Source organism: Rosa rugosa, chromosome 1 (assembly GCF_958449725.1).
Source record: "Rosa rugosa chromosome 1, drRosRugo1.1, whole genome shotgun sequence".
In the NCBI taxonomy this organism is placed as follows: Eukaryota; Viridiplantae; Streptophyta; class Magnoliopsida; order Rosales; family Rosaceae; genus Rosa; species Rosa rugosa.
This window is the reverse complement of record NC_084820.1, coordinates 4624588-4675599: the sequence shown is the minus strand read 5'-3', so window position 1 is coordinate 4675599 and position 51012 is coordinate 4624588. Positions and strand designations below refer to the sequence as shown.

At 37.4% G+C, this 51012-nt stretch overlaps 4 protein-coding genes and 2 long non-coding RNA genes across 9 annotated transcripts; 3 read left to right on the top strand and 3 right to left on the bottom strand.

Annotated features, from left to right (window-relative positions):
- The first annotated feature begins 11773 nt into the window (after positions 1-11773).
- Positions 11774-16971, top strand: LOC133711729 (polyprotein of EF-Ts, chloroplastic). 3 transcript variants are annotated; one of them, XM_062137834.1, is made up of 5 exons: positions 11786-11932; positions 12304-12399; positions 12657-14482; positions 15314-16025; positions 16128-16971. In XM_062137834.1, the coding sequence occupies exons 3-5, from the start codon at positions 12718-12720 to the stop codon at positions 16762-16764; spliced, it is 3114 nt and encodes a 1037-aa protein (XP_061993818.1). In that variant the 5' UTR covers positions 11786-11932; positions 12304-12399; positions 12657-12717; the 3' UTR covers positions 16765-16971. The 3 variants fall into 3 exon arrangements, with proteins under 3 accessions (XP_061993812.1, XP_061993818.1, XP_061993822.1); XM_062137838.1 differs by having other exon boundaries at positions 11796-11932; positions 12315-12399; XM_062137828.1 differs by lacking the exon at positions 12304-12399 and having other exon boundaries at positions 11774-11932.
- A 5888-nt stretch (positions 16972-22859) lies between these two features.
- Positions 22860-26201, top strand: LOC133727024 (uncharacterized). 2 transcript variants are annotated; one of them, XR_009854972.1, is made up of 5 exons: positions 22867-24257; positions 24580-24628; positions 24736-24816; positions 25457-25612; positions 25913-26201. It is a non-coding gene; the product is annotated as an uncharacterized LOC133727024 (long non-coding RNA). The 2 variants fall into 2 exon arrangements; XR_009854971.1 differs by having other exon boundaries at positions 22860-24257; positions 24736-25612.
- Positions 26202-26382: 181 nt separating this feature from the next.
- LOC133711716 (uncharacterized) lies at positions 26383-28778 on the bottom strand. The gene is made up of 9 exons (XM_062137821.1): positions 28654-28778; positions 28529-28585; positions 28218-28315; positions 27926-27995; positions 27600-27648; positions 27419-27507; positions 27210-27257; positions 27060-27119; positions 26383-26868 (listed from the first exon to the last, which is right to left on the bottom strand). The coding sequence occupies exons 1-9, from the start codon at positions 28711-28713 to the stop codon at positions 26746-26748; spliced, it is 654 nt and encodes a 217-aa protein (XP_061993805.1). The 5' UTR covers positions 28714-28778; the 3' UTR covers positions 26383-26745.
- Positions 28779-29500: 722 nt separating this feature from the next.
- LOC133730435 (pre-mRNA-splicing factor ATP-dependent RNA helicase DEAH1-like) lies at positions 29501-30042 on the top strand. The gene is made up of 2 exons (XM_062158049.1): positions 29501-29578; positions 29644-30042. Exons 1-2 carry the CDS (start codon positions 29501-29503, stop codon positions 30040-30042), a joined length of 477 nt encoding a protein of 158 aa, XP_062014033.1.
- A 447-nt stretch (positions 30043-30489) lies between these two features.
- LOC133711708 (auxin-responsive protein IAA27) lies at positions 30490-33945 on the bottom strand. The gene is made up of 5 exons (XM_062137813.1): positions 33270-33945; positions 32363-32592; positions 31511-31652; positions 31162-31223; positions 30490-30907 (listed from the first exon to the last, which is right to left on the bottom strand). Exons 1-5 carry the CDS (start codon positions 33731-33733, stop codon positions 30870-30872), a joined length of 936 nt encoding a protein of 311 aa, XP_061993797.1. The 5' UTR covers positions 33734-33945; the 3' UTR covers positions 30490-30869.
- A 7267-nt stretch (positions 33946-41212) lies between these two features.
- On the bottom strand, positions 41213-49562 carry LOC133725272 (uncharacterized). The gene is made up of 6 exons (XR_009854340.1): positions 48984-49562; positions 48675-48769; positions 47770-47932; positions 42314-42356; positions 41591-41863; positions 41213-41437 (listed from the first exon to the last, which is right to left on the bottom strand). It is a non-coding gene; the product is annotated as an uncharacterized LOC133725272 (long non-coding RNA).
- Between the last annotated feature and the right edge of the window lie 1450 nt (positions 49563-51012).

Here is a 51012-nt window from a genome sequence, read left to right as displayed (position 1 = left end):
CCCAATAGATGGGCTACTGTACGCAACCATCACCATAAAGCCTCCACCAACCTGATGGAACGGCAAAGCCGTACCAACCCGCCAAAAATGGCAATCAAAACCACCAGTAGCAACTACCACCGAACCGGAGACCAAAGCCATAACAAGTCCGCAGACAAGCATGACCAGGAAAAGAAGTTGAAACCAGAGTCTGACAGATTCAGAAGCATGTTGACGAAGAGGAACTCCACCTCCATCCTTCCCAGGCTGACCGAAGAGAAGGGAGAAGCAATCTCCCCAGGCCAGAAACTTTGCGCCGCCACAAGAAAACCCTAGCGGAGCCATTGAAAAAAAATAGGTCTACACACTTGTTATTTTTAGTTATTGTACTTCAATGATGACTCAAATTTTTAACTTAATCTGCTATAAATTAACTTGATGAAAAAATGTTCAAGTTAATCTTTCATCTCAAATAATTAATGAAGTCAAAATGATGACATCTTGTTAGCATTGAAGCCACCCTTAAGTATAAGGACCAAGTTATAGTGTACTGAGGTTTTAGAGTAAAGGATATCGTACCCAAGGGATTGGTAAATCTCACTCTAGCTAGGGAAGTCTCACTCTAGATAGGGAAGACCTAGAGGAAAACTATAAAGAATATGCAAATATACAATCACAAACAAAGGCTCACAAATGAACCCAAGTTCATGGGTTTAGTGTTGGTGTGCAAGATGGTGTATAGTGATTTAATTTGATGCTAGGAATATATAGTTTCGATTCAAATTGAAACAACTAGAGCAAGTAAAGTAAATTAAGCTAAGCTAAATAAGTTGTTATCAAATGGATGGGAGTTAGAGCTTAGGTTGTCCACCATAGCCTCCCTTGCATGAATTGATGCTCAAATTACAAGTGATGCAATCCCAAATACTCAATTACCCTAGCCTCTTAGCATCTGGGTAAGCGTACTAAGGCCTAAACTCCTTTGAATTTATCCAACCGGGTAAGTCTAAAATTAATACCTAAGAACAAAACCTGTTACCGGGTAAGTTTCAATTCATTGTTCCTAGATGCATAAAGATTAAAGTTTATATAACCAAACAAGCAAACCAATCCTTGGTCTAGATGATTTTAACTCACTACCCTCACATGCACACATGGTGTGCTTTCATGCTCTTCATGTCCAGAGGTGATTAATTCCTAATCATGAGATGACAAATGCATTCTACTTAAAGTAGTCAAATTCAAATATAAGCATTCACTTTTTGATTTAGCATGTGAAGTTGGTAATGGAAAATTGTATCAAACATAGTATTCACATCAATATCATACAAGATTGACTGAGGCTTTCAACCCTAGCCCCAACAAATTCACTACTCACTCATAATTAGATAGACAAACTTCAACATTCTAATATATATATATATATATATATATATATATATCAAGAATAAAGAGTTAGGAAGTAAAGAGTGACTAATGGTGATGCCAAAAGTGGTGGTGGAGATGGGTCTCCAAGCTTATGAGGTGGTGGATCTCTCATTCTTCTTGCTCCAAGCTCTTGATGATGTGGGAATACTAAAAGTAAAAGTAGCTAGTAATGATTTGTGGTGATGGAGGGTTATGGAACTGGTGGGAAGATGAGTGTGGAGGTGGAAACGGTGGTTATAAAGGTGGAAAATGTGGTGTGGATTTGTAAAGAGAAAGAGGGATGTCTTGGTGAGATGAAGATGATGGAATGGAGTCAAGAATGATGAAGATAAGGCCTTTGGCCTCTCTTTTATAAGTTATGTCCCTCTTGGTCCTAAGATGTGCAAGAGATGCTCTTACATCCTTGTTCCCAAAATGGTCCCAAATTTGCAAGGTGACAAAATGACAAGGTGTATGGAGATGTTTGAATTTTAAATGGTATGAGATTCTCACAACCATGGTCCTCATTTGCTGGACAAAGGGTCCTCCATGAGTGGCGACTTACTGGGAAACATCGCCGGATTCCGCCGGAAAATCCTATTTGCATTTTCCGCCCAAATTCGATGTCTTCTCCTCCTAATTTTATTTCTTCACAATTCAAGCCTCATTTGATCATTGGGTGGTTCTAGTTGGACCTCCAAATTTGATATTTGAACCTCTAACTTTTTTCAATTATTAATAGACTTTGTCAAGTCATATGAAAAGACAAATAAGGACAAAGTGAGAAAAATGAAAATAAAAATAAAAATTACTCTTCTTACCTCCCCATATATAACATTCAATTAAATTGTTTTTTTCTTTTTCAGGAATTTCCTTATATTGCCATATAGTTTTATAATTTACCTAAAATAATTAAATAAAAATAATAATTTCTATACATGACCCATCATTTAATACAAAAGTAAATTCAAAACAATCTGATTTGGAATTTTCTTAAACTAAATTAATTGAATATAGTTATTACTCAATCTTCCAACCCACAACCCTTGAAATCATTCTTTTAGCAAATTCAAAGTGATTCTAGCAACATATCAAGATCAAGAACCAACCCTCTGAGTAATTTTGGTGGAGGAGAGACATACTCATAAGAATATTATGTGATTTTGATTCATTCTTCTTCTCGTGGTTGAAGATAGAGATAAAAAGTAGAGTAACAGATTATTGTATCTCATGTTCAAGGGTATTTTGGTAAAAATAAGGAGGTCTACTTAGCTTTTCAAGTATTATAAAAAGTAAATTAGAGGTATACTAAGTATAAGAGGTTCAAATAACAAATTTGGAGATCCAACTAGAACCACCCTTGATCATTTTCTTCTCAATGCATGGTTTCCTAGAAATAAAATGAAATAAATTAAAGAGGGTAAAATGAATGGAAGATAAATCAATTTATATAGTTTTGGGGCACAGATGCATAAGTAGTTTGTGACTCAATGCATCTATAATAGAAATACGTGCACAATGACCACAACATCTCGCACCTATACATCCATGGTACACACAATCAACACTAACTTCGAGTCTCCTACGACTTGGCCTTCAAATAGTTAGCTTGGAAACTTGCTTAAGATATCCAAACTTTACAACTTGCCTCCGTGCAATCAATGCCTATGTTTGATAAACACTTTTATCTCAAAATACTAATATCAACGCTAAAATTGCTTTTTATGATGCTTTTTGTAAAATGCTAAAATTGCTTTTAGCATGTTGCAAAAAGCATTCTAAATTGGGTGATCCTGTCATTTTAGCCATGAGGGTCTCATTCTTTGAAGGATTACACAACCAAAAACGTTTTGGCATGGGTAACTTTTTTACGAGTAAAAACTAAAAAGAAAGGGGTTTGAATAGTAATAAAGTACGTAATAGTGGAAAAAAGCGGGGGAATAAGATAATAGGGTTTGATTCGATGAGTGACGGATGACAGTTAGTAGATAGAGTAATAGAATAATTAGTTAAGAGTTAAGACAAAGGAAAGTGGAGAGAGATGCAGGGAATATATGATATCTACCGTAGATTTAGGGCACATGCAAGCTTACAGAGTGGATTACTTCACACGATTTGCAAAGCAAAATCAAAAAGCTAGAAGAAAAAGAATTAAGAAACCCTAAAACCCTCTTGGAAAACGCTGTGTTTGTTTCTGAAGGGCCAAGGAAACTTGAAAAGAAGCTTAGCTAGCTAGGCCATATCCTCCATCCACCATTTCCATATCATCCAAATCAGCCTCATGATCAAATCCCATATTATATGAGATTCCCAGATTAAATATGATTCATATACAGCACACGGGGTCTCGCACCAAACTTTGTATGTATGGTTTAAGAGGCATTAAGGTAATGAATTATAGGAGAGAGGGGTAACGGGTTGGTATGCGTACGTGTGTATGTGTGGGATTGATCGATTACTGACCTTTCCCGATGGAGTTAAAGAAATGAAAAGAATCGTCCAGGATTTCTTGAATAAAGTTCGATCCAATATCACACTACCTTGCTACCATGGTGCCATAATCTTTTTATAATTTATCCGTTGACCATCAAAAATTTAACTTTACAGCAAGAACTTATATGTTTCCTAGCTAGCTGTTGTGTTGATTTATGAAGAGTAATATTCTATTGTCATCATGGTTTTTCTCATTTTATCTTGTCAAAGATTTCAATCTCTATACATGTACTTGCAAAATAGATATAAATCAAAAGATTTTATAAAACATTATGAAATATATATCAACCGCCTATGAAATGATACAACTATACAGTCAACAATATACAACCATATATGATCAAAGTATTGATTGCATGTTCGGAAATGAAAGGATGTTCGAACGTGATATATATAACTATCATTGCAAGAAAATGATGTAATCATAGATATAATTTAAGAGTGATATAATTTGATAGATTTTGAGATGATAACCACGCCTATATGTATTTGAAAATGATGCAAGGAGATAAAGTTATCCATACTCAAGAACAGTACAACCATACATACGTGAACGATGTTCGATATGCATGACTATACATGCTCATAAATAACACAACTATGGTCGTAAATTTCAGGATATGCATCCTTGGAAATGAGAGAACCATACATGATACATCTATCTGTGTTCAAAGGTGAAATGAGCATCGATCCTTGCTCATAACGAAATAATACAACAATTTTGGTTTGAAAATGATGCAATCACCCTTGCCTGGAATGATACAATTCCGTGCATCATTTACAATCATCCGGTTGTGGATATCCTTGGCATTTATTTTTCTCTTCCATCAGAGATGGTACAAGTGTATCGAAATCTTAAAAGGGAGATATTTTTCCTTATCATTGTGTAACCCATCAACAATATTGCATATGTGGATCGCAAAGCACTGATATTCAGGCAATTGAAAAGGCTTGCGGTCTCTGCTGGATTATGCATGAATTGTGCTTTATATATACTAATGCTCTAGCTGGTGATATATATATAGCTATCTTAAATTAACCTGCATGATTGAGTTAAAGAAACCAACCTTGTTGATACCTAGATCTCTTAGATATATGCTAGCAATACAGCTAATGCTAATCTAAATCATATATAATGCCCATGAATCAATGTTAAGCCTGGATGGGAGATTCTCTCGTAGTTTTATTCAATACAAAATGTGCGACAAGGCTACTCTAAAAGATTTGTATAACTGGGGATTATAAATGTAGGCACATGTGGAGATGCAACAAAATTCAACACTTGGCCTCTTTCGGATATGCAAGTCTTGTAGGAAAATAATTCTGCCTTAATTAAAAATAGAATTAAGGACCTACTCATGACTTGGAAATGAAGCACATTAATGCATATGTTTCCCTTCATTAATTGTCTCCCTAATCTTTAGTAAACACAAATCACAAAACCAACATCCTTAGTGCTCTTATGATCTAACTTGGATATCATTTCTGATCAGATCTTGTTTGATTTAGAACTCCCATTTTGATTGCACTAATCTTCACTTTTAATTCTCATAATGCACACTTTTAATTCTCATAAGGCCTTTCTCCCAAATTCAAAATTAAGATGTTAATTTTCTAGACTGCACAACTTTCAATTAATTAAGCATCATCATTAATCTGACATTTAAGTTTGTTCTTCTTAATTCTTATATAATCAAGTATATTCTCTCTCTCTCTCTCTCTCTCACACACACACACTACATATTAGGATTGGGTTTATAAACTAATTAAGCTCCATATAGGAAGAGAATGGCTTTAGTACGTATTCCATATACAATTATTTCATTTATTTATTTTTATTGTTTTCAGATTTTGAAAAATTATAGAAAAACAATTATATCATGAGTTTTGAGTTCCGTAAGTTCAAAAAGTGTTTTAAAATCTAATATTTGAGAATAGATAAATTTTGGTGAGAAAATCAAAATATGTGATTTTGGTCAAAAATAGTGTGTTATATATGCTCAGTAGCATTTGGTCTAGTGGCATTAATTAGTCTCACTTTTTTTTTTTGAAAAATTAGTCTCACTTTTATAAGTGGGAGGTTGTGAGTATGTTGATGTAATAAAAAAAAAAGTATGCTATAATCAACATTTTTGGATAGAAACTATGGTCCTGGTGAATTTACTATTATTATTATTATTTTTGGTCCTCGTTCATTTACTATTATTATTATTATTATTTTTTTTTTTTTTTTTTGAGAAAGTTATGGCGTCTAATTTTCACATAATTGGGACGTACATGAAGTATAGTTTACCAACCTTTTATTTTCTTTATATTAAGAATATAGAAATAATTTTTTATTTAATATTATTACTAATTAGATTCTAAGTAACAGGTTAAAAAAATTATAGCCTTTATGGTAGCTTTATGGTTTGCTCTGCATGCATGCATGCATTTGATGCTTCATGTTACATAATATTATCTTACATAATATTGAGATGACAAATTTATCATTACACATGACTTGCACATGACAAAGTTTTTGTTAAAATTAGCTTTTGGACCAACTTTGATCAATTTCGCAAATCACAAGAGTAAAATTAAACATTTTGAAATCAAAAAGAAAAAAACATTGTGTTCAAAATATGAGTGGGTGCGTGAGCCCCCACTTGCCCCCCCCTGGGTCCGCCAGTGTATATATATATATATATATATATATATATACTTTCCACGTGTAAAAACTTTTACAGATTGGTATATATATGATTCACAACCCCATTGAGAAATATCTTGCTCTTATATAATAAGCAGTAGTGATGTCATCTTCCTGGTTGAAGTATTAATTAGTATATAGCTCCACCCATGCTCACATAGTTGTTTATGCATTGCACTAGTGTTTGATGAATCTATGGAATTTGCTTATATATGCTACCCAACAATATATATATATATACCTACTTGTCTTTGTTTTTGTTTCTGTAAAGTATAAAACTAGCTTTATGGTTTGCTCTGCATGCATGCATGTGGTCATATGGCTTATATTATATAAGCTTAAGCTAGCTTTCGTAATTGTGGTACTCTTCCCCCATTGTAAAGATGATACCAGTAAGTCTTAAAAGTATGGATGAGCATCTTATATGGTTAAGGGAAGTGTTCAACTCGAAACTTTGGCTATTAGATGAAGGCACAAATTATGCATGAACTACTAACACACATGAAACATAAAATCAGAAAATTTTTTGACAGAAAAAATGTGGGATTTGATAATTCTTCAAGAGTTAAACAAGGAACAACTCTTATTCAAAAAAAAAAAAACAAGGAACAACTCATGAAGAATTCTCACATGAATTTTTATCTAAAGATAAAGGCAGAAAGCTCGATCTCAAGAAGGCAACAACCAAATATTATGATGTATTCCACGCAGTTAAACAACCCTAGATAAGACAACCACACACACACACACATACACAAGACCCTTCCACTAAGGGATTCATTTTTTTGGCCATTTCAAAGGATACCTTGTGGGATCCCTTTTTAGATCGCATTTCGTCATCTCGACTGTTTAGATTTTAGGTCCTAATTTATAGATCACTTATGCAAATTTTCATCCAAATTGATGATCGTTAAGGTATCGAACTAGATTAAATCAATTGAAAAACCAAATATGTCCAACCTGAACCATTCATATTTATAATTGTAAATCACAGTTATGAATGCCTTAATGATTATCAATTTGGATGAAAATTTGCAGAGTTGATTTACTCATATAGACCTAAAAACTGAATGGTTGAAATGTGAATATGTGATCGAAAAGTGGGTCCAATGAGCGATCCCTTAAAATGGTCAAAAAAGGGCTCCCTCACTAGAAGGGCTATATATATATATATATATATATATATATATATATATAGGGTGCGACTATTGCCACCCTACCATTTCATTAGTTCACCCTACAAACATTTGAATTATTGAAAAACTATATTATCCAAGTGCAAAATGACTAATAAGTACACTAATTTTGTAAAATATAAATTTGTAAAGAAAACTAAATACATAACCAATTAATTAAATACAAAGACTACTTAATTTCTCATTGGATAACATTAATCTTATTCTTCTCCACCCAAATTTGAATTTATTACTTTTTTTTTTCTCTCCTCATGGTTAATTCGTTATTCAATTTACAAAATCATTAGTGTTAACTCATCAAAATCTTTGCAATATTATTTATGAACACTGAAAATAAAAAATTAAAACACGAAAAAAAAATTAATTTTTTCTTTATCGCTCATAGTTGTTAACTTTTTTTTTTTTTTTTTTTTTTTTTTTATCGCTCATAGTTGTTAACTTACTAATCTTAGTTGTTAGCTTACTAATTTTTTGATATGGATTGAAATAGACGAACATTGATACTGAAAGAAAAAAAAAATGGAAGTAAATCAGATTATGATTTTATTAGAATATATTTTAGTTTTGTTATTGGTATAAATTAAATGAGAGATTTTCGTTACAAAAAAATATATTTTTAATTGGATATGTCATATAAGGATATTTCTGGAAAGCGAAATAGGTTAGATAAGTAAATTTAATAATTGAAATTAAAATGTAGGGTGTAATGAGTAAGTAGGGTGAACAAAGTAAATGATAGGGTGGCAATAGCCGCACCCTATTTATATATATATATATATATATATATATATATATATTTTGCAGAGATGATCTATATATATATATAGATCATCTCTGCAAAATTTCAGCCAAATTGATGATCGTTAAGGCATTCAAAACTGCAATTTACAATAATGAACACGAATGGTTCTGGTTCGACAGATTCGGTTCGTTTATTGGTTTAATCGAGTTCGATACCTTAACGATCATCAAATTGGCTGAAAATTTGCAGAAGTGATCTATACATTAGGACCTAAAAACTGAAAGGTTAAGATATGAATATATGATCGCAAAGTGGTCAAAAACTGAAAATCCGTTCCTAAGGTTAAGGTAAGGATATCCTTACCTGAGAAGTTTTTTGTGTGTGTGTGTGTGTCTATATATATATATGCGAGTACAAGCTCGGGTTTTGATGTATATGGTCTTCATGACGTCTTTTAAAAAGCATGGATTAAAATAAAATCGTCATTTAGAAAAGCCCATAAACTAGTTTAAGAAAGCTTGAATTCTTATGATTAAAATCTTATGAATTATATTAGGATTGAAAACATGTTCGCATCCTACAATAGGATTTAAAAACAAGTTCAGTTCTAAACACTTGACAAGCATGCACATGTATGTAAGACATACCTGATCGATGAGAGTTGTGCAGCGCATGAAGTCTGAAGCATTCCATTCTTCTAAGGATCTGAGAGTAGAAAACTATTACATGGAAACATGACTCTTGGTTGTTGCGCTATGGAAATGCCAATCATATAAATATTGCACTGTCAGAAGCAATGTATATGATTATACCAATCACATTCTAGTTCTTAATCTAAGTAACTAAGAAATTTGAATCGAGAATTTGTGCCAAACGAAGTCGTATATATGAAAAAAACTCAAAAACTCTCTCTCTCTCTAGAAAACTAAGGTCAAGGCGGCGTGAAAACTCCAACTCTCGTCCGGTGGCACTCCGACCGGCAACAGTGTCAACCTTGTTCGCGCTGCTATCATGAGGTTGCTGTCGGACAAGGGGTGGGTCTTAAGGCTGGGCTCTTGGGTTGGCTCTTCTCGGAGATTGGACGTGGTGCTCCGGCTTGGTTATGTTTTCGATGCTCTGAGGCGGGTGATGATGGGCACACTGGTTTTCGGTTCAGAGTCAGGAGAGCGCGGATGAGGCTTTTTTCAAGCGGCGGGAGAGGTGCGAGTTGTCTGATCTGTTGCTGGCGTTAAGGTGGAGCTCCTCATTTTGATGGCAGTGACGGTGGTCGAAGGTGGTGCTTTTGATGGATCTGCACGAAGGGTGAAGCAGAGCTGGATTGGGCTTCATCGGGCCTCGAGCTATCATTTGGGCCTTAACTTAAAAAGTTAGATTATTTTATTTCTGTTATTTTCCTTTGTTTAGGGAACTAAATGTTAGTAGCTTGTCTGCTTGCAGACTATAATATTTCTTTTACATCTTGATAATGAAAGCTTCTGGTGCGCCAATAACAAAATCTTGATTGACTGTATCAATATCGCAGTTCTGTGGAAGATTCGTACGCTAGTCTATGATATAAAAACCTTGACGTCTTTTTTCTCGAATATTGAGTTCAAACATGTTTGGCGCGAGGCGAACTTTGTTGCGCATGCACTAGCGAACATGGGTCACAACACTAACGTAGCCAGCTGGAACCATGGCCTCCCTCTTAATGTATTTCATGCTTTTAACTTTGATTTTCATGGTTTAAGTTGTTTTAGGGGTGTTTCTTTGTGATTTCTTTTTCCTTATAGAGAAAAAAAAAAAAAAAAACTTCTGGTGCATTGCAAATGAGCGCATTGGCAAAGAAAGCTTTCGTGCAAAGTCATCTTTTTGTAGGATAAGTTTTTAGTTTGTTAGATCCCTTGAATAAGTGAGCGTTGGATGTTATAAATGTAATGGTACTTGATTCCTCATTGTCTAGGGGCTCTTTAACGTGCCTTTCTCACCTGCGACTATTAATAAAATCTTGAGAAATTTTATTCACACATTGCTAAATGATAGATACACATTTCTTACTTAATACACAACCTATTAACTTTTTTATTTTAATATTTTACTAGAAACACAACCCCAAACTTCCTGTAGGATAGAAAAATTTCTCTCCATTCACAATACACAATATCTTTTCATTAAATACATATCCTTGTTTTTTTTTTGCTGAAATAAATTGAGATAAATATATGGTAAGAGACTACCTATTGCATTGCTGCAATTGAAAAAAAAAAAAAAAACGAGACCCAAAGAATGACATATTACACTAGAAGACTCAGCATCAATTCCTCAATGGCTCAATGTGAGAGTTTCGGTAAATCACATGGTCATCACTAAAGTTAATACAATGACACCCAAAAAATGTTTTAATTGCTTTTCACTTGTTGGGTTGAACATACTCAAATGCCAATGGGGAATTGCTTGTCATTGAGTACTTGACCAAGACAATATTCATATGCCAATTGTTGAGATTTGTGAACTACTGATGATGAAATTGGAGCGAAACAAAACAATACATCACAAGAGTTATTGAAGAATTTTTCAACGGTTTTCACTTGCTCTTGTTTGTCCATATCATTTGGACAGTTAATACATTTTTGAAACTAGATTGATATCGATTCCATGCATGCTAAATTATTGAGAATCAAATTCATGATGTCCATCTGCGGTAGACTTGGAAAAAAAAAAAAAACGGCATATATTTCTTAATTCCAACTATGTTTCTTTATTGTTAATATAAATATCTCTTTTGGTAATTTAACTATGTTGGGTGTGTGAAAAAAGGGATGTGTATTTAGTATTTAGAGGTGTGTGAATAAAATTTCTCTAAAATCTTTCGTTTACTTACAAAAAAAATAAAAAAAATGAAGTAGCGAGTTTGTGCTAATTACCCCTCTCATAAGAGCCTTATCATTCAGATGTGTGATTTTGACACGGACTAAATTTTTACCCCTTGTAAATCACTAAAAATAAAATGCTAATGTGAGACTGGAATGCCATTATCATTCTACAAAATTTTGTACGAAATTGTACGTGCCCAATGATATGGAATTGAAGAACTGGACCAAAGATCTAAATGCTGGGTGCACTGAGCAAAGATCTTTTATACAGTTTCAACTTTCAACCCAATGCTACAAATGTGGGCTGCTGAACAAGGTTGTGAGACTATCCACATGGGCCCAGAATAGCCCAATTGAAATCGGAGAAGCTCACCGAGGAATTGGATAATGGATTGGAAGCAGACAGTGGCAGAAAGATAAGGATTTAAAGCCCCACCTTTCATTTTCCTCTCCTTACCAGTAATAACCACTCCCCAGAACCAAATATATGAGCTTCACTCACTCATAGACTCTCTGGGATTCTCTAAAGAACACATTTTGAAAGTTTAGTTGGCTCAATTTTTGGTTAAAGGTACAAACTTTGACTTCATGTGCTTACTGGGTTCTCTGAATTTCAGCTGCTTTGTGGGTTTGGATAAGTTTGCAGTAATGGGTTTCTGATTATGGTGTTTTTGGATAGTGGAACTGGGTTCTCTGTTTCTTTGTTTGTTGTTTTTGTACTTTGCTTGATTCTTTTTGTAGTTGTTTGCTTTATTTTGAGTTTTGTAGTGTCTGTAAGTGTAGTTTGAATGCTGATTTTGTTTCATGGTGGAAATTTTGATGATTGTTTGAGTTTGAGGTATTGGGTTGGGGCTTCTGCAGTGCTTAGTATGATTCATTTGGAAAACATAAGTTGTTCTAGTTTTGCACATTACTGTGAGAATCTGATTTTTGATTGACCAGCATATGCTCAGGATGCAAGTGTAAGTGAGTGATTGTGGGCACATGTGTTTTTTTTGGCTCGGCGGGTTTTTGAAACTATACGAGCAAGGGGATAAGGTGAGTGATTATAGTTTATAATGGATGAAACCATGGAGAGGTTATATTATCATGAATTGCTGGTATTGATAATTTTGAATACCAGGTGCAAGGAGTTCTATGACTTAGGTGAACAAGGTGCATGTAATGAATCAAAATTTTCATGTCTTCATGAACATAAGCTCCAATTGAATATCATTTTTGTTCGATATGATGCAGTTCTGTTTGCTCCAGGATGATATTCCCTCTCTGAATCATCATTTTGATGTCCACTGCAGGTGAGCGAGGGATGAAGTGCTTGTGTTAACAGCAGAATTAACTCCTACAACTCCATTCAATATGACGCCTGTAGTTCCATATTCTATAAGCAATGTCTCAGTATTTCCTGGAACTGCCTTTACCTCAAGAAAGACCAATTCTTTAACCAAATTCAATTTTTCTAGGAAATCCGCTAGACATACTCTATCCCCCCACAGTTTTCTTTTACCTTTTTCGACCTCTATTAGATTGTTTCCATTATACAACAACAAATGCCCTGTACATCATAGATCTAGAACCTATGTAGTATCTGCCACAGGGACTGACGTAGCAGTGGAGCAACCAGACTCACCCGTTGCAGAAGCTTCAACTGAAGCTTTGGATAAATCCTCCGATGCAGCTGAAACTAGTGAAAAATCCTCCAACTCTGACGCAAGTTCCAGTCCATCTCAGGCAAGGCGTGCAAGAACTAGTAGGCAAAGTGAGATGTCACCTGTTAAGAATGAGGAGCTGGTTCCTGGCGCAACTTTTACAGGGAAAGTGAGATCAATCCAGCCATTTGGTGCTTTCATTGATTTTGGAGCTTTCACAGATGGCCTGGTACATGTTTCACAGCTGAGTGATACTTATGTAAAAGATGTAGGAAGTGTTGTTTCTGTTGGGCAAGAGGTGAAGGTGACATTAGTTGAAGCCAATATGGAGACTAAGCGGATATCTCTCACTATGCGTGAAGGCAAAGATGCTTCCAGTAGTGATAGGGGTGGATCTGATAGGAGAGGTGGTCCAAAGAAAGGAGAGAGGAAAAACGAGGGGAGAAAAAGTTCAAAGTTTGCTAAGGGGCAGGACTTAGTGGGCACGGTGAAGAATTTGGTGAGGGCTGGTGCTTTTATATCTCTTCCTGAGGGGGAAGAAGGTTTCTTGCCTCAGTCTGAGGAAGCTGATGAAGGATTTGCAAGCATTATGGGGGAGACCTCTATGGAGGTTGGCCAGGAAGTTAATGTCCGTGTGTTGCGTATTAGTAGAGGACAAGTAACCTTGACAATGAAGAAAGAAGAAGATATTCAGAAGTCAGAGTCCCAGATCACTCAAGGAGTCATCCACACAGCAACAAACCCATTTCTCCTGGCTTTTCGCCAAAACAAGGATATTGCTGCATTTTTGGACGAAAGAGAGAAAGTAGAGAAAGCAACTAAAGAAACTGTAAATCCAAAGAGTACAGAAGAATCAACACAGAAGGTTAATGAAACTGAGAATGAGTCCAATATTCATGAAGTGCTGGACAAACAAGTAAGTAGTGATGAGCAAAGTCTTGGTGTCTCTTCTGCCGTGGACGAAAGTTTTGAAAATGATGGTGCTCCTTTAGAGGTGGTTGATGTGGGAGCCAGTGGAATAGATGATACGTCAAGCAAAGAAGACCAGGAAACCATCGTTTCTAGTTCAACAGAAATTCTAGAAACTATAGATGGTGCAGTCCAAGCCATACAAAAAGAAGAGATGAGTTCCGAAATCTTGGTTCCTGAAGAAAGTATATCTACCACAGATTCTACAATTCAGGAGTCTCCGTCAACTGATGGTGTGGAAAATGATTCAAATCCAGATTCGTCTAGTGAAATAGCTAATCAAGCATTGCCATCAGATATTACAGCAACTGAAGAGGTTATAGAGAGTAAAGTAGACGACACAGTAGCAAAAGATCCACCTCAAATAGAACCACCTACTTCAGAGAGTGAAAGTCCTTCAGCTCCACTAACTGAAGATGAGGAAGTGCAACCAGCTCCTAATACAAGTGGGAGTCTCACCAGCTCAGATGTACAAACAGATCTTGCTTCTCCTCAAGAGACAAAAGGTTCATAACAAGGTTTTTTTTGTTTTGTTTTTTCCCCATTTTTTTAAATTCAAGAGTTGTCTGTAATATTGCATTCAAGAGAATTCCAGAAACATCTGTGAGTCCAAGATGGTAACAAAAAATATGAAACACCTAATTTTTGCATATCATATGCACTTAGTGACCAAAGACCCAATTACAATATGCTGAAAGTTTGCTTTTGTTGTATTGAAGATATATTATAAAAGATCTTGCTCATCAATTTCCATTATATAATGAGCCACAAAGCCAACCTCCAACCTAATCACTTTTGAGGTGACTAAAGGTTATTTTGCTTGGTCATTTTGCTGAATATAATGCATTTCAAAAAGTTAGGCATCAAATCAGGTAAATACTGATGACCTAAAAACTCGGGCATGATGTTCTTAATATAATCTGCAGTGACACATAAACTGTTTTTTAGGCGATTAAAATTGACTGCTGAAGTATGAGGATCTAGACTTAATATTTAGGATTTAGGAAAACTTAGAATAGAAGGAATGCATGGTTCTGCATGTGTTGATTGGACTTCTCTGTATATATGTTTACCCACACCGACACTCCAGACATGGTAAGTAGTTTCATGCTACAGAGAATTGCTGCTTCGTAGATCTTTATTTAACTTTGAAACAATTATTGTGCTGTGTTACCACAATGTTCAATCTCATGATGAATGATGTTGCTGGTGGTGAGCATGGATAAAATCCTTGGTAGATACCTATCTTAAGTGTGGAATTTTTCTGTCAAGTAATAGATAGTAAGTCGTATTAGTCAATTGCATCTGCCTCTAATTTTATATGTTTTGGATTACAGCAACTATATCACCAGCTCTTGTAAAACAGCTCCGTGAAGAGTCAGGAGCTGGAATGATGGACTGCAAAAAGGCTTTGTTAGAGTCTGGAGGAGACATTGTCAAAGCCCAGGAGTTCCTTAGAAAGAAAGGCTTAGCAAGTGCAGACAAGAAAGCCAGCAGAGCCACTGCTGAAGGGAGAATAGGTTCATACATTCACGATAGCAGGATTGGTATCTTGCTGGAGGTAAACTGTGAGACAGATTTTGTTTCCCGGGGTGACATTTTCAAGGAGCTGGTTGATGATCTGGCTATGCAAGCAGCTGCATGCCCTCAAGTACAGTATGTTACTACAGAAGACGTTCCTGAAGAGTTTATAAACAAGGAAAGAGAGATTGAGATGCAGAAAGAAGATCTTTTGTCAAAGCCAGAGCAGATTAGATCAAAGATTGTTGACGGGAGGATCAGGAAGAGGCTCGAGGAGCTGGCATTGCTTGAGCAGCCCTACATCAAGAATGATAAGGTGGTGGTGAAGGACTGGGTGAAGCAAACCATTGCAACCATTGGGGAAAACATAAAAGTCAAGAGGTTTGTGCGTTTCAATCTGGGAGAAGGCTTGGAAAAACGGAGTCAGGATTTTGCAGCTGAAGTGGCTGCTCAAACTGCAGCAAAAAAGGTGCCCATAGCAGGGAAAGAACAGCCTGCTGCAGTTGAAGCAAAGGAAACAGTTCAGAAGTAAGCGATTTCTTTCCATGTTCATGTGTTTAACATGTATGCATGCTACCAATTCTTTATGTACATTTTGTGAATGTGACCTATATTCAACACCTGTTGCAGGGCACCAACTGTAGCTATCTCAGCTGCTTTGGTTAAACAACTAAGGGAAGAAACTGGAGCGGGAATGATGGACTGCAAGAAAGCTCTCTCAGAAACTGGAGGGGATATAGAGAAGGCACAAGAGTACCTCAGAAAGAAAGGTCTTTCTTCTGCTGAAAAGAAATCCAGCCGGCTTGCTGCTGAAGGCAGGATAGGATCTTATATTCATGACGCTCGCATTGGAGTTCTGATTGAAGTAAACTCCGAGACTGATTTTGTTGGTAGAAGTGAAAAATTCAAGGAGTTGGTTGATGACCTGGCGATGCAAGTTGCGGCCTGCCCACAGGTGCAATTTGTATCCGTCGAAGATATTCCAGAGAGTACTGTAAAGAAGGAAAAAGAGCTTGAGATGCAGAGGGAGGACCTTCTGTCAAAACCTGAAAACATCAGGGAGAGAATCGTGGAGGGAAGGATCTCAAAGAGGCTTGGGGAGCTTGCTTTGTTGGAGCAACCTTTTATCAAAGATGATAGTATATTGGTGAAGGATCTGGTGAAGCAGACGATTGCTGCTCTTGGGGAAAACATAAAAGTTAGAAGGTTTGTTCGGTTCACTCTTGGGGAGACAGTTGAGGGTGCGAAATCAGAAGTTGAAGCATAAGACTAGGACAAACATCAACTTAGCATCCAGCAGAGGTGTCTACACAAATTTTAGATGGGGAAATGAGATGATTGTTTCCTGTTTTGGTTTTAGTATGTATCTCTGATGCTGTGGCTGACCAATGCATTATATGGTCACTAAAGCTACATTTTTCTTGTCATCTGTTTTGCGAGAGAGAAGAGAAGCATTAAGCATCTCTGTTGTTTATAGCCTTTATTCTTTGTTGGCATAACTGCCAAAATACTCTCTAAACTTGACAATAATCCTGAGTTTACACCTTAAACTTTCAATTGTGAAAATTTACCTCCTGAATTTGGTAAAAATTGTCGATTTACACTCTCTACGTTAAATATCCAAATGCAAAATTATTTACACCCTTTTAATTTTACATGTGCCATACATATGAGGGGTAATATAGTCATTTTATATTGCTTATTATTATTTTTTAAATATGTATGTATTAAATAAAAAATAGTTTTTTAAAGTAGAGATTATGGATCCACCTACTTATTAATCAACTTATTTCGCATTTTTATTAAATTACATTATATTATCCCAACAAGAAGAATAATATTAAAATTAGCACATAATTAGATTGATGTTGTAATTCATAATAAATTATCCCAACTCCCAACTCCATTTGTTAATTAAATTAGTAATTACTGGTGAAAGATAACATCAATTTGATAATTTTTTTAACTTTTCTTCTTATTGGGAAAATATATTGTAATTTATTTATAAAAAATTGCACAATGTGTGTGTTAATAATTAAGTGGAAAGCCATAAATCTCCACTCTAAATTATTTTTTTTTGGTTACAAACGCTAGGCCCAAACACAAAAAACAAACAGACTAAGAACTGGAGTAAGCACTTCTTCTTGCTCTAGACACAGAGGCTATGTCATCCAGGTAAGGTTGAGCAGTATGAATGAGAGTGTCATCAAGAGTAATGAAACCAAGCTCATGGTTAATACTATCTTTGGCCAAGGCGTCTGCAGTCATGTTGCACTCTCTGAAAATATGCCTAATATGAGCATCCCCCATGTTGTTCATGAGATTTAGGCAACCAGTCAGAAGAGAACCAAGAGGATGATTGTCAATATCAGCACTCTGAACCAGCTGCACCAACACTGCAGAATCAGACTCAACCTCAAGTTGAGAGATGTGCAAGCATGCAGCCATTTTAAGTCCAAAGTACAGACCCCAAGCCTCAGCATCAAGGATGTTCCCAACACCTAAATTCACTTGAAATCCACTAATCCACTCTAAATTTTTGTTCATCTTACTAAATATATTTTTTATAAAACAATTATTATTATAAAATAACTATAAAACCCCTCATGTGCAGGGCACACATCTCACATTTAGATGGAAATAGTTACATTCAATGGAGTCAAGTTCAGGAGGTTAATTTCTACGTTGCAAGTTGGGGATGTAAACAAGTTCATGTGGTATTTTGACAATTATGTCTTCTTTGCTTGTTGCAAGTTGGGGATGGAAATGCAATTCTAGTGAGGCATTTTGCAATTCTAGTTGCATTTTGCAAAATTATATGATTCTCATATCAAAATATACCTCCCTTTTTTCGTCCTAAAATATATCTTGTTTGTCAAATGATTTCTTTCGTTCATTTTTTTTTTCAAGTAGACAAGTTCCAATGAGAGCAGAGTAATTGTACTATAGTATCCGTCATCAAAAGTGATGATAGTCAAATAGAAGAGGTGAAACATCAAAAGTTACAATGAAAACGTTGATGAAGGTTACGCATCTTTTCATTTGTAAAAAGTAGCTATATATATATATGTGTGTGTGTATATTTTATCATGCATCAATTGAGTTTTGTGTAGCCAATTGTTTTATTTGGCGTGGAGGAAGATGTGTATTGTGTTCAGCCCAAAAGTAACAATTTTTTTTTTACTCGGCTGCAAAGAGCCGTATGAGTCAACACAATGTTTATACTAAAGTTAGGAAACTCTTTCGTTCTCTAGTTTGTGCCTTTCAGCGAAAAGATAATTGCATAAAGTGGTAAAGTTTTCATTCTCTGGGCACTGGGCTGTTGCTGTATAATCTTACTAGCTATCTTGTGTTCTTTGTCTTCTTAATTATATCTAAAAGCAAATGAATCTCCCAAAAGAATTGCTCCATCATCTGAGGCTCTATCATGATCTTTTGCAACTGTCTTCCTACATAATTCAGTTTTGAGATTTGAATAGTCTTACTATCAGCTACTCTGCACTTATGAGCCCACCTGAGGAGCCTATTACACTGGAATGTCATTGGTTCTTCCAGTACACCATCTTCAACAATAAAGTTTTCATCATCCATGGTCATTCGGTTGGTAGTTTCCAGATAAACAACATGAACATTGGAATGTGCCATAAATCTTTTCAAAAAAGCTTCAACCGTAAATGCAAAAAGAGCTTCATCGATAACTGCTTAGATAGAGATGCAATTCTATTGAGTTAGGACTCCTCAGATAAGCCACAAAAACACTTGAATGTACCATAACCCTTTTCAAGAAAGCTTCATTTGTAAATGCAAAAAAAAAGCTGTTTACACCCGGTTTATTAACCTCTATTTCATCAAGACGTCATAGCAGTGGGAGGGAGATTTCTAATAATTATTAAAAATCTTCTAATTATCAACATCTTTATCTGAAGAGTTAGAAGAAGCATGTTAGAAGTTTCCTCTCGTATGTGATAACTCCAAGCAATAATCTAGGAGTTTGGGTTAGAATCGGCTAGGGTGGTATATACATATCCAAGCAAAGAGAGAGAGAGATATGGAAGATAAAGGACTTTGGCTTCATGGATTAGTTAGGACTCTTCAGCAAGGACGTGGTGCAGTGCTAATTAACTAATTGATCAATGTTGATTAATCATGTATAATATTACAAGACGTTGAAAGGTTGATGCATGATAATTGACATGCCACTTGTCACATCAGAACCACACTTCTAGTTGTTGAAGTATTCTAATGCATCAATTAAATAGGGGCATCAATTGGATTGAAGTAAAGACAGCTACATGGAAGGACTCAACCACTTCAGCCTCTATATAAAGAACCAATCGACATATCAAGACACACACACATCTCCAGTCAAAACTCCATCATGGGTTTCCTTTTATTTTTCTTAGCTCCAGATTAATTTCATTGTCTTTTCAATTCTTTAGTTGTTGGCTCTACTAGTTCAAGTCATTTCCCTTCGTTTTTCTTGTAATCTAGTATCGATATTTCAATTGTTTCCCTTGTTACTTTTTGATAATAGTTGATAATTTTATTCTTCAAGCCATTTACTATTTTCTTTTTCCTCTCTTTACTTTATCGCTATTTACTTTCCTGTGATTTACTTCATTGCTCTTTACCTTTCTGCACTTAATTTAGAGTTTACTTCCTTACTCTTTTACTATCGTGTTTGTTTCTTGCACTAGGAGTAGTTTAACGTAATTGCTCGGTTACTAATCACTATTTGTGACCCATCCATTGAACAACCCGAAAGTCCTTGTCTCCAAGGCATCGAACCCTCAGCCGAGATTGTTCCTTCCTCGGCTTTCAGTCGCTCGACGAAGTCAGAACACGCGCACTACATCTACTACAACTACAATTGCACACTTGGCCTTCTGGCCGTGTGCTGGCACGCCCCGCAATCTACTCACCAAGAAGGACGTTTGTTCCTTGATCTCTCGGCTATCTAGGCCGAGGTGATTTTCAGAGGCAACAAAAGCTTCATCGGTAACTGCTTAGATAGAGATGCAATTCTATTAAGGCATTTTTGGAATAGTATATAATTCTAATATCAAAATATAACTTTTTTTTTGTCCAAGAATAGACCTTGTTTGTCAAATGAACCACATTGTGCCATAATCTTTTTCCAAAAAGTTTCATCCGTAAATGCAAAAAGAGTTTCATTGGAAACTACTTAGATGGAGATGCAATTCTATTGAGGCATTTTTGGAATAGTATATAATTTTAATATCAAAATATAAGTTTTTTTTTTGTCCGAAAATATACATTGCCTGTCAAGTGATTTCTTTTGTTCCTTTTTTTTTTTTTTTCTATTAAACTTACTTTCATCAATGTCTAACCTCCAAAGCTCTGCTCTATATACCTTCTTGGGGGTAGCATATCATAAGTTCTTCATATAGCTTCCGGCCTTCCCATCGACAACCTGATGCATCACACCGAAGCTAACATCTTTTTGCCTCGAGGGCCTCAGTTTTTCAGGTTGAAAGTTATTAGCTTTCCTTACTGTGATGCATGTCAACAAATGTATTCATTGTAGGATCCAACAGCTTTGGTCAACACAGTTTGAGTCTGGAAATAAGGAAAGTGCATGTTTCATCCTCCATCTGTTGAGAAAAGCTTCATGGGTAATCTTCTGATACCACTCTCTTGAGACCAAGAAGCATGCAGATAATTCCCTCTTTGCAAGTCGTGCCCATATCTCTTCAAACAGAGAGTGAAGGTCGATCTTTCCATTCAATTATGGTGGCTGCAGGGTGTTTCATTGGAGGGAGATGTTTGCACGTTTGACACATGCACTTCAGCACTTGCAGGTGTAGGACTTCTGACAGATCAAGTGACTTCAATCACAGGAATGTCTTCAATCACCTCTTCGTCTTCACATTTAATCATGGTTGGTGCTAGTTCACTTATGGAGGGAGATGTGCTTGACACCTGCACTTCAGCACTTGTAGGGGGAGGACTTGTGACAGAAGATATCTGGAAAAGGAGGAAGTAGAGTGTATATCACTTTGTTAAAGAATGATAGTGAATATCTTCACTATGGTGTACTCCATTTTGTCTTCTTCATAGCCAAATGCATATGATCCTCCCACCACAAAGCCAGGTAATGCCTCTAGCTTCTTCCAAAATCTTTGTACACATTCTTGTTCTGGGATTGATGACTACAATTGTCTGGAGCTCATGCTCATCCCCTAAGCCTATACATCTAGCAGAACCTAATATTCTAGGGTACTTCATATCTTTTAGAGCAAATAGGGTTTGGAGCATATCGACTTAAATCTGAATCCGTTTTGTAATAACAAAATTCACCAGTCTGATCCATTTATTATAATTAATATTCTTAATTTTTAATTGTAATATTAAATCTTTTATTATGATACTTCATAAAACTTCAATAAAAAATTGAAACAAAATGAAGAGTATCACCGAATGCTAAAGTAAATAACAAAAATACTTATTAGAACATTACGCTAAGGTAATAAAATATTGTATTCAACTATTCATAAACCAAACACTATAAAGAGAATATTCATTGAGGGGGGTATAAATAGGCAAACAAAATATTGTATTCAACTATTCATAAACCAAACACTATAAAGAGAATATTCATTGAGGGGTATAAATAGGCAAACAAGAATTTTAGGCAAAAGATTTTTTAGATCTCTCCCCCCTTATGCACTGGATAGATATCATATTCATGGAATACGATTCACTTTCAAGATGCCTTGGTGGTGAAATGGTAGGCACGCGAGACTCAAAATCTAGTGCTAAAAAGCGTGGAGGTTCAAGTCTTCTTCAAGACATATTAAATATTGAGAATGTTTATTGACTTGGAATAAGTTCGGCAGCGGATCACGAAATGTTGGTGATATTCTCTTTCTAATGAATGGGGAGTCTGCTTTGAGTCTGCTTTGGGGTTATAGTCGACGTTGATTCATCATTTTTAACGTCTCTAATTCAAAACTGAACGTGAAACTTTGGTTTCTCTTTCTAATGACAGTCCTTTTTTTTTTTGTTGGGTTTTTTGGAAAAATGACTTCTTCTGTGTTATTAACTTATTATCTCTCTGTCACTTTCTTTCTTTACAAGTACCCAACGCAGAAGAGAAAAATGCTTCTCTGTTATCAAAAAAAAAAAAAATTGCTTTTCTTTTAATTGGACATCTTCAAACTGATACATCCAACAATGCACAAGAATCAGATTCTGACCAACTCTCTTTTGGCCTCTAAGCACTTCGATTCTCTTTCCATTTCTTTCATTTGAGCTTCTAGTATATAATCTTTCATTTTGACCGAAGAAAAAAGATTAACATGTTCCACTTCTGTCAAATTATGCACATATTGAAAAGAAGGCTAAAAAACAACCTTATTCCTCCATTTCCAAATACAAGCCAAATTGCTTCCAATGCTGCTATGGAATGGTATCAATCAATGAGAACTGCCAATGTCACTAGTGAATATTATTTAAACATCTTGTCTTGGAAAAAGCCTCTCCCTTCAACTGCAAAGCTGAATGTTGATGGTGCTCGATGTTGTGCTAATGGTCGCATTGCTGCTGGTGGAGTCTTAAGAGATTATAATGGGGATTGGATCTGCGGTTTTCAGGCCAACCTTGGTATTCGACAAGTGTTAGATGCTGAGGCTTGGGGTCTTGTTCTTGGCCTCAAAATGGCATCTAATTGCAGCATCTCCAAACTTGAGATTGAATCAGACTCTGCAATCTTAGTCAATTTAATTCTTCATGGGGATATTGAATCCCACCCTCTTGGTGCTATCATTAAGAGCTGCAGACACATGCTTTCTCTATTTGATTCTGTGAACCATATGCATATTTTCAGAGAATGCAACAGCACTGCGGATGCTCTTGCTAAATCGGGCCTTGATCATGACCATGGTGTTGTCGTTTTCGACTCCCCTCCTCCCCAAACTGCTACTGGATGATCTCTGTGAAGTTTCCAGATCCAGGTCTAGTGTTACACCTGTAATTTAGCTTCTCCTTTTGTCTTTCTGTGTTTGGGTCTTTTTTAGACCTCCTTGTAACCAAAAAAAAAAATTATTCACATATTGAAATCCAACCAGAGATGGAAAAGAAAGAATTTCCGGATTTTTTTTATCTCCATCTCATTTAGTCACAGCGCACAAGTGCTGAAGTGATCCTTAAGCATGGCTATAACATTTGAAAGGCTTAGACCATCTCCAACAGATGGGTCTTTTGCCAGATGGACAGCTAACGTTTATTTTTGACCAACCAAATTATGTTCCAACCCATCTGTCTATTACACGTGTATTTGACATAAGAGCATCCTCTGTCAAATTTGACAGATTCTCCCCTTTCGGTCTTTTATTTTTTTATTGTTTCTTTCTCTCTCTCTCGATCTCTTTCCCTTTCGCGTCTTTCTTCCTCTGCTCTCACCCAAAACTTCAAGCATCCTCTCCTCTCACCCAAAACTTCGAGCTTCCTCTCTTCAAGTTTCTTTTTTCTTCTTGAATATTAGGCACATGGATCGAAATGTTTCAGATTCATCTTCAGATACTGCAAATGAGGAATTTTGGGATCTTGCCAATTCATCATCAGACGAAGAATTGATGAATCTGCAGATTACTGCTCTACAAGAGATGGGAAGAAGAAGACGCCGGGGCTCAATTCCTGGTCGCATATATAAAGATAGACAATGATTGCAAGGCCACGAAACACTCTACAATTATTATTTTGCTGAAAATCCTGTTCACGATTGCAAGGCTAATATCAGTAAGTAGATATTGTGAATGGCTGTTTAGACCATAGTTGATTAGTTGATAGTATGAATAATGCATTTGCAGAACTGATATATGTTTGATTAGGAAGACTAGCCCATTCATGTATAATAATGGTAGTGAAGACACTAGAATATATTGCATATATGTGCATATATTGCAGAACTGATATATGTGCTATGTTGACTGTTGAGAGCCAGTTTTTGTGACTGTTTGAAGTATTGATCAACTGAATATGATTTTGGGGACTGAATCTTATTAGAAAGATTGCAACTTTATAGCCTTATGCTTGTGTTTTTTGGTTTTTGTTTTTACAGGCCTGTAACAGCCATGCCATTACATATGTTCCACATTATGACACCCTTGGTATGCTTGTTTTTTTATCTGGGATAAATTAGGCAGTGGTCTTAATTTGGTCAAGTTTAATCTGTCGGATATCTTCTTCATAATCCCTCTTGTTTTGGATTTTCCAGGAGCTAAGGATGAAGCCGTGTTATGTAGTTTTTGTGGGTCTCTCAGCTGGTACTAAAGCTTGTATGTACAAAGTTTTTCAAGTAAGTGTTGTGCGTAATATAGATACTAATGTAATTGGTATGCTTTCTTTTGCACTCCCAGCTAACACTTCAATGTTGTGTTCTTGTTGACGATGATTGTCACGAGTTGTTTTGGGAAATTAATGCTTATTCAAAGCAATGGACTATGATTTCAAGTGAAATTTAAAACTTGTGAATGGCTACACCTGAGCCTATTTCTAGCTTTTGCTTGTTGTCCATTCGCACAGCTCAAGCTTTTAGGACATAGTGTTCTGACATTGTACCAAAAGCATTATTTGAAACCACCAATTAAGTGTTCTGACATTTCACATTTGTTTATGACGTTTTGGTGTTTATTATGATTACTATTTCAATCTATTCATCTTTCCCCACAATTACAAATGAGTGCTTGGCATGAACAAATCTCATATTGTTGCCATAGTTAGGATGCAGTCAACTAGATATTGTTTTCTTGTTTCTGGTTTTTGCGTTGTTCCTATGGTAGATTGAGTTGCTGGTTTTGTAAGTAGACGTATAGGTCCATACAACTACATGGTCTTTAATTGTTGGTTGGCAGATTAGACTGTCAACTACATATATGGTCTTTAATTGTTTCTATTACCTAACATGTGACTGGAAATAATGATGAGTTAATGTGCAGACTGATGTCTTAAATTGATGAGGTACAAAAGGTGCAGATTGATTCTTTTCTAGCTCTGTTGTGCAAGCTGCAAGTGTTTTGCTCAGTTCGATGGTTTTTGCTCAGCAATAAACGTGCAGAGTAGACAATCAGTTTATTATCTACAATGCGTACAAGGTTTGTGCATTTTTCCCCGTTTCATAACTCTCTCATCAGCTTTGATTTATCTGCAATGCCTGCACCTCACCTACCACAAGTTCTTAGCATATATTTATTGATTTGAGTTGCTGTGCATTAAATACGATTGTTGTGCATTGATGAATAACTCCTGGATACTCCTTAAAACCTGGATACTTCATTAACTCCTTTCAATAACTCAACTGATACACATAAGCATTATATAACAGCCATGAAGCACTATATAATTGCTGGCAGCTATCTTAGTACGTATTGAAATCTTCTTCTATGGATTCTCAGTTTTCACAGGTTTCCAGTTTTTTCACACAAGACTCAGAGCATGAAGTGTGAGGTTGTTGGTTTGTTGGTTTCCATTTTAGTTTGTATCAGTTTGAGGTTTTGTCCAGTGATCATGTATTTGACTGCTTGCAAACCCTTTAAGAATGACTATGTTTCCTGCTATTTGACTGCTAAAACTGTGCAGTTTCTGTTTCTGTTTTCAATCCATTTCAGTTTGTATCAGTTTGTTGGTTTCCAGTGATGTTGTATTTGACTGCTATCAAATTCAAGCTGATTCTGTTTCCTGCTATCTTGACGGCTAGTTTTCATGCAGTTTCTGTTTCTGTTTCAAGCTATGTGGGACTCTCTCAAATTCTCATAATCTCAATTAATTGCATCTCTTTTCTCATAATCTCAATTGCATCTCTTTAAATGGAACCATTCATTGTATGATCTTTGATTACAAGAAAAAAAACAGAAAGAAGGAAAAACAACATAAATAGAATTTTATATATTAAAGTAATATTCAAATTTGACATCTCCATTGGAGCTAAAAATAGTCAAAATGTTGCTACATCAAATTTGTCATGTCATATGTCAAATTTAAATTTGACCAAAGCCAAATAACAAACCCATTGGAGATGCTCTTTTATACATTCTAAAGGGATTGCATGCATTAATAATACTGACGCGAGGTTGAGAAAACCTGTCAGAAAGAGTTTGCTTAAGGAATCTTAATCAACTGTTACAAATGGCTGTTTCCTCTGAGAAAGGCAATAGAATCTTGACGAAAACAAAACAAGTTCCTACATTAACTTTAACATGTATTTTCCTATAATACACCGTACATGATCTTATACATGTGCTAGATCTCTGGACCCCTGCTTACTCTTGGGGACAAATCGCCACAAGTCCACAGCGATATCCACCTCTCGTTTCTTATGAAACTTGTACGTTTGTGGTAAATCATATCGAAGCTGACAACAAAGGAGACAATAAAATAACTTTAATATCATTTCAACACACTAAGCATGCTCATTGATCAATACAACAGAAAACTAACTGGTATGTACTTTTAGCCTTTTAGGTACTTATGATGGTTTGGCGTATGATCTGAAAGTTACAGCACATATACAAACCAACCATGAGCAAAGCTATCTTAACCCACCTCACATATAACCTCAGCACTGCTAGCATTGAACTGCTGCAAGGCTGCCCTTTTCACATGCTGCAACGACCAAAACAGATTTGATCACTAGATGTACTCGCAGTAAATAATCCTTCTAAGTAACAAAATATTCTGCAGCAAAAGACTTACATCTCTCGTGGAGGTTTTATGTAAGGAATAAACAGCTTGAGAAGCAACCTGACAAAGGAAAAAAGTATGAGGGGCACATTTATATTAGAACAACTGAGATCAACGAGCTTCAATTTAACTTGACAAAACCACTAATGACTAAGGAAAACTGTTAATTTAGAGATGCATTACGTGACAAAAGAAGATCAGAGATCAGTCCCTGCACGTACCTTCAAAGCCACAGAGAGAAAATCCATGTCAGCACCCTTTTTCCGAGTTCCAAATGGAGGATTCATTACAATAGTATCAACAACTTCAGCTAAGTAAGGATCAAGACTATTAGATGATGAAAAAATTCGGAAGCAAATGCCTGATGAAACTATGTTCTCTGAAGAGAGGGGGTTCTGTTACCTCTCCACCCTAAGTTCTTGATGTTGCATTGAATATAATCTATGTCCAACTGCAGGATACCAACAAAAATTAGCATTCACTACACCAAGGCACAAATGATTCAATTGTTGACCCCATGAGACTAAGCACCTCAAGAAACAGAATGGCTGGAGCTTTTTTTGTGCTTGAAATACCATTATATGGGGAGGTACACACACACACACACACACAAAACCCAGAACCATATAGTTCGTAAAGTATATACAATCCATTTTAGAAGCATATTAAGGCAGGCATAAAAAGCTGTAAAGTATAAACCACCACAGAAATAAAGAAAGTAATAGTACCTCAAGTTCCTCAGCATTTAGTGAAGCTAATTCAAGAGATTCTGGATCGACGTCAATGCCAATCACATGTCTGTGAAACAATGAACGTAAGCAAGTATTGAAGCAACTACTGGAATGAACAAGCATTCACAAAAATCCATAAACTTTAGCTGCAATACACTTCAAGTTTGGACTTGCAAATTAAAGGAGCTTAAGGGTAGGCACAGAACTTTGTAAAATACTTCTAGTTCAATAGTAACTTAAAAGTTCAAAAGAGGAACAAAAACACAAGCAAGGGAAAGATGCTACTCACTCTGCGCCCAAGAGTCCAGCTGCAACCCCCAATGTACCACAACCACAGCCAAAATCAGCCACTACCTTGTCACACACATCCCCAAATGAATTCTCTGCCTAAACCCATCAAAAACCATGCAAGGCTCAGCTCATAGTTATAAAGATAAGCACTTTAACTTGGAATCCTATTTGATTCTCAGTATTACTCTACACCCAATTTCAGCATAAGCCAAAAGGCAAGAATTGCAGAGAAAAGAGTGAGTCAATTGATTTAAAGTATAGAGCTTTTTGAAGAAAAGAGGGCATGGGGATAAAGAGGCAGAGCAATACAGTGTAGAGCATGCGAGATGCAATGTGGGGTCCAGTTGGGTATTGTTCCAGCTCCACCTGCAACCAAGCTTAAACTTTTAATTCACTTGTTTGAGAGATAGAGAGAGAGAGAGAGAGAGATTGACCTTTGGGTTGGAGAACTGTTGGAGACCACCAAGGAGGCTTTCGAGCTGCTTGAGCTTCATCTTGAGAGTCCCTGACGAAACACCCAGAGTCAAGAGTCTGCCAAGGTTTAGTTCGAACTGCTCCTTTTCTTTCATAACTGGGACGGGTTGGAAATTTCGGGTCGGGCCCAAGCCCAATACCCTTGGGTAGCTCAGCTCGCTTCTTTGTCCAATGCCTATCGAGGCCCAACTTGAATGGATTTATAACAATTCGCATTGTTCTTATTATCCATGCGAATGAACCAACTGGAGATGCCGGTGCATATAATGAATGTTTCCTTTTATGAGAATATGTCGAGTGAGGTTGAAGCAAAAGTTTACGATCGAGACCACACCTAGCCTCTAGGAGTCCTTGCCACGTACAAGTGAAGCTGAAATTTCCAGGCCGACTATTAATTGCTGGGATCCAATATGTCACTGATTCTGGTATTTGCAACATGCATGAAGTGTTATGGTCCGAGGACTGCGATGGAGTCATTGCAACTCACTCGCACTCAAAGGCACTGGCCATGCAGAGGAGGGCAGGTAGATATTGTCAAACTAACTGTGGTCATGATCGAGTGCTAGCTTCCGGTGTTATAATTATCGCAATGATTTTAATGACAATTAACACAGCAGCAGCAGCACAACGGGCTAACCTCGCTGACGTTGTTCTTACTCTTGTGCATCTCAGGGTTCAATGACTAGTCACATTAATTTTGAATTTCTTGACCCTCTGCTAGCTAGTCTGCCTGCTAGCTGCAGCATTATCAAAAGCTTATCAAGTGCTTTTTGCACTTGGTGCAGTAAATACTTGGTTAGTGAACGTATGGCGAAGTTCCCTGAGGATGCGATGCTGTCTAAGGTGATTGTTGCTTCAGATGAGTACAAGTGCTCAGCTGATGAGGTCATTACCATATATTGTTGCCATGCTTTCCTCAGGCGATCAGGAATCAATCTTTTATCGTCCAGATGATAAACAAGCCGGTGCTGACAATGCACGGCGGCATTTTCATTCTGGGAACGTTGGAGATCGATCACATTGCATTGCTAAAGGTTTACAATACATGGAAAGAGGCAAATAAATCGACTGAGTGGTGCTTCGGAAACTATATACAAGCTAGAAGCATGAGAAGCGCAAAAATTATTCTGGATCGACTTGAGCGGCTCTTGGAGAGGGTTGGAATTGAGCTAACCTCAAATCCCGTTGATTTAGAGCCTATGAAGGACATTTTATCTGGATTCTTTGATCATTCTGCAAAGCTGCAACACAATTCTTATGTAACAGCCACAGCCAAGGACTATCCGTATACACCACAGCTCATGCAGGGCTGGCACACAAGTGCTCCCGAGATGGGTTTTGTACCGTGAACTGGACCTCACAACCAATCAATACATGAGACAGGAGATGGAGATAAAGCTGGAGTGGTTTCACAAAATAGCTCCAGATTATTACCCGCCTGAGGATATTGCAGATTAAGGTTAATGAAGATTAAGTGAACACCTCAGAGATTGTTCTGAAAGCACTTAAAAGTAGACTATGTAGATCAGAAAGCATTTTGCCATTAAGTAGTTCATTTGTAAAGAACTACAGAACTACAAAGTTGGGGGTTTCCATCAAATATCAGAAAGAAACGAATCTCTCTTTAAAATTGAGAGAAAGCCATCATCCGACTAGTATTAGCACAAAGCAGCATATAAAATTGTTTTGAGCTTGACTTCTTATTTTCCTGAGTTCACCATACTATACAGCTTTCAATATTCCAAAAATTTGCTGCTTATTTCTTTCGTTCCACCTCTCAGCAACCATGGTCATAGTTGTAGGCACACCAAACTAGTAAATATTAGTAGTTCAACACTACATTGTTCATTTCCTTTTGTACTGTTCAAAAGGAATGTTGTGGCGTACAAGCCATGTTCGTACATAACAGACTACTTTGCAGCCAACTATAAGAATACAATTTAAAAGGGAAGAGCGTAAATTAAACTAGACACGTTTACAGTACGAATTTCCTATTAGTGTTACCCTAGATGTTCAATATGTAGAAGCATAAATATGCTGATAACAGCTACCTCCCATCTTGTGAGCCAATCAAAGCCCGAGATCTTGTGTGCAATGCAGATGCCACCTTGGTTGCTGATAACAGCTACCTCCAACATTACTTTGCTTTGAGTATCCAATCATGGTGATGATGATACTAATTACTATTTTTGCACTTCTGCATGGCTCTTGGGGCTGTAACAAAGAGAAGAAAAACATAAGGATCCTAGTTAAAGATCATATCAAAGCAATGGCCAAGGAAAATTGACTGCACATTCAAAATATGGGAACTATCAAGGCTTAAACCAAAATAATCAAACTGTAACAATTTTTTTTCCGTATTTTGTCACTAAAACAATTCAAGAGACTTAACATGAAAAGAAGAATGAGTTTAAAATGCTTAATAACTCATTAAAATAGATCATGGAGATCAAAACCACAGAACATACCTAGCCCTATAGCTTCTGAACTCTTCATAATCCTCATCCTTCTACACGAGTCAGTGAACATCCTGCAAGAACAAGCAATCGTAAGAAAAGATGCAATCCTCAACTTGTGGGTTTCACACACCCTAAGGAAAGCTATAAACTTATGCTAGGTGCATTGAAAATGCTAGTACTCCACATCCTGATCATGTCGTCGGGTTGTATATTAAATTGCAATAGTGACAATATAGCATATTCTCTTAGATGGAGTAACCTCCTCTGAAAAGCTATCATTTAGCAGTAGAAAAACTATTAAATAGGAATATAGTTCAGATAGTCTCCAAATCTCTAGTGTTAAAAAGTCAACACTTACTGCCAGGGAACGTCACCAACTAGCATCCAGTCACCATCCTTGTCTTCATAAGTGAGGACGTATTCAGCACCATGGAGGAGATCCATTAAACGACTCTCGCTCATTCCATCTTGACTTGAAACTCCATGTGGGCCACATTGACCTGAACAAGTTTCACTTTTTAGACAGAAAACACTTCAAATCGAAAAATGTTACCAGCATTTTCAAGAAAACATCGCCCATCCAAACAAGAGAGAGAATGCACCCGACGCCTTTTTTTATAATAGATTCAGGTGTGCAAGCATGTATCATTTTCAAAGAAGTGACTCAAGTGAGAACACTAGCAGACCTAGGTCCTATAGGCCGAGTATCACTTTTCAAATTCTAATCAAGTTTCTACAAATGGCCCTGAACGAATTCAATAACATCATCAGTGAACCATTAGAAAGTCCCATGGAAAATTGATTAATTGAACTATGGTTGATGAATAGGATGAGATGAACTAATTGAGGTTTTTGGAGGCATTGGTTTCTGTGGAATTCAAAAGGCATCACCACAGATTGACCACATTAACTTTGGATGTATCCTAGCGTACATGTATTGATTTATACTTAACTCGGTTTCCCAAGAGATATCCAAACATCTTTCATTCATTTCTTGGTTCTGATATTCCAACTAAAGAAAGTTCTACAGACTTTTTTTACTGAGGTAAATATTCTTTGCGAAGAAATGGATCTTGAACGCTGATCCATAACATTCTTCAAAATGATTCCAAACCCAAAAGGTACTACCAGAAGTGGTAAAGGGATAGAGAGATTGGCAAGCATTATGGAAGTTCAACAAAAACAAATAAGAGTTAAAAAGAGAATCTACCAATTGTAAAGCAGCTGAACATCTTCTCCAGTGCTAATGATAGATCCACATAGCTACCATAGGTTTTGAGATCGACTTTCCTCAGGTATGGTGCACCATCCATGCTGACCTTGATATAAAGACACCCTGCTCCGATCTTGCCTTCTGCATCATCATCCTTTTTGGGAGGAATGGATGCCATTGAATTCTTCCGGAATGAACGAATTGGTGGCCATCCAACAACCTGTGCCCTGTCTCACATGACATAAGAGAAAATTAGAGTTTGCTATCAATTTCCTAGTTAAGAGCCACTATTACTGTTCTCCTATGCAATCTATGACACCTACACAAGCTTACAATTTCGTCTTAAGAAATCTATAAAGTAATAATTCCAAAATAACAAAGCCTGGGTAACCGATTAGAGACTCAGCTGTACACATGAAAAAGTCTTACTGGTGTGAAACAGATCTGGAAACATGCATGCAAGGAGAAGGGGGTTGGGATTTAAAGGTGGTATCTTGACATAACTTACCCAGTAGTTTCAAACAAGGAAAATAAGTGAAAATATTTGTGCACAGTAAACATTTGGAAGGAAATATATGCAAAATGAAATTTGTAACAACCAATCTGTCAAAGAAAGAGCATGCAAAGCCACAGAAATGTCAAAGGGGCAAAAAAAAAAAAAAAAAAAAAATCCAGAGATTTTTGTCATCCAGTAACCCAATTAGATTGAACGCTTCTTTAGTAACCATAAATGACCAACTACTCTGAGATAGCATGAACAAAAATACAGAATCCATCAAGAAGTCAGTGTTATAGACCATCTAGAAAAAGAAGCAACACCACAATTCAGCAGCCAAAATACTTCTCTTTCTGCATTTAATCATCTACAGAAAGAAGAAATTGAAATAGAGAGAAAGCTACTCACTTTGCTGCAGGAGCAGAAACCTGAGGCTTCTTCTCATGCAAAGGGTTTGGGGACTGTTGTACCCCATCTTTCACAGCAGAGATTGGTTGACTTTTACACTCAGGCCCAGCAAGACCTTTTCCACCATTAACACCTCTAGGAGAAACCAAGTTACCACCTTTACCCAAATCAGCCTCAGATCCACCACTCCCAGAGAAAACCCACTTCCCAGAAGCTCCATCAATGGCGTCAGAGAACACCCTCTTGGCTCCAGACACAGAGGGTTTAGGCACAGGCAGTGAAAACCCAGTTTTGTCCTCCACACCACCACTATCTCTCCCTGGGGACTCAGACCCAGGCAAGCCCAGCCTGAGCTCAGTGGCTTTGAGGTTCAAAGCAGCTCCCTTTTTAGACCTGTCAGAGGCTTCCATTGAAGGAACAGACTCAGATAAGCCTATGTAATCATGCTCCAAGGACATAGACATCAAGATTGTTCAAAACTCAGAAAGCATTCAGCAAACTTGAGAGAGAGGAAAAGGAGACAAAACAGGAGCTTGTTTCAGATTGCAACAAAATGTAAAAGGATATGGTGTTGGTGAATGAGGATGAAGAAGATGGAGAAGAAAGAGAAGAAGCTTCTTTGGGGTTTTGCTACTCTCTTTTGTTTCTATATATCACCACGCTCTCTCTGTAGCAGTCTGTAAAACTCAGAAATTAAATAAAAGAAAGAAAGCAAGAAAATGTGGTGATTAAAAAAAATTTTGAATTAGAAAAAAAAGAAAAAAAGAAAAAAAGATTGAACCTTTGGATTTATAAAAGCTTTTCTCTCTTTTTAAAAGAAAAGAAAAAGTTATTCATATTTGTCTATAAACCGTTTTGTGGGCAACAAGTCCGACAGTACAGAAAGTCCCCCGGCAAATTTCCTGTTGAGACATTTTTATATAGTTCCAATAATAATTCAAATGCTACAAAAGGGACTAGAAATTTGGTGTGATTATTTGTTTATATGAGTTGAACGTGTACAGGAACCGCAGAAAGGGAAATGACGAGAAGAGGGAATCGTTGCGGGGATGTCTTGGCGGATTTGGTGTTTGCATTGTTGGGAGGGAAAAGGAAAAGTCAAGGGAAAGCGAGGGAATTTTGAGAAAGCTGACATGAATTGCGAAACGGGAATCAAAATTAAAGGGCAAAACGGCAGTTTGAGAAACACTGAAAAGGAGTGTGGCTTGATGGAGAGAGCTCACCACTCTGTCGTTTGGACGCCTGGAGTTTTTTTGAACTTTCCCGGAGAGTTTTCTATATTGATTCATTTCTGCATATCTTCTAATCAAAATAAATTAATTTAGGAATCAAGAGAAATTACGACATATGGTGGAGTGCTATGAGGTGGTCCGGGTGGATTTTCTGGCACGAGAAACTAAAGCTGTTATTTCGATTGGCAATTAGGTCTCCGCTAACAGTAAAATTGACAACACCAACAATATTAGTGAAATGTAACAAGAAATAACTGAATCTTGCAATCTGGCACATATATGGTCGAATTTGCTAAGAGTTTCGATCGATGTTGATGTATATTCCTTAAGAAGTAATACCAAGGTCGCCGATTCCAAAAAATTGAATTGGATGCTCCGAGTTCGTCCGCATAATTCAGAGACAACTATTGTATCAAAACATTGTTCGTGAAACATCGAGTTAAAAGATAGTACCATGCGCATTCATGCAATCACACAGAGTTTGGTATATACCACAACAATCGTTAGCTTGTCGCATCCCACCAAGAATTTGAATACCATGAAGTTCACTCAAATCGATAAACACGTGGCATATACGCAACGAATAGAGATTATAATACAACTTGTTCTAAAGCGAGTTTCTATATATTCCTTGCAATACTGCTGCATATAACCTCTTGATATAGTTAAGATAAAAATTGCTTAGCTTCAGCCAAATTCGCCTCCGGAGCAAAACCTTTATCTACTTTCAAATATATTTGTTTCTTTATGCACCATTGTTTAAATTGCATTTTTGAATCCCAAATTTAGTTGTAGAAGATGAAATTTTCATGGAGGAAAAAATATGGGTTGATTCCAATTTTCCGTCAATCAAACTCAAACTAGTGGCCAAATAAGTGGATGGCACTAAAGCTTGCACGGCTATAAAGAGATGGGTTGGTGGGGGACAAACGGAGTTACATTGTGGGGTGGAGTGGAGTGGATTAGAGATTAGACCCAGCAAAAAGCATTCACTATAGAAGAAATTGACATGAAAATTTTGATCTTCATTCAAGGCCAAGTTGATTATGCTAAGCCCAAATTCTTCTTCACCTATTCCTTGAGATAAAATCATCCACAAGGTTCATTCTAATCCAATTATTCTCTGCCATTTTGTACCTACCGACATGAAAAAATATCAATCCTATATATCTAGAACCTAGTTCACAGTCTCATTTTACTACTAGAACCCAAAACTTAAGAATTGAACAAAACTCACCTATCACAGCAGTGTTGCATGAGGAGTTAATTTACATTTTAAATTAAATTGAGATATGATCGATCATATGATTCGAACATGAAATCTCATCCAACATTGTGAATGAGAAATATCATTAAACTAATAACTAATTTGTCAAGTAAGATGTATTTTAATGATTAACTCATTAACATAAGATATAGTGGATACCTAAGTCCTTGTTTGTAAGTTGAGGTCTCTTAATTTGCATGGTGTTATGAAGTTGTGATCTTAGTTGGGAAAGGCTAGTTCGGTGGCCAAGCAGCGCAACCCCTACTTTGTTTCAAGTTTCACTCCAGGCTTTAAGCATTCTCATCGATCCTTGCTGTCATGCTTTGTGCTTTTTAGTGTTTGGCCAACTTCAATTGCTCAACTATCTCAATCCCACATTTGAGATTAGGTTTGTGGGTCTTTCATGCCCTGCACTTTTGTTAAGAGTGAGATATGAACAAGATGATAAGATAAAGCTAGCCTGTAGTTCTAAGTTCTTACCCCACTAACATGAGATGAGGATTCTAAATAAACTTTCTCCCCAATACTCAAATTAGAATGTGGAATCCTGATCAAGGAAATAAACTCATGTCATGATCATGGCAATTTTGAATTCTCTGTGCCATGGCAACAATGAACAGATTAATTATGTGGTTGATATGGGATTTATAGTTTTAAACCAAACACGACCTTAAGAAACGGTAGCCAAATGGTTGTCATAATCAAACCAAAGACTTTCAGGTTTGAAAGGGATAGCAGACAGCATGAATCTTCAACACAGCACCCACCTGACCCCATTGCTGGATTTGATTAAACATCGAAGGAATATCATAGTTTTTTTTTTTTTTCTTTTACTCCCAAATGGACAATCATAGCTCTCTATGAATATCACCACATCAGACACAATTCATCAAGGCCAAAGGAACCCACCACCAATATAGTGCTACCTAGCTTATACCTAATAATTCTGCTACCAGAAAAACCCAGGTAAATCTGAGGCATTATTATTGCAGATTCATCATCACCACAAAAAGCTAATATAAATCTTGTCCTATTATTATAGATTAGTCATTAGCAGTACAAAAACACCAGCATTTCAGCTTGGCATGCCTTGAATTACAAGTCTAAATGTGAATTATTATGTTTGTCTTTCAAGTCAAATCAGAAGAAGCTAACTAGTCACATTTCTTCTTACTGTTTAGTGGGTCATCACAGTCCCAAGTCCTATTCTCAATTTGTTGAGTAAGAACATCAAATTGTATATTCATGTTTGTGACAGGACCCTATCTTGTACATCAGATCAAAGAGTTAGAAGTAATAGATGACAAGTGGTATATAAGTTTATAGCTGTCAGACAATGGTTTTAGTAAGAGTTGGTGAAACTATCCCAGTTACTTACACCAGAATCTGGTAGAGAGAAGGTGATTGGCCTTCAATCTTATGCACACTGACATACCACATGTGACATGTTCTATATATAATTCACTTGTTTTTCTCTTTGTATTGTTCATTTATGGTAGACCTGGAAGCAATTTGGTACTGATAGGAACTTCACAAGAATATTTCTACCTCCACTAAGTTCCCTTACCAGAACCAACCCAAAAAGAAAGAACACTAGATTTGGTATCAAAATCCTGTGACAGTGTTTGTAATAAATAAGTGGTAGTCAACTACTGTGCTAAGAAATTAGTTGTTATAGACTTGATCACTAACAAAAGTATGTTAGACTAATACATTCTCTTGATAATGACTTGCAATCCAACCACCAGGTGCATAGTAGCCAATATTGACGACAGAATTGGGCGATAGATGGATGATTTAAACCCGACGCCTCCTCCAAACAAGGCCGCCTTGATATTATGGTATATAACCATTGCGTCCTAAAAGCTCAAAATAGTATAAAATAGGTCATCCATGTACATTCAGCTAACACGTACATCTCCAACATGCATTTCAGAACCAAACAAATGCTACTGACAGACATGATTAGAAGGAGGATTCAAACCCGTAATCTCCGGCACATAAGCAGACTGGTACCATTTTATATAACGACTATCACCTTAAAGCTTATCATGCTGGAAACTGTCAATGAGTTTATATATGTAACAATAAGTAATCAAAGAAAGCATTGTTGTGAGAATCTGTGACTCGGTGTCGAGTGTTCTGCTCAATACTGTACCAGAAGAACCCTTCTGTGGTCTCACACAAATACTACAATTGAGTTCCAAAAATTATAGCCATGCATGCAGTTCAATGATTTCAATCCTTTGCTCTGCTGTTTGCTATTACTCTATTACCCCACTGGGGGCCTGTTCTAAGCTTGGACGAGCTTGTTATACTGGCGTACACAGGTAGGTAGTGCCATCCAACAAAGGCTTTGCAGGTAGTGTAGTACTACTACTACTTTCTGTATCCATATGAATATTGGGTCCCTATATCATGCATTATTGGGAGTTAGGGGGGCTGAATCTTTTAGTCACTTCAAGTACATGCAAAATGTACCAGAAAAATAATTCAACTTATATTGGTGGTTTGTCAAGGTCACATTTGCTATCATATATCAAAATTACCGGGAAACTCAACTAGGAAAGCCGGGAAGGGAGCGATGCTCAACTGGGGAAGTCTAAGGTATGTTGATGTTTGTCATACATCAATTTTTTAATAAATATATATTAAATTAAATTAGTTGGTGAAACCTGTTGTACAGGTCAACAAGTTATCCACTTATAATTTGACATGTGTACTTAAAAAAAAAATTACCATACTAAGTACTCATTTATTGTTTTATACGTAAATCGTTCAAAAACTTGTAATGAAGATCATAAATATAGTAATTACTTTGATTACAACTATAATTATCTAATGATAAGTCCAATGTGGTCGTTTATTGTAAAATGTCTCATAGATGATATAATTTACAAAAAAAAGGACTCTAGTTACAAAAAGAACAACTGGATTACAAGAATAAGGACGTGAAAAGTTTTAGGTCTAATATGATTATTTACCATATAAACAAAACATTTGTTGTAGCATTGGTAAAGTGATCCTTTTTTTTGTAAATGAAATCATATTTGAAGTAATTATCATAAAAACAACCATAATTACCACTTTATACCTCAATTGTTGTAATTTATAGTAAAATGCATTGTCAAACGAGTAATTATCTCATGGATGATGAGATTTACACAAGAAAAGTATTAATTACAAAATAGAGAACTTTAATATACAATTAAGGACTCGCGCCTCATTTACAATATAAACATAAAGTTTTACCACTTTGATAGCAATTCGTTGTCACATTAGTAAAATGGTTCTCAGACTTGTAATATAAAAAATTACCACAAATAAGAGCTTGACTACTACTTCTACAACAATTCATTGTCTCATCGGTCAAATGGTTCTCAGACTTGTAATATTGAAGAATTACCACAAATACAACTTTGGTTATTACTTTGGACCTTAATTGCTATAAAATCTAGAAAAAACATTGTCAAATAAGTAAATAACTCTTATAGGACAGTAGTTACAACATAGACAACCTTATTACACCATAAAAGACTCACCGCAAATTTACTTAAATATATGAAGTTTTACCATTATAGCAACACATTCGCTGTTTTATTAGTAAAGTGGTTCTGAAAACTTGTAATAGTGAAGTATTAACACTTATTACAACTAAATTACCACAATTTGTTGTTTTATTGGTAAAATTGTTCTTAAACTTGTTATATTGAAATATTAACACTAATTACAACTTGACTACCACTTTTTACAATAATTCGTTATATCATCAATTTTATGACTGAGGCTTGGAACATCGAAGCATTATCAAAATTACAACCTTAATTACTACTATTGACCTCTATTATCGTAAAATCAAAAGAGAATATAATTTATTTATTTTTGAACTGAGGACGGGTCTTCTCTATCTGTCTTTCTTTTCCTCTATGTTTCTTCCTTCTTCCTTGGTCCTTCTTCCTTCTTGGTCCATTGTTGAAATTCTAGCGTATCAGAGTCATGGCGGCTTGACCATCGCTCTGCTATCACTTCTCCATTGTAATTCTCTCCATCCTTAGTTTCTCTTGTGTTTGCATTTATAGAAATCTAATCGAATAAGCCTCAAAACCCCCAAATCAAAATTTCCAAACCCTAAAATTTTCAATCTCTCTTAGTCGTCCTCGGAGCCAGAAGACGATTAATCCGAACTCAAATTCCAGTGATGTCCAATCCGTTGGGGTTTCGTCGTCGCCGCTTGAGCCCTAGGTCGCCGTCAATTCAACCAACAGGCCTTGATCACTACTAGAATAAAGCCATCAGAAATCGGCTAAAAATCGATGAGAAACAAAATCAAGACCGATGTCTTAGTGGGTGATGAGAAAGGTCCAGAAAATCAAGACATCGGTTTTTAGCCGATGTCCAAAATAATTATACACATCTGTTTCTTATCAGATTTCGATGTCTAAAATGAGTCTGGACATTAGTTGATTTGTAAAAAACAGATTTAATTTCTTATTATGACATCATTTCCGTCAAGTTTTTGATTTCTTTATCCATATTTGACATGCATTTTAAGTAGAACCAATGTCTCTATCTTTCTGTAACATCAGTTTTGTTTTTTCAAGTGGTTTGTTTATCATTCTTTTACGTCAGTTTTGAGTCTAAAAGTGATTTGTTTCTATATACACAGACATCAGTTCATTCATAGATAAGTTGTAGAAATCATCAAAATGAGAATACAAATAGTAAGCTCCATAAGAAAATTACTATTGATAAAAAGAGAGTACGTACAATTTGTAGAGAGAAGGGGACATAAGGCCTAAACTTCTCCAAATACAACAAAAGAAAACAGCAATGAGAAATACAACGTCCTTATAAACTATGATAACAACAGTAAAGTAAATTACCGAAAATGAAACGGTCAAGACTACTCTGATTGGCTAAGTATTCATAGCCCAGAAGGCTTTCAAGTTCTGAGCAACTTCAACCCAACAATCTAACCAAATTTTGTGCTCCACAGTCACTACAACAAATCTGGGTATTAATGACCACCACATTGGTCACTGAAACTAACAAATCTGGTCACTAAATATGGTTAGTGACCAAATTTAGGTGGTCACTATAGGTCCCTCACTGATTGTATTTAGTGACCAACAAATGTAAGTTGGTCACTAATTCAAAATGTCTTTAGTGACCATGGTCTTATGGTCACAAATAATAATGGCATTAGTGACCTACAAATTCATCACTAAAGGTGTTACCAATGGTCACTGAATTGCAAAATTTGGTCATTAAAAACCATTCACTGACATGCTTTTAGTGACCATATTGCTAGATCATTGGTACTTTGGTAACTAAATTTTGGCAATTTTTCCTGGTTGTTAAAACAAACCTGATCATTTACTGCATCAATACAAATCAAAGTAGCCTTCAATACTCCAACACCACAAAATGAAATGTACTCAAATACCAGTTATCAATATTAAACTACTCAATTCCAATACAATATAAGACATGTATCTCTATCCTGAAATACTAATTAAATTTGCAAATCCAAAATATACAAATGTCAATATCCATCCTTAACAGCAATTTCAAAATAAATGGAAATACATACAAGTCTTTCTAGAAGTTCAATAAGGCGGCCTTCAATGATAGTTTGCAAGATGTACTTTTTTTAAGCTTAGACCAATCTGCAATATAACAAAACATATACAAGTTATAATCTTCATCCTAATGTAGGTAAGAGTTGCACCTAAGAAAGGCCTAGTATTCACTATATACACTAATTATATTTCCTTGATATAATATAATTGCAACAGCACAAATGAATCATGTATGCATACCATCAGTTTTGGGAGGATAACGGCACCATCAATTTAAGTAAAAGTATGTCGATATGATTTTGTCTTGCCCTTAGTGCCTCCAACTCTTCATTTTGTGCAGCGGCTCTAGCCTTCACTGCCTCTAACTCTTCATTTTGCTGAGCTGCACCAGCTTTGACTATCTCTAACTCCTCATTGTTGAGCTCCAGTAGACTTCGCAGCCATCAACTCACTCTGCAAGTTGCATTGCTTGTGTTTCTGCTTGATCTGCCTCCCTCACTTGAGCATGATTTGCTGTATATGTAAAATGAATCAGATAAAAAGTAATCAGACATTATATGAACTTGCACACAAAAAACAGTGGGAAAAAAGGTATCATAATAACTATAGAAGATGGGTTAAGATCACTAATTCATAAATCTGAATAGGATAATAATTTTTTTGGTTAAGGAAATATGATACTTAAATTTAAAATCTTATATAGGGCAGGGAAATTAGTCACAGCTCTAGCAGCCTTATATATAAGGGGGAAATACACAATGACATCTCCAAACAATAACTCAGCTCACAAACTTGAAAGACAAAATAAAATCTTCATCTAAGCCAAGGAGGATAAGCAAATTAAGATCTGTCAAATGCTACTCCTATAAGCAAGGAGGATAAGCAAATTCAGTCAACTATTGTTTGGTTTTGACACATAAGAAATACTGAAATTAATTAAGAAAATAGGAAGAGAACTTTTACCTGGTTAGAGGAACAAATCAACTTCATCACCTTGCCTGTAAAACTGCACAAAGAGAGATCCTTGATCAGTTTAACCCAATCATATCTACAATTGTTATATATATTTAAATCTATGAAGCCAATCTGGCATTCTTTTTGGAAAGAGTTTATTTACACCGTAGTGCCCAATAAGAAAAAGTAAGACATTAAAAACAAACAAGATGCTAGGACTAAGACTTTCTGGAAAAGAAATGCCAGACTAGACTACATCTGAGTGAAGAACGAAAAATATATCATGATTTTTCAAGAAAATGAAAAACTAAAGGATGTCCACATCTTCTAACTGAGAAATTACCCAGTTTGATAACTCTCTGATGTCTAAACCTGGGTAAATTGATAGAGGGCCTTTTAAGAACTAGCAACACCGGTCAAATGTTCACATCCTAACATGCATGGTTTTAAACAATCAGAGTCTTTAGATAGTCCTACACACATAAAGAGAAATAAAAGACACTAAACATGATTATAAACTTTGAGGCTTAATCAGCATTAACATAATTGATCCAATCCTAAATTTTGTAATCTTCCATTTCTAATAAATTCAGATTTTAATGTCAAATAATGAGGGCAGTACGTAAGTCTAACTAGTGGTTGTGGTCTAAATCTACAATGTATAAATCACTGATAAGGCTTGTGTACATACCTCCAATAATATGGAGTATTTGCTATCTCACCAAGCATAAGTAAACGCGCTCTTTGGGACATCCACAAGACATGGCAAGGCCCAACCGCTACTTGCATCGTGTAGCCCTATGTTCAGGCTACGCCACGGTATCCGGAAGTCGCAAATCCGCCACCGAGAAGCCACGTTCCCGCCCTTGCCAACATGCCATCACAACTAGGCTTCAAGACTAGAATAGTGTGGTTTCTTGTCCCACATCGAAAACAATGTAAAGGAGAAGCATTCCTTCATCTATAAAAGGAATGCCTCCTCCCACAACTCAACACATTCATAGATCCCATTACATACTTTGTAATCTTGTTAGGCCGCAAGGCTCGACACACTAGTATAGCTTTCAAGTGGAAGTAGTCTCCCGCTCATGCGGAGGCGAACCACTATACATCTTGTGTCACTCTCTCTCTCTCTCTCTAAAGCTAACTAGAGATCCCACGGATCACTAACGTTAACATTGGCACCGTCTGTGGGAAGCCGATACAATGGCTTCGTCACTTACCATACGTTAAGTCAGCTTAACAAGCTCAAAGAATTTTTTCTCTTCCTTTGAATTATCAAGGTTGCTCACTGGGCATCATCTTCTTGGATTGTCATCCGCTCCTAGTGGTTTTACGTTTTATTTTTGGTTGTGTCAAACAATGTAATCCCATACTTAGCGGTAACACATTTGGCGGCAACACAAAAAATGTATTTGCCCAATCCTTGGCAATAACACAAAAAAAAAAAAATATACTCTATTATAATTGAGTCAATCTCATCTACATCTAGGCGCTAGCCATCCTCATTAATGTCTGAGTGGCATGTCTGGCGGCATATCCCATCCTAGTGCCAAAACAAAACAAATTTTAAGGTGCCAATTTACTCTGGACACCCACAAAAATCACTTTCGGCACTCATGACGGCAACTTAAGCAAAAGACGTCCATCACGGTCTTTCGCCAACGCCAACCGCCATTGCACGAGTCCACTAGCCCAAGCCAACACCAGCGTCAGCAGACGCATGCACTCCGCCAGGCATCATCTGTCATCATCATCCCATCCTTGGCAGTAACGAACAACGCCGCTGGGTACCACCGCAGAGCACACCACCGCTAGGGGCCTCCGCCAAGCAAGGTACCGCCAGGGGCCATCTCAACGGGGTCGTCAGGCCTTAGATCGATCCTCCAGCGACAGTCCAGTCCGCTAGGCCTGGCTCTAAGCAACTAGTAACGCACAAACACCAGCTTCACCTTCTTTCAACCGCCAGGCGTTATCCGCCACGGGCCCTCCGCCAGCCAACGCCCCGCGCATAGCCCGCCGGTGCCTAGCGATACCAACCGGAAGCCCAGCCAGCGGCTCCGCTCCGCCCAGCTCCGTCGAGTGCTCGGCTGGACCCCACCACCAGTGGCGCTCCTCCAACACCAGCGGTGCAGGCCAGCGGTGAACAGTAGCACCAAAATTCTTCCGCCGAACTCCGTCAGCGGCTCAGCCCCGCATCGCCAGATCCTACCAGAAGCAAAGCCAGCACCTCTGCTGATGTTGCACCGCCAGGCCTTACCCACCAAGTCTCTGTTGCACCAACAGCAGCCAAGCATCCGCTCAGTCCTACAAGCGGCAAGGCTCCGCGGCCTCCGCTCAAATGCCTCCGCCAGAGATCCATCAACGGCAATTCCTCCGCCCAACTCCTCTGCTCACTATAGCAACAGCTGGCCACCGCCGGACAAGGCTACAGCTGACCAAAATTTCTTCCGCTAGTCGTACACCGCTAGCACACCAAAGCGCCAGCAGCACCAGCAGACTCCATAGGCCATTGCCTCTGGCCAGCCCCACTAACCTCAGCGGCAACTCTCTTCCGCCAAGACCCATTCTTGCAATCAGTCTCTTGAACAAATCAACTCACCCAGGGGAGCTTAGTCATCATCAGCACCCAAAAGATTACTCTGGCACCCAGTGAAATCATCCGCCAACCAGAGCACCGCCGTTCCTGAGTCACCGTCATGCTCCACCCTCTCTCAGCGGTCAGTGTGCCTGGTCCAAATCTGATTTGGACACCCAACCTTGCTCTTGCACTGCACCCGCTGCTGGCATCTCTGGCGCACACAATTGTTCGATCAACGTCGGCCATTTCTCTCACTCCTTCAGTAATGGCTTCAAAAGCTTCGACCTTAAAACTTATCTCCAGTCAAAAGAGCCAATGAGCTAAGTCTCTGTTCTCTCTATGTTCATTTATCTTTATTGATAAGCATGAATTAGAATCATTCTAGTGGCACACCACGTGCTTGCTTGCAAGCATAAGCATGAATTCTGATGTGATGCCACCTATCAGTAACATTATATACTTCCTCTTTATTTGCACTTATTATAATCTTCTCAAATTCTAAACCACATGTCTTCATATGCTATTATTTAAGTATATAACCCCCTGACACATACCTTGATTCTTGATGCACTACCACTATCATTTATTTGCTTACGTTAGTTTGCTATACTCTGACGCACAGATCACGCCATATATTTATCTAATGGTACGCATTCATATGCTCGCTGCGTTGCTCACCATTAGCTTTCAAATTAAACACAAAACATCAATGGCCACTCTCCGTCCTCTTCTAGAGAATAGCTGCTGTATCTTGACCGCACAATACATCAGGATTTTTGTTTCACATGATTCAGATAAAGCACAAATTTGCACATGGCCATGCTTATGAAATTCAAGCATATAATTGTAAATTAACATTGTGCGTATAAGTGAGATAGCAATTGTGTAGCATTGTAGCATTTTTAACATCGTAACACGAGGCTACATATTCACATGTTTAATCAATTAAACTACATGGATTAGTTGCTAATCATTTCTCTTATGTTAAGGAGGCACAGGCACCGTTTCAGTCAATGCAATCATCATCTCTCTACAAAGAAACTCCGCCGGAGCAATGGAGCGTCATGCTTGGCCAACTCCGCTAGCCTCCAAACCGGCCCAAGATAAGTGCATTCCTCTTATCTCTTACGCTCTTCCAATTTGAGCTACCGCCGATGCCATGACTATACATGTCTTTATGACCCTTAAGCATGCCTACGGAGTGTTATTAACAACTTTATTACAAGTACATGCTTGCTCTCTGTGTTTGTCATTTTTTCATGCAGATACAAACGTTACGAATCTATGGTCTACGACCAACCGCCAAGCGGTAAGGCAACGCCTCATAATAGCAAATGACCGCTACGCGGCATTGCAGCAAGGGACTAGTTAACACAGCCTACGGCAGCCATTGATCCGGTAGTTAACCCCGACGCTTGGGTACCAAAGATTGGGATCGCTACCCAACACCCTCTGCTCCGTGCAACTCCCCCTCAACAAACAAATTACCGACCATCCGGAGGTCCGTCATGGTTGGGGAGTCGGGGACTCTCTAGCGGGCCTAGCAGGGGCCCACCCATTGAGCTTCCGCTCATGCCTTCCCGGCATCCCATTGAGCTTCCGCTCATGCCTTCCCGGCAACCCATTGAGCTTCCGCTCATGCCTTCCCGGCAACCCATTGAGCTTCCGCTCATGCCTTCCCGGCATCCCATTGAGCTTCCGCTCATGCCTTCCCGGCAACCCATTGAGCTTCCGCTCATGCCTTCCCGGCATCCCATTGAGCTTCCGCTCATGCCTTCCCGGCATCCCATTGAGCTTCCGCTCATGCCTTCCCGGCAACCCATTGAGCTTCCGCTCATGCCTTCCCGGCAATCCTCAAGTTTTACGCTCATATCTACTCGACACACCACACGTTAATGGAACATTGAATTCTTCTACCATTTGTCGCTTGCGACAAATTGAATTCTTTTCACGTTCCATTAATACGAGCGACAACCAAACCAACACAAGCGTTCACGTACTCATCATTTACACGTTACAAACGCTTACCTTCGCACCGCTCATGCAACTTACATCTCCTTGTGCGCATCACACATTTATCATATGCAATCCATATGCTCACACGACCATGTATCACGCACCCCATACGTTTATATATGCCAAAACGCATATCGATGCAACTCACATTTGTTGCCCAATGCAACGAGCATTCTACATATGCCTGTCTTCTTGTCTTTGTTGTGCAGGTTAACGAGTCCCTTCTTGCTTACGGAGTTCGGGGACTTGTAGGGGCTCCGTACCGCCCGGTTACTTATGCTTGATGACTTCATGATTTGAACTCCCCAACCAAGAAGCTCCTCTTACTTGGGGACTTCGGGGACTTGTACATACCTCCAATAATATGGAGTATTTGCTATCTCACCAAGCATAAGTAAACGCGCTCTTTGGGACATCCACAAGACATGGCAAGGCCCAACCGCTACTTGCATCGTGTAGCCCTATGTTCAGGCTACGCCACGGTATCCGGAAGTCGCAAATCCGCCACCGGGAAGCCACGTTCCCGCCCTTGCCAACATGCCATCACAACTAGGCTTCAAGACTAGAATAGTGTGGTTTCTTGTCCCACATCGAAAACAATGTAAAGGAGAAGCATTCCTTCATCTATAAAAGGAATGCCTCCTCCCACAACTCAATACATTCATAGATCCCATTACATACTTTGTAATCTTGTTAGGCAGCAAGGCTCGACACACTAGTATAGCTTTCAAGTGGACGTAGTCTCCCGCTCATGCGGAGGCGAACCACTATACATCTTGTGTCACTCTCTCTCTCTCTCTCTAAAGCTAACTAGAGATCCCACGGATCACTAACGTTAACAGCTTGTAAGAAGTAAGTGAAACACTACCGTCTTCGCATTCATTTCCATCGGCATCCACCGCAGCCTCTTTTAAAATATCCATCGAATTCGCAACCAGATCATCAACACGAGATGTTGAGCATTCTCATGTGACTATTCTTGTCCTCCACTTGCGGCACATAAAGCTTCTTCCTCACCTGCACATCACCATCTTCACACAACACAAGAAACATTACCAACCCAGAACTAAACTCTCAACCCACATCAAGGCACCATATCAAGCTAAAGATAAAACCCATATTATGTTGTACAACTTCTATCACAAATGGTCAGTTTTATAAAAAACAAATATCCAAAGGAAAGATAGTACTTGTTATATTATGTAGTATTGATCTTCATCAATATATATGGTTCACTGCACAGCAACAAAACATTCTCAAGAGTCCAACCAATGCGATGTTTAGTTCAGAAATGAATAACAATAAACCTCAGCAGTGTTGTGCCAATGCAAAGTAATCTAACCAACAATGATAAAAGAACATTATCATACTAAACAAGTGCGCACTAACCAACTATCATAGAAGCAAGCAAGCATATATGCTTACCTTCTCACGACTCTGAAAACACAGAAATTGGGACGAAGTCCCTGGACATATCCAAAACGTAACAGAACTCAAATAAAGAAAAAGAGGCATTTGATGATAAAGACAGAAACAGAACTCAAATAGCCACAAAAAATAAAGCTCTCCATATGTTAAATTTGGTTAATGATGCATCTCATTGAAAATCTTTTAAGAGTAAAGCAAATAATTCAGAATACAAATTAATCGCAAAATCAACTTCTAAATTTCCTAAAATCCACAATATATAGAAGTGATAATACAAAAGAACACAAACATAGAAAGTCAAGTTATATGGGAAAAAAAAAAATCGAACTACTGGCAACTTCTTACCAGATCCAGAAATACGAAAATCCAATCGTTTATTTGTCGATCCTTCTTTGTCTTCTCCAGCCAATCCTTGAACTAGATATATGAAAAGTAGCAACCTGATCAATAAAAATTAGAAATAAGGAAAATCAAACCAAATCAAAACCCAAACATTCATAACCCTAAAATTAACTCAAGTACCAAATTGCTTCATGAAACCTCTCAATTCAAACCCCAAAGTCAATTTGATTGCCAAAAAACAAAACCCATTGTCAATAGCTCAACCATGGAGTGGAATCAGTTTTCGACAAGCCTTGTGAAAGAAATACTTACAATAGGAGCAGTGGAGAAGGCAATAGGAGCAGAGGAGAGGATCTGAGTCGGAGTAAGAGTCGATGGGTACGAGTCGGAGAAGATTTGAGTCGGAGATCAAAAATCCTCACCGACCCGTCAGCGGAGACGGAGGCGAAAACCCTAGCTTCGCCCCACGCAATGTCGTAAACCTCCTTATCGTGAGCCATCAGCTGCGTCTCGACGACTCCCTTCTCGATGTCCCATATCGTACAAGTGGTGTCGATGCTGGAGGTTCCGATTCGCCGAGGCTCGATCTCGTTCCAGTCGAATGACATCAGCGGCGCACAGAACTCGCTGGTCTTAGAGTTGTTAAGGACGGAGATGGGCTCGAGGCGGTCAACGGAGGAGTCTTTGACCTCCCAGAGGCGGAGGTAGTCGCCAGAGGAGGCGAGGATGTCGCTGGACTTGTGGAGGGAGTCAGAGTGAGAGAAGAACAAGACCCAATCACATCTTTCATTCACAATTTGGGAATTGGAAGCGCGCCTATAACCTTTTGGAGACCGCGAAATTTTTCAACCATGAAAACTTGCCGCTTGAAAATTCACCAAGGAAAATGTAAAATAGTTGGTCACTAACTCCAAAACGACAACGTTCTGTCATTAAATTTGTAGTGGCCAAACATTAGCTGGTCACTATTAATTATAGATTTGGTCACTGAGATAAAAAAATTAGGCGGGAGTTAGAAAAAATTTAGCACTGATATTTTAGTGACCAATGGTGATGTTGGTCATTAATTCAATTCTATTAATGACCAATTATAGGTTGGTCACTATGATTTGGTCACTGATGTCCATATTTGTTGTAGTGAGTGCTTATAATGTTGATTAATTTCATTATAGAAATTTTCTGCTCTATGCCTATTGTTAAAGAAAAACCTCTTCACTGCAATCTCTCTCCCATCAGGCAAAACTCCCCGCAAAGATGAAATTAACCAATTAGTTTCTGCAATCATAATAACACGTTCAGTTCCAGTTCAAAGCATATGGAGAAAAGCTACCCTTATAAACTATTCTGAAACCTCATTGTCCAAGCTTATTGTCATTACCAAAAGATTATGTGGTCTTTTCAATTGTAGAGTACTTAAAGTTTAAGCTACAGTCATTGAGGGTTTTTGTCATCTTTTCTGCATCATTGAAACCTAAGAAAATAACCCATGAAAAAATACATTATGAAAACATTGGAGAATTACTGCTAGTTGCTCATGAGGGGATGGGGTTGGGTATTAACCTTATTCATATTGAACCGTAGGAGAAAAGGATTTTACCTTTTCTTTTCTGTTGTATATATCTGTGCTTCCAGATATAAAATCCAATAACTCCTCCAACTACCAAAATAACTCTTCCAGATATCAAGTAGATCGAATATGCAAAAGAAAGGGAATTAAAAAACAAAACAACTAAAATCAGAACTGCCCAACGAAACTCGGGCTTTGATTTTAATATCTCAATTCTCAACACTAATTATATGGTTGGTCATGTATCACGATAAAGACCCCTGCATAATTATATCTTTGGCTGAGCTAATACCTATTGTACATGCATCAATAATTGTTGTATGTTGTAAAACAAGTTTTTCCTATATGCCAAATATCAAAGACCATGATTAATCATTCACCACTTCACGTCCAGCTCTTCTACCTACCTAGTTCCAGCAACTAATACTTAACCAGATTGATAATATTGCTAAGATGCAGTCTTTAAAATTACTTTCAACCCTGACACCTAGCCAACTAATGTCGCTCTAACTTCTAAATATAAAATTGATTTAATAGTTCTACTTTTCTTGCCACACCGTTCACCATATCTACACTAATTCTATGGACATGAAAGAAACAATTAATAAAAGGTAATTGCATTTGACAGAATCAAAGATTCAAGAAAAGCAAGAATCTTACTTCAAAAGTATGTGATGACACCCGAAAAGAAAAGTCCTTTGGAAGTAATCAAGAGTCCAAGATGGTCCAACCTGCAAGAACTCATTGTAAGAATTATAATCAAGAAATCATGAC

Coding starts and splice junctions, on each gene's coding strand:
- LOC133711729 (XM_062137828.1), top strand. CDS start 12,718: ATGACGCCTGTAGTTCCATATTCTATAAGCAATGTCTCAGTATTTCCT. Junction 14,483..15,313: donor TTCTCCTCAAGAGACAAAAG/GTTCATAACAAG, acceptor TTTGGATTACAG/CAACTATATCACCAGCTCTT. Junction 16,026..16,127: donor GCAAAGGAAACAGTTCAGAA/GTAAGCGATTTC, acceptor CACCTGTTGCAG/GGCACCAACTGTAGCTATCT.
- LOC133711716 (XM_062137821.1), bottom strand. CDS start 28,713: ATGAAGCTCAAGCAGCTCGAAAGCCTCCTTGGTGGTCTCCAACAGTTC. Junction 27,996..28,217: donor GCTGGACTCTTGGGCGCAGA/GTGAGTAGCATC, acceptor ATTGTTTCACAG/ACATGTGATTGGCATTGACG. Junction 27,120..27,209: donor ATAAAACCTCCACGAGAGAT/GTAAGTCTTTTG, acceptor TGGTCGTTGCAG/CATGTGAAAAGGGCAGCCTT.
- LOC133730435 (XM_062158049.1), top strand. CDS start 29,501: ATGGCGAAGTTCCCTGAGGATGCGATGCTGTCTAAGGTGATTGTTGCT. Junction 29,579..29,643: donor ACAAGTGCTCAGCTGATGAG/GTCATTACCATA, acceptor TTTATCGTCCAG/ATGATAAACAAGCCGGTGCT.
- LOC133711708 (XM_062137813.1), bottom strand. CDS start 33,733: ATGTCTATGTCCTTGGAGCATGATTACATAGGCTTATCTGAGTCTGTT. Junction 31,224..31,510: donor GTTGGTGACGTTCCCTGGCA/GTAAGTGTTGAC, acceptor TTGTTCTTGCAG/GATGTTCACTGACTCGTGTA. Junction 30,908..31,161: donor TTCAGAAGCTATAGGGCTAG/GTATGTTCTGTG, acceptor TCTTTGTTACAG/CCCCAAGAGCCATGCAGAAG.